The sequence below is a fragment of the Spinacia oleracea genome, chromosome 5 (assembly GCF_020520425.1).
Source record: "Spinacia oleracea cultivar Varoflay chromosome 5, BTI_SOV_V1, whole genome shotgun sequence".
In the NCBI taxonomy this organism is placed as follows: domain Eukaryota; kingdom Viridiplantae; phylum Streptophyta; class Magnoliopsida; order Caryophyllales; family Amaranthaceae; genus Spinacia; species Spinacia oleracea.
The window spans coordinates 18487805-18543841 of NC_079491.1; the positions used below are offsets into that span (position 1 = coordinate 18487805).

The 56037-nt window shown below is 34.6% G+C and overlaps 3 protein-coding genes across 10 annotated transcripts; 2 read left to right on the top strand and 1 right to left on the bottom strand.

Annotated features, from left to right (window-relative positions):
* The first annotated feature begins 4967 nt into the window (after window positions 1-4967).
* LOC110805019 (4-coumarate--CoA ligase-like 9) lies at window positions 4968-22056 on the top strand. 2 transcript variants are annotated; one of them, XR_008920817.1, is made up of 7 exons: window positions 4968-6135; window positions 8974-9163; window positions 19724-19869; window positions 19966-20033; window positions 20857-20959; window positions 21516-21706; window positions 21790-22056. XR_008920817.1 is itself a non-coding variant. In XM_022010613.2 (6 exons), the coding sequence occupies exons 1-6, from the start codon at window positions 5107-5109 to the stop codon at window positions 21636-21638; spliced, it is 1659 nt and encodes a 552-aa protein (XP_021866305.1). In that variant the 5' UTR covers window positions 4969-5106; the 3' UTR covers window positions 21639-22056. The 2 variants fall into 2 exon arrangements, 1 of the variants encoding a protein (XP_021866305.1); XM_022010613.2 differs by having other exon boundaries at window positions 4969-6135; window positions 21516-22056.
* A 5192-nt stretch (window positions 22057-27248) lies between these two features.
* Window positions 27249-35187, top strand: LOC110805022 (uncharacterized). Of its 3 annotated transcripts, none has more exons than XM_022010617.2 (6): window positions 27249-27816; window positions 29428-29859; window positions 30277-30574; window positions 30672-30892; window positions 34494-34558; window positions 34785-35187. In XM_022010617.2, exons 1-4 carry the CDS (start codon window positions 27364-27366, stop codon window positions 30818-30820), a joined length of 1332 nt encoding a protein of 443 aa, XP_021866309.2. In that variant the 5' UTR covers window positions 27249-27363; the 3' UTR covers window positions 30821-30892; window positions 34494-34558; window positions 34785-35187. The 3 variants fall into 3 exon arrangements, with proteins under 3 accessions (XP_021866309.2, XP_021866310.2, XP_021866308.2); XM_022010618.2 differs by having other exon boundaries at window positions 34795-35187; XM_022010616.2 differs by having other exon boundaries at window positions 34494-35187.
* Window positions 35188-35851: 664 nt separating this feature from the next.
* Window positions 35852-40796, bottom strand: LOC110805027 (cyclin-dependent kinase G-2). 5 transcript variants are annotated; one of them, XR_008921602.1, is made up of 8 exons: window positions 39100-40796; window positions 38830-38965; window positions 38635-38723; window positions 38418-38529; window positions 38215-38310; window positions 37643-38134; window positions 37312-37387; window positions 35852-36799 (listed from the first exon to the last, which is right to left on the bottom strand). XR_008921602.1 is itself a non-coding variant. In XM_056829193.1 (6 exons), exons 1-6 carry the CDS (start codon window positions 40317-40319, stop codon window positions 38132-38134), a joined length of 1656 nt encoding a protein of 551 aa, XP_056685171.1. In that variant the 5' UTR covers window positions 40320-40796; the 3' UTR covers window positions 36147-38131. The 5 variants fall into 5 exon arrangements, 1 of the variants encoding a protein (XP_056685171.1); XR_008921601.1 differs by having other exon boundaries at window positions 35852-37387; XR_008921600.1 differs by having other exon boundaries at window positions 37643-38310.
* Window positions 40797-56037: the final 15241 nt, after the last annotated feature.

Genomic DNA, 56037 nt, shown 5'->3' on the forward strand with positions numbered 1-56037 from the left:
GGTCACAGATTGCAAACAATGAACATCAAACAAAAAACGAATCCAAAACTCTAACTAATGAACCCAATATGAAAGGCATAAACTTAATATATAACATATTTAAAGTTCATTAATAAAGTATAATTAGCTTATTGAGTTTTTCTTGCGATTGGCGATGGTTGTGATTTCGAGTGAGATGAAGGCTGAGAGAGAAAAGGAGAAGGGAGAGACAAAGATGCCTATTGGTTTTTCCAGATTCCAGAGTACAACCGCACATGAGAATTCTCTAGAACTTCGTATTATGTGTAATATTTAATCAACGGGAGGGGCAAATTGGAAAAAGATAATTACGCAAAATCGAGGGTGAGTTTCGACTTTTTTATATAATTGGGAAATAGACTTTTAAAATATACATCTCTTTGTATTCATTTAAGCTCAAATTTTGTTTCATTTAATTTCAAATTTTATTCATTTTATTCATTTTTTTTGTTTCTTTTTTTTATTTCCACATTTTTTTCCTTACCGATTTAACTACGAACATGTCATGTTATTTCCACTATTCACAAATAACATTTATTGTTAAATATATTTTTGTTTCGGGCTTTGTTCCTCTGAGTTATCAGTTTATCAATTTTTTCTCTTGCCAATAACGACATCTTTAGGTGTCTTTTAGAAAGTCGGATAGCGCATGTTGGATTGATACATGGAGTTAATAGATTAGGAAATTAAGCCCAAAATCTATTAACCTAGCCCCCCCCCCCCCCCCCCCCCCCCCCCCCCCCGCCCCCCAAATCCCCAAAGAATGTGTGACACAAAAGTGAAAAGTGTAAGGCTCTGTTTGGTAACACTGCTTGAACATGAGTTGAAGGTAACACTTGAAATTGATAAGATAGTTGTTTGCATTAACTATTTAATTTGGTAAAACTAGTTTCTTAAGTATGTGAGATTTATTAGTACTTTTAAATGATATTCTGCGTATGTTCACATCTAAGTACTTGCATTGAAAAATAATTATAAAATAAAATCCAGGACCTCAATAAACTCCTAGTATATATTATTGTAATTGAAAATTTGTAATTTGACATGAATATCTATCCATCAAGTTTTACATAAAAACAAGGACATATTTTAAGGATAATCTATCGTCAAAAAAGAATTAAGAAAAACCCAACACAAATACAGAGTAAAATCCCATCAAGCTATAAACTATCCACTTCTTTGATAAAAATTGAAAAGTCCCACAACTTTCCCCAACCCCGACTTAGTCACCTACCCTCACATCACCAAGACCCCATAAATTAGTTATAACTAGAAAATTGTGTAATTGTCTCTCTTGTCTGTGCCTTCTAGTTCTTTTATGTTCTTCTTGTTCCTTCTTGATAAAATAAATGGAGACTCTAGATTATTGAACTTTGTTGTAGTATGATTTTTCTTGAGTTTTTAGCATATCACATTTTCAATCTTTGTGTATAACATGAATTTTTATGGGTTTAGATTTTAGCAACACCTTGAGATTTAAAAAGAAAATATTTACAGGGAAAAATTAATTTCACTTACTGGTTTGTAGACGTTGCTTAATTTGATTAACATGTGAATTTCAGTCTACTAATACACCTTTAATTGTATTTAAACTCTTTGCCAAACACTCCTAATCAATCGACCCGTTTGGTAGTCGATAATAAACGGTGGGAATGGGAAAAATTTCAAGTGTTATTTGGCAAGAAAAACAACATGAAAATGTCCATGGTAATTAAACCTTATCTTTAACTCGGAGTTTTTCTTCATAAATTTGCATTCTCACTCAATACTTCTCCACAAATGGTAATGGATGGAAATGAAAATTTATGGGGGAAAAAAAAATTGAGAGAGCTAGCATTACCACAGGAAATTGATAATGGACATTAATTTTCCTTACAAACTTACATACAAATTCATTTCTAATGACATCATTTATGTCCGGTTACCTAGCGGGGCGTTAAGGTATATAACTGAAAGTGGTTTCCTAACAGAGTCCTAGTCTACTTTGTTGTGTACTATGCCAATATGCCACTACCTACCATTTTTTTTAAAAGGCAAAAACTAAGAAATTATATTAATTTCCGTAGCCTAAATCGAGTTTGTTATAAAAGAGACTATTGCACCAAAAACTTGTTGCCTACATACTTACAACGACTATTAACAACTCGAATTGTTTTACCCGAATATACCAAAATATACCAACAACACCTAGCCTCAAACTTGACAACCTGCTTGAAACATCCATGCTAGAGAGTTGGACCCCTGCTGCAACTTACACCTCTTTCCCAATACCACCTCCTTCTTTGTTATCCGCACCACTGATTCCTCCCCTATTTTCATCAGAGACAGAAGTGGACACGGTTGTTAGAATTGTGTCAAACATAATTTGTATAGTCACCACCTCTGCCTCTGCCACAACTGGTAGGGTTACCACCATATCAATTACTGTGTGTTGCTTGCAATGATGGTTAAAGTGAACTCTCGAACTCTCAGTAGCTAAATATAAAATAAAAACTATTTTATGACTCTTTTTATCCTTTCCTTCTTGGGTTCTTGCAATGTGCCATAGTCCATTTAACACTTGCAATACTTATGCTCCGTTAACGAAAAACATTTTCAAAGGAAATTTTTTTCATGGGAAACAATTTTCAAGGAAAAAGTCCGGAAAGCAAAGGAAAAATAATTTTCGCTTGTTTGTTTCCTTACACGAAAAAATACAAAGAAAAGAACATAGAAGTGGAAATGAGGGGAGAGTAAATGAAATGTAAGAGATTAGAGTGGAAAATGTGGCATTCCTTCTTTTCAAAAGGAAAATTGGTTTTCCCTTAGGCTCCGTTTGGTTCGACGTAAAACGTTTGCAGTGAAAAATGATTTTCCATGAAAAAAAAAAATCAAGGAAAAACAAAATTCCAAACTAGTTTTCCTTTATTTGGTTCCTTACAAGAAAATTAATAGAAAAAAAGAAAAATTAGAGAAAATGGGTGAAGATTGACGTGAAGAAAGAAGATGGAGGTGGGGATCGGAGGAAAGATGGATAAGTGGTTTCCTTTCCTTTCAAATGGAAAGTGTTTTTCTAACTTCGATGGAGATATGAAATTTTTTTTTTCATCCCCTGTCAAATCAAACAACAAAAAATGATTGAAAAGAGAAAAATCGTTTTCCATGAAAACGTTTTACACCATGCCAAACGGAGCCTTAGAGAAAGTTGTTTTCCACCCTTAACAGAACAAATAAAGGAAAGTGGGAAAATCATTGATGTTTTCTGTCACGACAAACAAAGCCTAATATTTTAGTTTACTTATTGTTATAACAAAAGCAAGAAAGATTATAAATAACGTAAATAAAGAACATAAAGATTTAACGTGGTTCACTAATGATGTATTAGCTACGTCCACAAGTAGAGGAGAGGAAAGTTTTATTGATCTTGATGAGTATAGATTGCAGAATACAACTAGGTTATGACATGAGAAGTTTATATATACTCTCTAAACAGATGCGGAAAAACCCAGAAAATATGCCCAAAACAGATAACCCTAGTGTACAATACAAATACCGTATCTCCGTGTTGGGGCGTTATAGTAAGGGATTTGACCACAAGATGTTCGATGCGCGATGATCGTAGTTTTGCAGAAAACGAGTTTTATTTGATTCGATTTGTTATGTATTTGATAGATTCAGATTTCTTTTGTAGATGTCGTATGACTTTTTATTAATGAATTAATTTTATTTCAAAAAAAAAAAAGTAAGGGATTTGACCGATTCAAGACATATTCTAACACTTATTATTTTTATCTCTTTGTTGTACTTTGTATTCCAGTTACTCCGTATTCATGAAAATAAACTATCTACAACTCCATGATATTTAAAAATGATTTCGTAATAGTATGTCCACATTATAGTACGCCCTGTATTTAGTTGCATCAATTATTAGAGCTACTAATCTTATATGCACGCGATACGTGCGAATATAAGAAACATATTTGTGTTATTATATTTAAACCTGAAATAACATGTAAGTATAATATAAATGCGATACTTGTGAATATAAGAAACAGATAAGTTAGATAGAGACAAATGATATAAACATCCTCATTTGGGCTTTCCTTTTGGGTAGGTTGTCATTACATTCTTTATTCTATAAGTGTGAATGATATTTTAGTAATACAAGGGGACATCAAAAGTGGATTACTAAAATAACCTCACCTCTTCACTTATACTACAATAGAGATAATTGTGTAAGGAACATATATGAATTCAAAATATCAAATATCCATTATTAAAATCCGATCCGAAAAAATCTGGTTATCCGATCTAAAATATGAAAATATGAAAAAATCCATATATCCAATCCGAAGTATTTGTTTTCCGGTTTGGATCAGATTGGCCATGTCAAAGGTCGGGTCAACTGAAGCATATATTTTTTTCTATCCCTAACATTGACTAAAAGTTGTCGAAGGCCTCTATTATGTTCACTTTATTTTCACTTACAAATAAAATATGGGTTTATAAGTTCTGATAACATACTCCGTAATAAAATAAAATAAGATAAGATAATACAAATTATAAGATAATATAAGATAAAATAATACTTCGAGTAAATAAGATAAGTATTACATAAGAAAAATCCAACACCAATAAAATAGATAAAATAATATAAGTAATTAAAATTCGAGTAAATACTGAATAAAACGATACTCCGTGTCTAAGTATAATTTATAATTTTTTTTTACAGAGTACACAATATAATTGAAACTCAAGTGGTGATAGTTGTACTCGATATATCGATAATAATATCACTAGAAATAAGAAATAAGAAATTAGAAAGACATGAGAGATTGAGAGAAGGTGGTCCTATGAAGACTACTACTCCGTACTAATCTAGGATTACTTTTATAATTAGCATAAAAAGTTACGTGCAATAGGCGGGATGTTCAAATATCTAACCTTAGATTTCTCTCATTCCTCAATTTCCCAAACAAATCGTGTCCACTAAATTGCACCCTTTTCCCGTAATCACTGATTTTCTTTTTTTTCTTTTTTCTTTCCTGGGCACGACAATAATACGGAGGAAATACAAATTCACCTCACTTTCTCTCTCCCAAAACTTCCATGGCGCTAATGGAACACTCAATTGATCCCAGAAATGGCTACTGCTCCGCCACTAAAACCTACTACACCCTCCGTGACAACATCTCCCTTCCCCCACAAACCACCCCTCTTTCCGTCACTGACTTCGTTTTCTCTCTTCTCTACTCCAGCCCCGACTTTTCTCTCTCCTCCCCTGTCCTCATTGACTCCGCCACCCATAATTCTCTCTCCTATTCTGACCTCCTCCACCGCGTCGACTCACTCTCTTACTCCCTCTCCCGCCACAACAGTCCTGCGCTCTCTGTTGGAGACGTCGCCCTCATTCTCTCTCCTCCCTCGTTTCATGTTCCTGTCCTCTACTTCTCTCTTCTGTCCCTAGGTGTCGTCGTCTCCCCCGCCAACCCGTTGTCGACTCAATCCGAATTGACTCACCTCCTCGAACTCGCGAAACCCTCCGTCATCTTCACCGTCTCTTCTATCTCCTCCAAGCTCCGGTCTTGCAATGTCCCAATTATCCTCCTCGACTCGCCCGAGTTCGACTCAATGCTGACTCACCGAGCCACTCGACCACGAGTCACGATCCCCCAGTCGAACTCTGCTGTGATCATGTATTCGTCGGGGACCACGGGACGGGTCAAGGGTGTCGAGTTGACTCACCGGAACTTCATCGCGTTGCTCGCCGGATTGCACCACCGGAAAATGAAAGCATTGGAGGAGGAGGAGGGGAAGAAAGGTCCGGCGATCTCTCTCTTCTTTTTGCCGCTGTTCCATGTCTTCGGTTTCTTCATGCTGCTGAGGGCAGTGGCAATGGCGGAGACTCTGGTTTTAATGGGGAGGTTTGATTTCGAGAAGATGTTGGAGGCGGTTGAGAGGTATAAGGTTACTTACATGCCGGTGTCGCCGCCGTTGGTGGTGGCGTTAGAAAAATCTGAATTGACGCAGAAATATGACCTGAGTTCGCTTGAATATCTTGGCTGCGGTGGTGCGCCGCTTGGTAAAGAGGTTGCTCAGCGATGTAAAGCTCGCTTTCCTAATGTAGAAATTGGGCAGGTACTTTTTCGCAATTTTGATCATCCTGTTCCCAAAATGGTTCAGAAATTCTTTTTGATTCATATTGTAAAGTTGAGAGTCTTTTATGTTGACGAGATTCGATCCTGAGTATATTCAAACTCCAAAACTTTAATCAATTGAGTGAGATGAGATGACATCCACACAGGGTGCCCAAATTTAGATTCTTTTAGAATTATCTAAAACTAGGGTGATTCTGAAAAGAGATGACAATATGTCCTGTTGAGTTTGCTTTACTTTTAAGGTCATTGCTTTATTTGATTTGGTTAATTGCTGCCATGCATTTTCTTTTGTGACAGTGAAAAACTAGTAATTGCTTATTGAATTGGTTAATCTGTTCAAGTCGAGTGTCGTTACGAGTATTATTTTAATAATACGAGCCATCATCGTCGTTGTTATTATTTGTTGTTGTTTTGGTGTTATTAATTGTTTATATTATACTCCGTATTAGTAAGTAACAAAGTATGATTATCGAAATAAAATAGTGCGGGATAACGACTAATACATCACTCATGTTGAAATGTAGATTAGGATAATGAGAAGAACTGAGAGATATCTAACAAATTCAATGAGATAGTGTTTAGATGGAACCATCTAGTTTTGAATATTAAAGTTGTAGGGCTAGAAGCTTGGCAGTGTGTCAATTTCATGAACATGCAGTACAATTTTTGTGAAGTATTGTGTGATGATGGAGTAACTACTTTTGGGTTGAAAGGTATTGAAACAATGGGAAGAGTTGATAGTTATCTAAATTCTAAAACAACAAATTAAGTATCAAGTATGGAACTATCAAGTTTTGAACATTAGAGATCTAAGACTATCAAGTACGAGATCTGAAGGCAAGGGTTTAGGTGAATAGTCAGAATTAACCACAAATGGACTGGGAAAGTGCATTAACTGTGAAAATAATAATACAGGGCAGCCATTGTTGACTTTGGTTGTTAGCTTTTAAGCTTTTGAAGGTTAAATTATTGAGCATGAATATCATTGTGATTGGGTAAAGGGTTATATATATGATTTCTTTTGGGGGGATAGCTACCAGTAAGAGGAATGCTTCTTTGGCCTGATGTGCAAAGATAGGGAAAGTGTGCCGACCAGTTTATGTCCTATATGGAAGATTAGGTAATATTCAACCTCCTAGCAAGAACTGTAATTGGCTGCTCAAGTGAACAAGGGCCATTCTTTACAGCATAAACACCACTTGGGAGTAGGTTAATTCAGTAGATTGACCAATTGGATTTTATTGTACACACTTGGTTTCTGGAAATTTAACTGTTTTCCAGTTTCTGGTTGGAAACAAGCACAGTACTGTGTAGATTCTTTTTCGAATGTTTACTAGAATTATCTCATCATGTTTGCCAAGTGCATAGAAAAATAAAAAAACGTAGAACATCAATCGAAACTATTAAGTCAAATCATTTCGAGTTCCTTGCAAATACCAAAGCATATCAAGTGCTGTTTTGACCTAAGCATTATTTGGAGAATAAGAAAACAATCTAGTAGAAAGTTTCTTCCTGTTCTAGACTCCAAGTGGGTAAAAGAACAGAACAAAAAAGATCAAACAACCCAAGTGCTGGGAACTCAGGTGATCAATTCCAAGCCTAGTGACAAATAAAGCAGATTATTAGGAGAAAGCAGAATAAAAGAAGAAAGAGATTAGGGAAGAAGATTAAATTCTTATTTCATAATCAATGTACTATATAAATAATAATACATTAATACCCACAGTTTGAGCAGTGGATGGCCTCCCATAAGTAATTCCACCACAACAATTCCCAAGATGATTTCTGCTCAACAATTCTTCCATAATTATTCTACTCCTCAACCAAACTACTTCTGGTAATTCCTATGTTGCCTTTTGGTAACGGTTTCTGCCAACTCCTCATGGTATACCGTACCCTTATGTTTTCTCCTTGGGTAGGTGAAGAGTACAGGTGGCCCATGCTGGTTCCTTGCACCAGGATGCAATATTAAGACACCATACACTCTGAAATTGTATGAAAATATTAAGACACCATACATTCTGAAATTACATGACAATATAAGAGACCATAATGATTTTTAATAATGTGATCTTAGAAATTTCTAACTTTTTAAACAGATGACATAAATCTTTTAGGGGTACTTCCATTTGTTGGTTAATATCATACTAAGATATTATCTAGAGGTTAATGAGGAGGTCAATAAAGCTGATAATGGAAATTTATGGCAATGATTTTTTTTTTATAAATCAGCAACTAACAGAAAGTACAAAAACGGAGGACAGGTTATACTGATGACGAGAGACAAAAATTGATGAGATAACATGGCAAAGCATTATGAAGCTACTTTGATGAGTAGTGCACTAGTGCATATAACAGCATGCTTCCACAATCGTTGTTTTGATATGTGGCATTGGAGATGATTTTTGAGGCTACGTTGTTGTAGATACTACTGTAGATTTTATGCTTCTTGTGCATTAGTAGTGACTAGTGAGGCAAATTATAGAAATGGTGGAATAGTTCTCTGTACAGTATGCTAATGGAACCATATGGATATATGTAAAAGCTGAAGTTTTCTTGAGATCAAGTGAAATTAAATCTGCTAGGCTGTGGTCCACTGGTGAAAATTGGACGAGTCTGTAATTTCTTCGTAGCTATTCCTCAGTTGTCACTGAAAAATATCACTTTTCATTGGGAGACTTGAACTTGCTGGTTCTTTTGTTCTATTTGACGGTTACTGATATAGATTCAAACAAAGGCACTATTTTCATGTGAGGATCTATTGCTTTAATATATGTTTTCTCTTTGTCATCTTTTGCTCTGTTCTCTTTTGTAATAGGGGTATGGAATGACTGAGACAGGAGGTGGGGCAGCGTCGACAGCTGGACCTGAGGAAAGTGAACGATATGGTTCTGTTGGCCGCCTACAAGAGAACACACAAGCGAAGATTGTTGATCCCTCAACTGGGGAGGCCTTGCCTCCTGGCCAAGAAGGGGAGCTATGGCTGCGTTCTCCAACCATCATGAAAGGTGAATTTCTTTTGGTGCCCTACACGTGTCCCAGACATATACTCACCTTTTAAAATGAACATACTTCTATATTTAGGTCAGTGTAATTCCAAAAACATAATAGAAATTAGCAAAAAAAATATGTCGTTAACAGAAATTCTAACAAGGAGAATTGATTTTATATTTCCCCCCTAAATGACCAAGGAAGGACGGTTGAGCTCTTGTAGAAGGCCAACCATGTTCATTATTGGTGGCAAGGTGATGGTCAATACAGTCAAAGTAGCTAGAAAGATGAGGACATTTATGCTCAAAATTAGCTTAGCTTTGAAGTTTGCGGTCCATTGGATTCTTGAAAGCAACGACAAAAAATGACATTTGAGTTGGATAAAGCCTAAAGAGAGTTGGATAAGTTTAAAAGAGTACCACTGGTTACATTTCGGATCTCACAAGGGCTAACCCACTCAACCTTTAGGGCTTTAATGACGCACATACTTATCTGCTCGATAACCAAATTGGAGTGCCCCATGATTTTTGTTGATTTAACACCATTCATACAAGGGCAGAGCTTCTGCTTATATGATATTATTTCTACATATGGGTTTGACTGTCAACCTGAAAAAGACTTTAAGGACTCTAATATCTTATTTAGTTACCATTGTAGTTCCTGTAGGAACATATAGATGCATAAAGCGGAATTTCAGGAAACAATTTCCTAACATCTATCACAGGATCACATGCATAACAATAATATAGATCAGATTAAGTCGAAAGAATAATCACCTTTGTAGCGTGTTCTCCCGTTCGTATGCAAGCTTCGAAGATCTTAGAGCCCCACTTGTTGCTCCTCTACTCAGTCCACAAGCACGAATTGAATCCCACGTATGCTAGTACGGAAGAGAACGATCACAATCTGTCTCTTGCTTTGTTTGGGATGTACGGCGTTTAGAGAATTATAATTAGGGTTTTTGTGTTTTCCTTTTGTCAGATATTGTATGAACGTGATTTCTAAATCCCTGACATTACAACTATTATAATGTGAGAGTTTTAGGTTAACACAAAACCAAAGCCCAACATTCTTCCCTTAACAGATCGGTTGCCATCGGGCCTTTTGGGCCCATTCCAATTAATGCTTATATGTGTGACCTTATAGGATTAATATATTTTAGTTGTAGGTCCAATCAATATTGTCCTGCTAATCACATTTATTCTCTAGCAAGCAAATATGATTACTAAAATAATTAACTTATTATCTTCATAATTAATTCCTATTTATATTTAGTAATTGCCGGAAATGTCTAAGGACATAATTCCTTCAATCTCCCACTTGTCCGAAGACAAGAAAGCAATGCTAAATTCCTTAAGTTTCTTAATGCCAAAATTTGATAACACACTGTTATTCTCAAATTCTAGTTTCTTGATCGCCGAGTTCGAACTGTTCAAATAAAGATTAACATTTTAATCCCATTCCGCATGGCCATGCAATTTTTCAGTTCTCGCTCATCAAGAGGCCCAGACACCATTCCTATCAAATAGGAGGACTTATTCACTCTTGTATGACCATAACTCCCACTCAATTCTTAGCCCACCTGATCACTGCTTTTATAACCTCCTTTTACGGTGCGGCGTTTAACAGAGTCAAGGTTAAACTAATTGTCTCATGGTTATTAAGACATACTCATGTCTAAGGAATCCACTAAATATAGAATTTTGATTCTACTTTTAGAATCTAGTTAGGTCAAGTCTCAATGCATCAAGTATACATCCATATAATCAATTAGACATCCCTATGTCTCCATAGCCCATGGAACTGCACTATCAATTAATTACATGCTAGTCTTCTCATAAATCACTTATGTCCAATTTAGTGATTCAGACTAGGGACTTAATAAGTTGTGATTTCAGTTCACTTTATAGGGTTCCATTATCAAAACGTTTTCGATAATCCTATTTGAAAACACAAGTTATTTGGACATTTTATTTAATACTAAACCAAACAATTAAATAAGAATGAACTTTTATTGATAAACATTCAAAACATAATAAATGTCTTTACAATTGTAAACATAAAGTAAACAAACTAAAGCCATTCTCCCATATGCCTAAGCCCCATAGACCTAGTATGACTCTCATGCTTAGGTTGAGCAAGCGGTTTAGTCAGAGGATCAGCCACGTTATCCTCAGTATGAACCTTGCTTACTTTCACATCCCCTCTTTCAACGATCTCTCGAATAAGATGGAATCTCCTGAGCACATGTTTGGATTTTTGGTGCGATCTGGGTTCCTTGGACTGGGAAATGGCACCATTGTTGTCACAATACAACTCAATGCCATTTTCAATGCTAGGAACTACACCAAGTTCACTAATGAACTTTTTGATCCAAACAACTTCTTTTGCTGCATCACTTGCTGCAATATACTCAGCCTCTGTTGTAGAATCTGCGATGGTACTCTGCTTAGAACTCTTCCAGCTCACAGCCCCTCCATTGAGACAAAATATGAAACCAGATTGTGATCGAAAATCATCTTTGTCACTTTGGAAGCTTGCATCGGTGTATCCAGTGGCAACCAACTCATTATCTCCACCATAGACCAAGAAATCATCCTTAGTCCTTCTTAAGTACTTAAGGATATTCTTTGCTGCCATCCAGTGCGCCTCTCCTGGGTTTGACTGGTATCTGCTGCACATACTCAAAGCATATGCAACATCCGGTCGAGTGCATACCATGGCATACATAATGGACCCTACTGCAGAGGCATAAGGAACATTACTCATGCGCTTGACCTCATCAGGTGACGAAGGACACTGAGTCTTGCCAAGTGAAATGCCATGTTGCATGGGAATGAAACCTCTTTTGGAGTTTTCCAGCTTGAACCTTGCAAGAACCTTATCAATATAAGTCTCTTGGCTAAGTCCAATCATCCTTTTGGATCTATCTCTATGGATCCTTATTCCCAAGATGTATTCAGCTTCTCCTAGGTCTTTCATGGAAAAACAACTTTTAAGCCATTCCTTGACTGACTCAAGCATGGTCTTGTCGTTTCCTATGAGAAGTATGTCATCCACATACAAGACTAGGAAAGCAATACTACTCCCACTCAACTTCTTGTATATACAAGATTCCTCTTCATTTCTGAGGAAGCCAAAAGATTTGACTGCCTCATCAAATCTGAGGTTCCAACTCCGGGATGCTTGCTTAAGCCCATAAATGGACTTCTTAAGCTTGCAAACTTTTCTTGGACTGTTTGGATCTTCAAAACCTTGTGGTTGTGTCATGTACACATCCTCTTTCAAGAACCCATTCAAGAAAGCGGTTTTGACGTCCATCTGCCAGATCTCATAGTCATGAAAGGCAGCAATCGCAAGAATTATCCTAATGGATTTCAGCATGGCTACTGGTGAGAAGGTTTCATCATAGTCAATACCATGAATTTGTCTAAAACCTTTTGCCACTAGTCTTACCTTAAAGACATCAATGTTTCCATCTTTGTCCTTTTTCAGTTTGAAAATCCATTTGCAACCTATGGGTTTAACCCCATCAGGCAAAGCAACCAAGTCCCATACTTGATTTTCAAACATCGAATCCATTTCGGATCTCATGGCTTCAAGCCATTTCTCGGAGTCTTGACTCGTCAAAGCATTTGTGTAGCTAGTAGGTTCCTCATGTTCTAAAATCTCTATTTCAGAACTTTCAGTCAAAAGGAAATCAATATATCTCTTTGACGGAATAACAGTCCTACTAGACCTACGTTGGGGAACAACAGGAGAAGTTTCCACCTCATTAGGTTGAGGGACTTCGCATGGATTATCTCCAAGTGGGACGATAGAAGGCGCATGAATGGAATGCACTGCCTCCTGAGCATTTTCATGCTGGGTCGTCTCTGACGAGGTGTGAACCTCATCCATTTGTTGCTCATCTCGAATTTCTTCGAGATATACATTACTCCCACTTGTTTTTCTGGAAATAAACTCCTTTTCCAGAAAGACACCATCGCGAGCAACAAACACTTTGTTTTCGCTTTGGTTGTAGAAGTAGTATCCCTTAGTCTGTTTTGGGTAACCCACAAAAAGACACTTATCGGACTTGGGTGAAAGCTTATCAGAAAGTAAACGTTTTACATAAACTTCACAACCCCATGTCCTTAGAAAAGACAATTTCAGAACTTTTCCAGTCCACATCTCATATGGCGTCTTTTCTACTGCTTTGGACGGAGCTCTGTTGAGTGTGAATGCCGCTGTTTCAAGCGCAAATCCCCAAAATGAGGCAGGAAGGTTAGCAAGACTCATCATGGACCGAACCATATCTAATAGAGTTCGGTTCCTTCTTTCGGAAACCCCATTCAATTGTGGTGTCCCTGGTGGAGTCAATTGCGAAAGTATTCCACAATCTTTCAAATGATCACCAAACTCTTGAGATAAATATTCACCACCACGATTGGATCGCAATGCTTTAATTTTCTTTCCAAGTTGGTTTTGTACTTCATTTTGGAATTCCTTGAACTTTTCAAAGGATTCCGACTTATGTCGCATGAGGTAAACATATCCAAATCTGCTCACATCATCAGTAAAAGTAATGAAATACCCGTACCCTCCCCTAGCCAAAGTACTCATAGGTCCGCACACATCAGTATGTATGAGGGCTAAAAGATCATTGGCCCTTTCACTTGAGCCTGTGAAAGGAGATTTTGTCATTTTCCCCATTAAGCAAAACTCACATACTTCAAATGATTCAAAATCAAATGATTTGAGAATTCCATCCTTATGAAGTTTCTCTATGCGCTTTGAGCTTATGTGGCCTAATCGACAATGCCATAGGTAAGTAGGGTTCAAATCATTTGGTTTGTGTTTCTTGTTTTCTATGTGATAGATATGGTTTTGTAAGTCTAGTACATACAAACCATTTGATAATTTAGCAGAGACATAGAACATACCATTCAAATATGCTGAACAACAATTATTCATAATTTGAAATGAAAAACCTTCCGAATTCAAAATCGGAATAGAAATTATGTTCTTGGTAATAACTGGAACGTAATAACAATTATAAAGTTCTAATATTAAACCAGAAGGCAAGCGTAAACTATAATCTCCTACAGCTAAAGCAGCAACTCTTGCTCCATTGCCTACTCGGAGATCCACTTCGCCTTTGCTCAAGCTCCTACTTCTTTTTAGTCCCTGCACATTACCAATAATGTGAGATCCACAAGCGGTATCAAATACCCAAGAAGCAGTTGTAGCTAAATTAACTTCTATGACATAGATACCTGAAGTTAAAGCACCAGTCTTCTTATCCTCCAGATATTTGGGGCAGTTCCTCTTCCAATGACCAATCTTGTGGCAGTGGTAGCACTCATGTTGAGCAGCTACCTTAGCCTTGGGAGTGGCCTTTGGCTTGGTTGAAGAGTTCTCATTGGCAACTACCTTGCCCTTGTTCTTCTTCATGGGAGCCCCTTTCTTCTTGAACTGCTTACCTTTACTAACCATTAGAACATCCTTATGTTTAGGTTTACTTGGTAAGTTTCTCTCAGCCTGAATTAGTGAACCATGCAACTCTTGCAGGGTAGCCTCCCCTCCTTGCATGTAGAAGTTCAACTTAAAGTTATGAAAATCTTCAGGCAAGGATCTGATGACTATGTCAGTTGCCAGGTCCTTAGGATAAGGGAAACCCAATTTCTCCATGGTCTGAAAATGTCCAATCAAATCGAACACATGCGGACCAACGGGCTTCCCCTCTTCCAACTTGGAATCCAGAAGTTTGCAGTTTGCTTCAAATCTCTCCAATCTAGCATTTTTCTGAAACAAAGTTTTCAGTTGCTGGATTATGCTGTAGGCATCCAGACCATCAAAACGTTTTTGATACTCTGGTTCCATGCAAGCAAGCATCAAGCATGTTACTTGCAAGGAGTTATCCTCTAGAGTTTGTCTAGCTCGCTTTTGAGCTGCAGTAGCATTTTCTGGCAAGGGTTCAGGTAGAGGATTGTCAAGAACACTTTCTTTTCCTTCCGCTTTGAGAACAATTCTCACAGCCATTTGCCATTGTAGGAAGTTGGTAGCATTCAGTTTGTCTTTTTCAATTAGAGGGCGCAAGTTAAAAGTAGAGTTGTTTGCACCAGACATGATAACTACAATAAAAAGTAAAGCAAGATTCAATATAATGTTTATCAAAAGTAGCAATTAAACAAATTCAATTCACTACTACCCTTTATTCAAAATTAGAAGTCCCCATTGAATAAAGAATTAACCAAGATCCCCTCCCACTACAATCAAACGGACTTTGGCCCTGCTACTTTAATTTATAGTATTCGAGGTAAGTAAACATTTTACTTTATAACTGATTATAACTCTTGGTAGACAGGTTAACAACTCTTTGTATTTTCCTATCTCTTAGCTTCAAAACCCAAAACTTTGTCTTTTGATAGTTTTGTTGAGTTAAACCAAACATTAACATGTAAGTTTCAAAAACCTACCCTACTATCCCCGGAATTATAAGCAACACCCTGCTTTGGCAGAACCTATTACTCATGATCTAAGGCTTTATAGGTGTTGTATGGAAAAGCACTTAAACTCAATATTATTTTGGGACCTAAGTTTACTATGTTGGTTAATTAAAAGTGAACACATTGCTTTAAATAACCACATACATAAACTCAATAAGCATTTTAAGGCAATATAAAATGCATAAAAATAAATGTGATCCTAGTATGGCCCCTAAAAAATAAGCTCAAATCTTCTTGGGTTTCTGTTCATCTTTCTTGGATCTCCATCCTTGAACTTTTGATTGAACCTTCTTACTTCATCGAACTCATAATACGAACTTTATAATCTAATTTGAACTTTTAAATTAAATTACAACAATACAGAACGATGCGCAGATCGTATTTCAAAATTTACAAGAATACAAAACGATACGCAGATCGTATTTTCTATCCTATTTTGGGCCATACTAGTCACTTGCCTGTAACAAAATATCATAATATTCCATACACGCATATAATATTAAAATATATTAGACAAAAATTATTTACTTATTAACTATTAATAAGCAAATAACATTTCCAAAATAATACTAAAAACTTAAACAATTTAAGTTTAACATTATTTTAATTCAATTACTATTTAAATATGGCTAGAATAATCTCATTAATCTAGAATTTGCATTCATTGAAAATTACGAATTATGCTCAAAACGAAGATCTGATTTTCCAATTTAAAAAAAAATAAAAAAAAATAAAATCAAATTACTCAAACTTTTTGGAAATTAATTGTATTTCCAACTTCCAAAACTGATTTAAAAGAGCTGATACATTCAATTGGACTTTTAATTCAAGTACTCAAACTGATTTTGAAAAATCCCCTTTCTTCTTTTCTCTTATTTTTTTTTATATTTTTTTTATTTTATTGTTTTAAAGCAAGAGAACAGCAGGCAGGCATGAGACCCGCCCCTGCCTCGCCGGAACGCCGCCCTAATTATCCCTCCACCGTGGCTCCACCGTCGCGGGTGGTGGCCACCCAGCCATGGAGGTTGTTATTTTAATTTGGGTAACAATTACCTAAATTAAATTAATCTTTATTCAACTTTTGTTAAAGATTAACAATTTAATTAGGGTTTAATTATCCGAAAATAATGGCAAAAAAATTTGAATAAATTAACAATCCTTAAACTGAATTTTAGGGTTGTTAGAAGTTAGATTTCAATTTAAACTCTTTATTAAAATTAAATCTAACAAGAATTCAAAATTTAAGGCATAATTATCTCATTTTATTCAAATAATTCAAGAAAATAACAATTATAATCCGAAAAATTCGAATTAAATTACCAGGAAGATCTATTGAATTTTCTTAACAATAAAATCAAAAATTTTAATTGTTATCCTTAAATTTTATGATTAATCGAATTAAACATAAAAATTAACCAAATTCAATAATTAATATACAAAAATTCCGAAAATTAGTTAAAAAATTACCAAAAAATTTCGGCTATTGTATAAAAATTAGGGGATAATCTGTAGATTTATTTAACAAATTAAAAATCAAACCTTTAATTGTTAACAAATTATTTCCAGGATTAATCTTATTAACCATTAAATAATTTAAAATCTGACGAATTTAATTTTAAAAAATCCGAAATTTTTTATGTGATATTAACTGTTAATTTCGACCCTGTGATAAAAATTTCGGAATTTTATAAATTTATTTTGAGCAAAAATTAATTAAATCACGATTTAATGATTCCAATCAATTAATATCATATATTAATTTTGCAAATTCAAGCTATAAATAAATATTCCCTTAATTGAATCAAAATAATAATGTTGCATACAATCATGATCATAAAATATTATGCAAGAGGCTAAAACTGATACCACTGTAGGAACATATAGATGCATAAAGCGGAATTTCAGGAAACAATTTCCTAACATCTATCACAGGATCACATGCATAACAATAATATAGATCAGATTAAGTCGAAAGAATAATCACATTTGTAGCGTGTTCTCCCGTTCGTATGCAAGCTTCGAAGATCTTAGAGCCCCACTTGTTGCTCCTCTACTCAGTCCACAAGCACGAATTGAATCCCACGTATGCTAGTACGGAAGAGAACGATCACAATCTGTCTCTTGCTTTGTTTGGGATGTACGGCGTTTAGAGAATTAGAATTAGGGTTTTTGTGTTTTCCTTTTGTCAGATATTGAATGAACGTGATTTCTAAATCCCTGACATTACAACTATTATAATGTGAGAGTTTTAGGTTAACACAAAACCAAAGCCCAACATTCTTCCCTTAACAGACCGGTTGCCATCTGGCCTTTTGGGCCCATTCCAATTAATGCTTATATGTGTGACCTTATAGGATTAATATATTTTAGTTGTAGGTCCAATCAATATTGTCCTGCTAATCACATTTATTCTCTAGCAAGCAAATATGATTACTAAAATAATTAACTTATTATCTTCATAATTAATTCCTATTTATATTTAGTAATTGCCGGAAATGTCTAAGGACATAATTCCTTCAGTTCCAAGACCCATGATTCAATTCAATATGGTTGTGACTTGGCCCAATATACTTTTTTGAGAATTTGACGAGAATATGAAGCTCGATTATTAGGGACACATTATTCTGGCGTTTCTGGGGTCGTCAAGGTCCAGAGTTTACAAATCTTTACTGGTTCTCTCCTAAGTACCTTCATTAGTGGACATTGCTTTATTGTGAAGAGTCAAGAATGACTTTGTTGCTAGTTCAATGAAGTTCGAACCTTTCATTTGTTGGATAGAGCTACCAACCAATATCTCTATTTTTCTAAAGATGAAACTAAAAGGGTGTCTGATAATTGAATGAGTGCTGTTTTTTTGACTTGATTCTGAGGGAATGCGTTAGAGGCACTCGCATATTGCTATTGTTATATGTTGCTTAGTGGAACACTCATACTTACAAGATCCTGAAGTTTTTTGAACTTCTATCATTTGAAATTGCACATATGATTCCTATGAGTTCCATTTTATCTTGGTTTTTGACTGACTGTTGGTCCCTCTTCTTTGTTTCCTTTCCTTTGCTAGTGAATGAAATTAATAGAAGTAGGTGGCTGACTCAGTTATCAAGCAGCCACTACACTAGAGATAGGGATCCACATCAGGGTTACTGTTTGTTTTTTTAATTTAAGGAATTGGGATGTTAACAGTTTAATGCAACTTCTATAATGGATTTTAGGACAAAGCCGGTTTATAAGCTCTAGATACTTACTCAGGGGCCTTAGATTAATCAAAATTGCTCACCGCCACAGAACTTCATATTATAAAAATTATAGCCATTGAGAATATCCATATCAGAAGTTTGACCTATAGTTTTAATAGGATTTTCATTTGAAGGGCTTTTTTGGATTTTTTTTACTTGATTCATAGTCCCTTTAAGCTTTTAGGAAAGCAGAAATTTCCCCTCCTTGGGACTTCTGCTATTTGGTCTTGTGTTCCAAAAGAAATTTCTATTTGGTTCGTCTGGATTCTTGTGAAATCTTGAGTGAATTGTAGACGTTTGCATTTAGACGATGCACTGGATGCTAGAATTTCTTGGTTATTTTCAATACGGCCAGATCGATGTAACGAGATTGTTTTCTTTCTGATTCTGATCAATTATTGTGCAACCCCTAAGTAATTCACTCATGTAGTTTCCAGCAAGCCTTGGATACCCCTAAAAGCTTCCCTCGTGCCTACTTCCATTATTTTGGTGAGTCGGGAGCCAGGATTTTAAAATTTTACCACCTGGCTTGACATCAGATAATACTTTTTCCAATATATTCTTTATCTTATGGAAGCACTCTGGAGTAACTTTAGCAAATATCATCGGGTCATCTGCCAATGGCAGCAAATATCGTCATTTTAGTTCTTCCTATTATTGTATCAGTGCGCCAACATTGACGGGTATCTTTTTGTCTACGTTTTGTATAATGAAAATGTCAGTTTTTTTCAGTAATTTATACAGTACAATGGAAAGGAAAGTGCTCTCTGGTGTTTGTACATCATTTTATTTATTAAAAATGATCATTTTAACTGTGATATTTGTCTAATAGCAATGGTGATGAGTGTAGGTTATGTTGGTGATAAAGAGGCTACTGCTGCAACCTTCCATCCAGATGGATGGTTGAAGACTGGTGATCTTTGTTATTTTGATTCTGATGGATTTCTGTACATTGTGGACCGATTAAAGGAATTGATCAAGTACAAGGGATATCAGGTTACAAGAGTTGCCACTTATTAATGACGAAGACCATCATTTTCAACTTGACTTTTGTTTATATTCACTTGATCCCGTCCTTTTTTTAATTGCCAGGTTGCTCCAGCTGAGTTAGAACGTTTACTACTTTCGCACCCAGAAGTTGCTGATGCTGCTGTAATTCCGTAAGTTAATTGTCTTCCATGAGCTTATTGAAGATTACATCATTTTGTTCTTTACTTCAACTTCTTTGCCTCAGTTATTAGTAGGGGTGTAAACGAGCCGAGCCGAGCTTTACCCTGTTCATGTTCATGTTCATTTAACTTATGCGAGCTCGAGCCCGAGCCCGAGCCCGAGCTTTTAACCGAGCTCAAAAATTTGTTCAAGCTCGGTTCGTTTAAAAGATTTTGTGTTCGTGAACTGTTCGTGAACGGCTCATTTATTAATCGAGCCGAGTTTATAAACGAGCTTTCTTAAACGAGCTTTAGAGTATAACCACTTGAAAATCTAACAAATTATCATTATATCTAATAATAAAGATTAAAGTATACATTTCTTTATTTGATAAACAAACTAATAATTTAGAAAGAGTCAAAGAGCACTAATTTAGCAATTAAAATTTTATTTCAAATATTTTTATCCTATTATAGATTCCAAAAGTCAAAAACATGATTTTTATTTATATTTGAAAAACGTATATATGGTAAAATATGATACATAACATAACTAGACGAACTTGTTCACGAACATAAATGAACGAGTTGTTCATGAACATAAATGAACGAGTTGTTCATGAACTTAAATGAACGAGCATACCTATGTTCATGTTCAAGCTCGTTTATTAAGCGAGCTTCAAAAGTTGTTCAAGCTCGGCTCATTTAATAAATGAACGAACATGAACGAGCTTTAAACGAGCCCGAGCCCGAGTAGTTTATTGACCGGCTCGGCTCATTTACACCCCTAGTTATTAGCCTTGTGTGTAATGAATCTAGTTTCCGTTGACTGCAGTTATCCTGATGAAGAAGCCGGACAAATACCCATGGCATTTGTAGTCCGAAAACCTGAAAGCAGCATTACTGCTTCTCACTTGATGGATTTTGTTGCGAAAGAGGCATGTTTCCTCCTAGTTAATTTACAGAATTAATAGCTATTTTTCCGTTGAATGTTTTTTGCCAGGGGTCACAGTTCAGAACTGAGGGTCTTAGTTTACAACTCTGGTTTAGCCAGCCTAAAACAATTAAATCTGAAATTCTAATTGAATCATACTTATCATAGCATCAAATTCTAAACTTTAATCATTCACTTAATTTACCAATTCTCTGTTTGGCCGACTATAGTAGGCCTCCTCTGGGCATGGAAATCTGGTGGTTTGAACTGTGAAGTTGTGTCATCATATTCTACAACATTGGCGTCCAATCCATGTTAATACTGATTTCCTTAAAAAAAACTCATTGTTTTGATGATTACATTGAGTAGGATCACTTACAGTTTGAAAGTAACGAAAACCACCTCTTTGCAACTGTAGCACATCGGGGAAGTTTTATTACTGTAGGTGTAGACAGTTTTCTTACAAGACTGAAATTGTTGGTCATATTGTTTCTCGAATGTAGAATGAATGGAGAGAACTGACTGTTGTTGAAAATGTTATTTATTATACTACTGTGCAGGTTAGTCCATATAAGAGGATACGCCGTGTTTCTTTTGTCAATGTAATTCCAAAGAATCCATCAGGGAAGATCCTTAGAAGAGAGCTCGTCAATCAAGCTACAAGCAATCCATCCAAGCTATGATCAAACTTTACTTTCCATGCAAATTACCTGTATCAATTACAGTTGCTCGAGCTGATTAATGTTTCTCGGTTGGTTAAAGGTTTTCCATCCTCCTGCAGTCATCGCCATTAGTCTTACTAATACCTTATGTACTTACCAGAATCGCTTTCAGTCTCAGGCAAGCTTGGTGCCAAAGTATGGAGTTCAAGTCGGACTCGAGTGCGGCTCTTATGTGCAAAAGTGACATTGTAAAGATCGCTTTTTAGTAATAAGTTTCTTCTATTTAAAGTCTTTAGGCCATAAGTTGATGGTCAAATGCATGACTTATTGTTCATCATGTTTGTGCATTGCCATTGATATTGTCCCTAGTATTTAACTAAGGGATAGTAAAAGTCAAGTTGCTTTAACTTATTTTGAGAAAGATAAGTTCTCTTCTAAATCCTCCGTTTCTCCTAATGTTTGGAGCTTATGGCTCCACGGCCTCCACCTCACCGCCTCCTTGACCACCACCCTTATCCTAACTTCCGGTCCGCTCTCTTTCACAATTTTTTTTCCCTTCATTCTTTTTTATTTCCCCTCTCCCGTTATTCAGTTGTTCACCATAGTTGAAGAATTTGTTAAATTTTTAGAAAATATGAAGGAAAATTTGATTCTAAAAATACAACATTTAAATTTTTTTAGCCATCTTTCATAACGAGCTCCTCTCAACAATGACTTGCTATAATAGGTTAATATGAAAACCCACCTAACAAATTAAACACCTTTTCTTTATACAATTAACAAGAAGATTATAAAGTATTGTAGCACACTACTTATTGTAGCAAGTCATTGTAGAGGGGGACCCTTTAAAAGAAGATACATGTGTTATTTTTAGTTAAGCGAAAAATCAGTCCTTTTTAAGCCGGCCGTTTAAAGGTTCTATTTTTAGAATCAATGTTTCCAATTATAAACAGCACACAGAGTATTAAGAAATTATTTAGTCATTCATAAACAACAATTTCCATGTAATAACAAATATTAGATATGCAAAGTTGGAGTCACATATGAGATTTGAGCAATAATTTATTTGATTAAATTACCATTTTTTTGAGCAAAAGAAAAACTAGGTTTAGTTTACTTTGAATCCTTGTAATTCAAGGAGAATATCAATTGAAGGAGAATATCAGGAGGGGAGGGGGGGAGTGAGGAGAGTGGAAGAGTGGAAAGAGAAACAAATGAAATCACTAAAATATACCCACAAGAAAAGTTATTAAAGGAAGAAGTCAACCTCGAATAATTCCGCAAATTGGATGGTCCAGGCATGTACACGATGAGCATCGTGCACCGGAAACAAAACGACTTAAAATATACACAAAACGCACGTGTTTCATTAAATCCTATGAAAAAAGAACTTCCCTTGAACAAAAGAACAATTTTCTTGAACAAAAAAACATTGAAGGCTCTGTTCTTTTCAGTTCTGTTTTTCGTGTTCTTATTTGATTCGCTGTCCTTCCTGCGAGTATATATATGTTTTTCTGGGTTTTATGTTTTTGAATTCAAACTGTAAAGAGGAGAGAGAAAGTCGAACTAGGTTTTCTAATTTGGTTTTTAAAGAGAGAAATTAATGAAATATTTGCAAATATTCGTTGTTGTTTTACTTCAACATCAAATTCAATTGATTCCTTCTTCTTCAAATTAGAATTCTGCAGCTGATAATCAAATTTTGGAAGGTAAGTTTTCAATTTGTAATAATGAATTGCATTTTGTTGGATGATTTTGACGATTTTGATTTTGTAATAATCGTGTTTTTGATGATTTTGATTATATTGATGAATTTGATTTTGTAATAATCATGTTTTGATTATTTTGGCGATTTTAATGAATTTGATTATGTAATAACAAATTGATTTCGTTGATTTCATTGATTTTGATTATGTGATTATGCTTTTTTTTTTACAGAAAAGAACATATGCTCGTATTAAAAGAACAATTTCATAATAGTAGAAAATAGACCATTTGCGTTTCATAATTTGTTCTTTTATTTTATTGTATTCTTTTCTTATTATTTTCTCATTTTTGTTTCATAATTTGTTCTTTTATTTTATTATGTTTTTTTGGTATTATATTTATCTTTTGTTCTTTTGATTGTGTTCTTTTTCTTATTATTATATAAAGTATATATATGTTAACTTATAATTTTTCAAATATTATGAATAATGTGCTTGATAATTCAGAACAAAATGATGCTAATGATGATCCAGAATCATATGTTGATGTGGACCATTGTACTCAACTTGTTATTTTAGTCTTTCCATTTGTTCTTTTTATAATATCCTATTAAAAGAACAAAATAAAAACACGTGCACAGTTCTCATTACGCACTCTTTAAGAATTTTTCATTTCTTCTTCTCTGTTCTTCTTTCATTCTAATTCCTATTTTTTCTTTTTTCATTTTTAACAACTATATACGGAGTATATAATATTTGTACTTATGAATCTAACCATTTGTCATTTTAGAGAGAGAAAGTAGAGAGGGTTTATATTTTCTCAACAGAAGAGAGATTGTTAAAGAGAGAAAGAGTGAGATAGTGAATAAAAGAGTAAAAAAAAATACATTTCTCCTTCTTCTCTCTCTAAAGTTCCTTCCACATTGTTTCTCCTTGGTTGAAAATGAGGGAATTAAGCAAAATTCTAGTTCACTTTATGTACTTTTGAAATTAAAAAAATAAAGTATACTAAAAGAACCAACACAACGTTTAAAAAAAAATAGATCTAATTTTAACTCTTAACACAATTATTATACTCTCTCCGTCTCACATTACTTGTTACACTTTCCTTTTATGTTTGTCCCAGACTACTTGTTACACTTCCAAATTAGGAATGACCCCAATATTATTATATTGTCTATCTCTTCCCACTAATTTTTTTTATCCACACACCCTCTCTCATTCAATTAAAAAAATACTCCACTAACTCCTATCACATCTATTTTTTCAATAAAATAACAATTGATAACCAAACAACCACTTATCACCTAAAACTTTATGCAAAGATAAGTGTAACGGGTAATTTGAGACGGATGGAGTATATTTGTTTAAAGAACAAATTACAGTTTAAAGAAGAATAGAGATCTAGTTTTAAGTCCAAAACCATTAATGAATTTATTTAAAAAGTAAATAATTAGAAAACATTTTAAATTAAAAGAACAAATTGCACTTTTTAAAGAACATATATCTGGTTTTAAGTCTAACATTATTAACGCATTTAAATTCTTTCTTTAAATTAGAACACAGTTTTAGAAACAACATAGATATGATTTTAAGTCAACAAAATTAACGTTGTTTCATCTACTTTTCTTAATTAGAACAGATGATGCGTGAAAAAAGAACATTTATAAAAGAACATAGATCTGGTTTTAAGTCCATCAAAATCGTGTTTTGTTCTTTTTTAAGTTTAGTTATTCTTTTTTCAAGTGTTTTGTTCTTTTTTCTTTTAAGTCTGTTGTTGTTCTTTTTTTAATTATTATTATTTATTTTTAATATTTTTTTTCATTTTTTCCATTTTGTTTTATAAGGAGAGAGAAAAACGTTGAATTTGCATTTTAAGAATAACTTCCCCTTTTGCGGATTTTTTATGTTTATTCCGTTTTTTTGTTATTTTTGTCTCTATTTTTTTTCCCGTTTTGTTCTTTTGTTTTATAAGGAGAGAAAATTGTGCTATGTTATTTCTTGTTGTTGTTCTTTTTATTTTGATCTTTTTATTCTTTTCTTCTTTCTTTCATTTTTTTCTTTTTGTTTTATAAGCAGAAAGAAAAACGTGCTTTTATTCTTTTTTTAGTTAGTTTTTTTGGTTCTTTATAAATTATTAACTTTTTTTTATAATATTATCGATATTTGATCATTTTGTTGTTGTTCTTTTACATTTTTCACATGATGTTCTTTTTAAAAAAGAGTTGTTCTTTTATCTGCTTATCAGCCTATCAGGAGAGAGAATATGTTATCTTCAATATTCTTTTTATTTTGTACCTTTTGTTATTTGCTTATAGTGTTTAATATTATTGTAATATATGGCAATGTTCTTTTCAGCTTTTTGTTTATGTTCTTTTCATTTTTTTATTATGTTCTTTCTGTTCGGTTTATTACGTCCTTTTGCGGGTTTTTTTTCCGCATTGTCTTTTGATCCAAATGCACCTTGCTCTTGGTGCAGACCCCTGCACCACCCACACGTTGAAATTAAGGTACTATTTGATTAAAACGTTTAAATAAGGTACTAGTTCACAATTGAGTTCTAAATAAGGTACTTTTTTGACAACTTTGCCTTGGTTTTTCTTCAAGGAAAAATAAGTTCAAATAAGTTCATAGAATTTCAATCAAAATTTGGTGAACCAAACTGAGCCTAAGACTACTCTCTTTTTTGACACGATGTGTGACGTGCTAGTAACGAGTAGGGGCAGTAACATCAATATTTTCAACCTCTCACACTAACATAAAACCATTGGAAGTGATCGAATCCCAACCTTAATGGAGTAATGGTAATGTGTAATTGACTAAGTTTTACTTTTAGCAATGAGTAAATTGATAATTAGAATGCAAATATTTTCTACAAATATAGTAAACAGGTGTATACACAATGAAAATCATAAAAATTGGAAGGATTTTACAAATTTGAAATAAATAGGCACATAAAATCAGATCTTAAGAGAGGAAGAAACGTCGAAAAAACATTTGAGCTCCCCAATTGAAGAAATTGAAATAGCTTATGGTTCGAAATACTCAAGCAAAGAGCATCAAGCAAAGAGCATCATTTTCCAAACTTGATGTAGATATCAAGTATGGAGGGGAGAGAGAAAGAGAGAGGGGGGAGAGATGTAGAAGATTGTTGAGACTGGCCGGGAAGGGCGAAAAGGTAGGGTCAAGAGTCCTATTTTGTCAAAGAAACAAGGCAATAAAAATATTTTGAAATCGAATTCGAAACTAGTTTGAAATTTCAAAGATAGTGGGATATGAGTCCCACGTTTTTATCCAATTAAATTATTGAATACAAAAAATCATTTATAAGCTTTATTATTTTAAAAAAGAATAACATTGTTTTTTTTTTCAATGTAAAATTGGTAGAAATTGTTACCCATCTATAAGTTATCCGTAGCAATTGTCAAAGATCATGTTGAAGTGGCACACCTTTTGGTTATTGGTTGACTAAATTAAAACAAGTAAATTTTTTTGCTCCACCCTAATTGTAATATACACGTGATGCTCAAGAGTCAAGACCAATTACACATTTTACCCTAAGTTGAGTTCCACATTTCAAAGTTATTAACATATTTTCATCCTCCATTGAAAAATACATATTTTTGTTTCTCACTCTAATATGGAATAATAATGTCATTACTCAATTTCGAATCTTGTTCTTCTTCTAATTTAATTAGTGTCGATTATCGAGTCATATTCCCGAGTCATATTCCCAAGTCATATTCTATGCATTGTGCTATATGTGTCATAGGTGTAGTTGGAAGTAGTTTGGGTTTTGTATTGATTTTGATCAATATTGCAAAAAAAAAAAAAAAAAAAAAAAAAAAAAGGAGGCAAGCCAAACAAGTTTATGGTTAATTGGTTATGCATGTCATAATCCAAGTAAGGAAAGGTAGCGTGAATATGATGAAGCCTCAACTACCCAAACACACTGATCACAAAATGCAACTACCCTTCCTTCCTTACTCCCTCCCTCAAATCTCTCTTCACTTTCTCTCTCTAAACTTCAAACTTCAACAATGGCGGTTTCACTTCCACCATCACACTACTCCCCACTTGAAGAACAGTGGTACAACCCTGATTCAGCACAAACTGAAACCCTAATTCTTCCATTAAAGCATTCTCTCCGACGCTTGAAAACCTTCCTCAGATTCCTGGGTTTCATCCATGATTCCCGTTTTTCACTTTCTCTATCCTCCTTCTCTTTTCTGTTATTCGGCATCGCCGCCCCTTCGCTCATCATCGTCTTCTTCTACTGCGGCTCCGGCTCTGCTTCTGCCTCCGCCTGCCGGAAGTATCACATTAAGGGTTTTGAGCTCGAGACGCTCTTTTTTCAGGCCACCGCCGCCGCAGTATCTCTCCTCTGTTTTTCCTTGAATTTCAGAAAATATGGGCTCAGGGTCTTTCTTTTTGTTGATAATTATCAACAAAATGTTGATCGTTTTCAGTTTGAGTATATCCCCAAAATTGATGTAAGTTTTTTTTAGTAAAGTAAATCCTATTTATTTTAATCTAATGTTGATAGATTTGTTTTTTTGAAGGAGATTTGGTGGCCCTGATCTTACTTGTACTGTTGGACATGGGTATGTGTCCAAGTATTGGACTTGGCTATTTTGTGAGAAATTTCCTTGATTTTGGCCCGAATTAAAGGGTTAAAGTGTTCATATCCATGTTAGATTACTGACATAGGGCCTGAAATGGATTGATTTTGATGAACTTGTGTGCCAAATTTTTAAAATTCTAGCAGCAGGTTAGCGGAATTTGTTTTTTTCTTACCAAAACTTAGTTGGGACTGTAATGGGGATATATTAAGCACGAAATTGCACTTGGCTAATGGGGTACTTTTCCATGGTAATTATTTTGATCTCCAATGATGATCAATATCCTGTCCTAGGTAAGGGGCATCCAATGAAATTTGAGGTGGTTAATATTGCATTGTTACTAATTTGTGTGGTTCTTCAGTTCAGTGATGATTGTGACACTAAAAAACGAGTAACTATAATTATCTCTTGACCTTATATTTGTTATTTGTTACTATTGGAAAGGTAGGTCCGTAGGATCATATAAATAGTAAAACAGACTACTTGGTTAGTTTTGTAGGCGGATTGACATGATCTAATGGAGTACTTGTGTATGTATAATGCTTCTTAGGATCTAGGTGTAAGGATCGGTATATGATTTCCACATTGATCATATTGGGAACTGATGTGTTGCTCAAGTAGTTTAGTGTAATCATAGGCCCTCCAGACCTTCTAGTTAGTCTCCAGGACTTGCTAGTATTTAGGAAATAGGTATTTTAGTTCCAACTTGGTCCTCTGATATCTTAAATACTACCAGTACTGAACTATACGATTTCCAGTCCCTTTTTTTATTTTATTTATTTAACATTCATTCCGCACTTCATTAATTTCTATCCACTAGATCCATTTTGGTGTATCCCTTCTAATTCTTTAATTACTGCATGATAGATGGAAAGGAGTTGAGGTGAACTTTGTCTTTCTAACGCTAGTCTAGCCACTGGATTTAATGAATGTGCTGTAACACAAAGTTATATGCAACATTTTAGTGTTTCTTTAGTAAGTTGAATGTGAAGTTGTAGCGTAAAATGTTCATTCGATGTCGACAGTGATCTAAGAGAAAGTTTTTCCAAACATTTGGTTGATTTACCTACAAAAGTTAATTTGTCCTGAAATGACCTTTATATGGCTTTGCTGGAGTCATTATGAGACACCATTCACGCGAAACTGATTAAATTCTGCTCGTATACTGAGAGATAGATGACTAAGCATAGTATCCCTCCTGTGAATTGATATCAAATGCCGTACTCCATAGTTCCATGATATTGAATCGTGAGAGAAAGTGTCACAATGCAGAGGGAAAATGAATTATAGCAAGAACTTTTTCTGATTGTTTTTCCTTTCTCTTTTGGTCTAACATCAGCAGATTATGTTCAGAGATTTACAAGTTGTTTCTTGAATGCATTATATTTATATTTTCATCACCATGTTACTTCTCAGCTTGTGACTTGCATTGCTAGAGATATTGTGGAATATAAGTTTTGAGCTGTTATCGTTTTTTTTCAGAACTTCTTTCGCTCGTTGGCCGTGTGGGTATTGCCATGCGTTATTTTGAAGACGGCACGGGAGATTGTTAGAGTTATCTATGTCCACAATGATTCACTGGTGCAATCTATGATGGTTGTGTTTGTTTTGCTGGTATCCTGGACTTACACTGCAACGGTCTATCTGACTGGAAGCGCCTTGTTCAGTCTGGTCTGCAATTTACAAGTTATACACTTTGAGAAGTACAAAAATCTTCTGGACAGGAATTTGGATGTATTAGTATATATCGAAGAGCACAGTCGCCTTACATTTAACCTGTCCAAAATAAGTCACAGATTCCGAATTTTTCTTATTTTGGAGTTCTTGATTGTAACTGCTAGTCAAATTGTGACTCTTCTGGAAACGACAGGAAATAACGGGACCATCAATTTCATAAATGCTGCGGATTTTGCAGTAAGTCTCAACTCTATATTTTTCCCTTGAACATATGCTAACCAAGAAACTCCTTGACAGCATCTTTACTACTACTTGAGGCAATTTTTCCGTTTCCTTTTGGTAATTTGTGATGCCACTTTTGACTTGGTAGCTACCTAGTTACTGACTGTTATGTTTGTTGCTAATCCTGCTTTCTCCCAAAGTATGTGCTAATACCATCATTCTGCAAAAGGTGTCTAGAACTTCTGAAGTTAAGCTGTGTAACAAAGAATGATTGTAGTCACTATATCTAGGGGTTTTAGTCTTAAGACTGATGCAGTACATTTAACCATTAATGCTGGTTGCATCATTCAAATGTCTAACAGTATTTGCAGACTGTGACTTCGGTCAAATTTGTTAGACTTCTGCTTACTTTATGTTATGGCTACTTGGCAGATCTCATCCATTGTTCAGGTGGTTGGAATAATTATTTGTCTGCATGCTGCTGCAAAAATATCTCACAGAGCTCAAAGTCTGGCATCATTTGCCAGTAGATGGCATGCACTACTAACATGTCGCTCAAATGAGACTCTAGGGGCATCTGAAAATGGCGGAAACTTGAATGTTACCGGTTCAGCAGTTGCAGCAATGAACTACCCAGAAAGTGATATGGACTCTGTTGATTATATATTACCACCTATTAATGAAGAAATGAATTCAAATGTGTCTTCGTACCTCAAACGACAAGCATTTGGTGTGTGTTTCTGCTTTCTTGTGCTAACCAATGCTTATGCTGAATTATAATTCATACAGAACCACTGGTTTATCAGTTTTCTTTTTTATGTTTGCAGTCATGTATATGCAGTCGAACCCCGGTGGAGTGACCATTTTCGGATGGACAGTGAATAGGGCATTTATGGATACAATATTCTGTGTTGAACTCACTGTGGTTACCTTTGTTCTTGGCAAGACACTAACATTTACAACAAACAACACTTGAAGAAGCCTGATATTTGCTTGTACAATACATATTCTTTCCCCTCTTAATCGAGGCACTGACGGCCGTTTGATGGTAATGTATTTGGTTTTTTTTTTTTATGATCCTATTAAATGCAGTATGTGTGCAATCAATTTTTTCCTGAAGCTTCTTATGCTAAATTAGATGAAAGTTCCTAAGATCTTGACTGAAATATATCTTTTGGGTTTAATGCCATTCTTCCACCTCCTCACTCCGGCCCCGAGATTCAGGGGCAAAATAGAAAAACATAGCAAGCATGACTAAAGAACCATGCGGGAGCTTCAAGTGGAAGAAGTGAAGAACTGAGACGTATCAGTAGGATTAACCCTGTATCCATGACCTCTCGTGGGTTCGATGCTGTTCATCCCCGCCCCTTAGATTCAGGCAACTATCTATTTATAAAGACAATGACAACACGTGGAGAAGTTCAATTGTAAGCCACATGCCCGCCACTCTCAGCCATAAGGTCGACAGTTTGTTCTGATAATCACAATTGACAAGGCTAGGTCCCCTGTTAATTACTGAAAATCAGAATTTGAAAAGAAAAATCTGGCTTGAACGCCTACTTTACCGCTTGCGTCATACGAAGTAATTAGGAAAATATTCCAAAACCACCTTATTATATCACTTTTTTCCAAAAGAAACTACTTAATGATTTTTTTTTGTTGCCAGTGATTACCTAATAGACATTTTATTTTATAACACTACATTGCCGCTACAAAGTGACCTTATTTTATATTTGTTTTTTCACCTTTTTGGCTATCAAAGGCAATGTGATAATGAATGTTACCCTTTGTGGACTATTTAGAACCTTACAGAAATCAATTGAGGGTCCAAGTAGATTGTTTTTTAGACAAGGTAGTTGTTGGCCCAACATGAATAAATTTGGGGTGCTTTATTTTATTTTTCTTTTTTGCAAAAATGTTATTCATAAAATAGTTTTTGGAAATATTTCCTCATTTTTGAAGCATATTGGTATATATATATAACTTTATATTACGATAAAGGTGACCATATACTTTGCCGTCCTGTATTAATCATTGCAATGTGCAACAGAGTTATTTGTGAGAACTGTAGAAACAGCTGAATGCTAACTTTTAGCTTGCCAACAGAAATGCATTGTGTAACTATGAACTATTCAGCTTTTTTTTCTGGGCCGTTGCTCATACTAGGTAAATAAAGTACCCCCCTAAGGAATTAAATGAAGGTGCTTCTCATGACTGAGTATTTTGACAGTTAAGGGAAGGTGTTAACTGGCATTAGGATCGCTACTAAGATGCAAAACATCGTCCCTTGAAATTCTTGGTTATTGGAACTAAGAACAATTTCGTTTGTTACTTTGTTTGGAGCTTATTGGTTAGCTAGAAAAGAAGTGGCTACACCTTTCAAGCTAACATATACATTGGCATATAGCTGAAAGCTGAGGACTCTGATTGACCATCACAAATCTCCTAGTCCTCCACTGTCTTGAAGAACATAAGAGCAGATTATATTTAGATATACAATCTCCGATTTGGATTTTTGAATATTTTAGCGAGTCTTGGTATGCCCTATTAATAGAGTGGAAATGTTTTGTAGAATGTTCTGTGTAATTTTCACTGTTCCATAGTGAACTTATTCCTGTTGCGAGACTAGTTGATTGTTCTGTTTAATACTCCGTATTTAACTTGAAAAATCTGGCTATTTGGTCCTTTAGGAACAGCCCTTCAAATTGCTAATTTTTTTTCATTTTACTATTTAATAACTCATAATCAGATCTTTGTAAGTTGGTAACTAATTATTTGCAACTTGCCAATTTAAAACAAACCTTTCAACCATTTAAATTTCTGAATAATTCAATTCGAAAAAGTAAACAATTGAATTGTAGTCCTTTTTTTTGCTGGTACCAATAAAATTTATTGCTAACCCCTATTTCTTATGAGCCGTGAAAAAGATTCAACAAAAGACAGAAACAATGGGGAGTGTTGGAGTGAACCAGAAAAGGTTGGGTAGAGCCGGATCTAAGCGTTGGCTAGGTAAGCGTCCTGTAGTAAGAGGAGTAGTTATGAACCCTGTAGACCATCCCCACAGGAGTGGTGAATGGAGGGCCCCAATTGGTAGAAAAAGCCCTACAACCCCAAGGGGTTATCCTGCACTTGAAGAAGTGGAAAAAGGAATAAATATAGTGATAATTTATCTTCAGGAACAAGCATAAAGAAATCGATCCCTCTTGAAAAGGACTTAATTCTTAGTCTAATTCATTTGATGATTTTATAAACTTAATTGATTAGGCATTAGAGTTTATATATAGACCTAACTTTATTGACCTTCTAATTAGTACGTATTACTAAGCTGTTGTCTTCTTTAAACCATGTATTATGGATATTGGGTCTTTCATGTTTCATCCGAGCAGAGAGCCCTTTTTCTGATCGTCCTTATCATCTTTGGTGTTAGGTTTCAAGTCTTGAAACCCCCTCTCACCCTTTCCCCTAAGTGTTTTGTGCAGATGTTGCATTTCAATTGTAATGAAGCCAATTACATTGTAAACAACCAAAACATTTGAGGTTATTTTCTGTATCAATGAATTTGTCAAAACTTCTCCATATTTTGAGTGTTTCAGAGAGTTATTTCACTGATGTGGAAATCAAGGAATAATTTCTACTCCCCCACCCCTACTTCTTTCCCCGTTCTCACTAGAGATGGTAATGGATTGGGTATAGACTATAGAGGCTATAAACTGGATGAAACTAGATTAATATCCATATTCATTAATCTTTCGCGTCATCTGTCTCTACCTACTTTTACTTCATCAATCCATGTCCATTTCGACATCCCATATATATTATGTGACAACTGTTCAATTATGTGTCTTAGCTTTTTGTAATGTTTTGCAAGTACGAGGGTGTTTAAGGTAACTACTGAATGGGATACTCCATAGTCCATATTTGTTTGTGTGTATGGAAGTGTGAAAATTTCAACACTTTGGTTCATCACATATGAAATGCACACTTTGCAACTGAGGGAGTGGATAGTAAATGTCATAACTATCATCTTTCCTATAGAACAAGTAATGAGAATCCATGGCTAATATTCATTCATCTTCAATCCTTGGTAGTTCTTTTTTTGTGTACTATTGTTTGCTTAGTTCTTTCCTTTACAATATTTTAGTTGACTATGTGTCAATTTGATCTAAAGAATGTCCTTTTTTTACTTATATTCTTATTTCCTATACAAAGAAGTCTAGATGAAACTACCACTTTGTCATATTGACTTCCTACTCGTATATACTCCACCTGTTTCTAAAGATTGCCCTATATACTACTTGGGGTGTCCCTTTGAGTTTGTCCCATGCCACTTTTGGTATGTCCCCCCCCCCCCCCCCCCCAAACCTTAATGAAGTGAAAGTTCGAGTATTGGGCAATCTGTAAGGGATGGAGGGAGTATCGTCCTAGAAAGGTCGTCTACTGCCTCAAACAAGCACCAATTGAGTGCCATAGTCGCTTTAAAACCTTTCTTGTGACTAAAATTTTTGCAAGTGCTCAACCTATTCAATCTCCAACTCAGACTCCACCATGTTCATTTATAAGCATGAATCAAACATTCTTGTTCTTTAATTGTATGAGTAGGCTTCCCTTTTCCTGTAAATAATCCTAATTTGTTTCATTATCTTATCCAGCTAGTGTCTTGTCACTTGACGATAGAAGAAGACCTTGGCAATTTGCATTAATTCTTTGGATTCAGGTATGTCCTTGTTTCCCGAATTAAACATGTCGGTCTCCCACATGTATTTTTAAGAACTGATACCATTGCTTCACATATCTCAATGTCTTTGGTTTATAGCTAGTTTGTTGCTCATGGCACTGAACATGGGACTATAAGTGCTATGATTAAACTAGTATTGCATATGCCATCTATGTGCTTACAATCTCTGCATGTTCTCTGTACTTTTTATATTGTTGCTGTCAAGCATTTTTCAGGAAAGGCAGCCGCATCCTGCTTCGCTGTGCCAACTAGGGTTGCTGTATTGATAGCTGCTGCTTCACTTAAAGTTTTGCCATTCATCTTGGTTCAAATTTACTTCCCTGGTGATAAAAGAAACAACCTGCAGTCCCAGAGTTTAGGCACTGTAACACAAGATTACTTGTAGAAATTGGAGTATATATCATCATCGTCCAATTTGTCTCTTTGTTGAAAGCTGAGCCATTATATATGTAGTTAATGTTGATGTTGGAGATTACTTGTTAATGTTAATGTTAATGTTAATGTTGGAGCCATTCAAGATTACTTGTAGAAATTTGTTGGAGTATAATGTTAATGAATTGGTTGCAACATATGATCTGTTATTCAATGTGTTCCATCATTCATGAGTAGTGGATATGTCTTGATCAAATTCATGCTTCGGAAGTCAAGTTATGCATGCATTGCTCCAGTCTAAAGCTCATTCTCTTTAACGTATCTTTTCTTTTGGTTGTTATTCTTTTCTAAATGTATCTTTTCTTTTGGTTGTTATTCTTCTAATCAATTCTCCTTTGGATTTGGATTGATTCGACTCCAACCATATGAAAACCTCTATTTTATTTTTTAAAACTAAATCATTTCTCCAGAAAGCCTTTTATAATGTACTACGTCGCAACAAATTTTCCATGAAAATTTTAGTAGTTATAAAATCCTCCTTGTTACACTTGGACTTTTGTCTTTAACGCATAAAAATATGACGTAAATGTTACTAATTCAAAAGCCAAGAAAGATGAGAAAAGCACCAACATTTGACATTGATGCCTCTTCCCTCTCTTGGCATATATCAAAAAGAAAATTAAAATTAAAATATATCCCAAGACTCGGCAGTCAAGCCCCCCAGGCCCCACCTAGGTAGGTTAAGTGGCAGAGCTTCCATAGTTGACACACCCATCTATTCCATCTTTTAGTCTTTGTTTTCTGATAGGAGATAGAGCCGAAGATTCCCGATGATAGAAACATATTCTTGGACCTTTTGAAAACACATTCATTTGCTATGTACAAATTTCCAGCTACAAGTTTGGAAGAAAGAAAACACTGATCATTAAGAATAAAATCATATCAGGATGGACAAATCGTTAAATCCGTTCTTACATTTGAACAAATATACCCGTCTAACAAGAGTCTGGATATCATCCTTTGGATCTCTTGTGGTATCAACTAGCCAGATTAAGAGAAGAACCAACTATTTAGACGAGGATTACACATTGTTATTTGAATATTTTGTACTTCATAGCTTCAATATGCGCCGTTACATGATAAACTTCACTCATCAAATTGTCGATGAAAATTTTGGAAGGATAAAAAACGCAACTGCAAGTTAATTGGTTTGTACTCCCTATAAACTATAATTTCTTCTGCGGTACTGCAAACTACAACAAAATCATCTCCACATTTTCAATTTGTTGTAAAAAACCTACTACATCAAGACAAGGGAAAATTTGACATCAATATTAAGAAAACACCCGACTTCAATTGAAAGGCAGTCCCAACTAAAAATTTGGGACTGCCTATCAATATTAATAATACAACACCTGACTTCAATTGAAAAACGATAACTTTGTCTTACTAGTTTCTGCACTTTGTAATGTGCGCATCAAATCATGTCTTGCACGATCAAACTGCAGAATGTAAGCCAGCTGCAATTGCAGAAAAACGATCCTCCACCAAACAACAGATCAAAGAGTAAAAAATAGGAAGTACCATTGAATAAGAAAAAAGTACCACTAAATGTAGAAACAGTACTCCCTCTCAATTTACCATACACGAAGTAGAAAGCTCCAGCTGATCAATTTCTCCGTGTCTCATGAAGCTCCCACATCCAAGACATGATCCATCACATAAATGCAACAGCCAGCTCAGAATACAAGACATGCTGTACTACTAACTAATAAACAAAATAAACATACCAGCCTAACTCCACAAAATGTTCTGAACAGCGGACAAGATCCAGAATCGACTACAAACCTAGAGTGAAGAGTGAAGAATCACCAATTCAATATCAACTTTTTTCAAGCCAAAACATGGAGGAGAAATACCACAGGGAGAAACAGAATCCCATGGCAAACATCTCATCCTGTCGTTACATAATTTACAGAATCTTATAACAAACCAAATAACACGATTATCAACTGATGGGCAAATAGTATGAGAAGAACTACTCAAAACAACACCATTGGCCGCATATTGTTTAAATTATTACATTGCAGCATAACAGGTCAAAAAGTAATAAGAATAGAATCATATGCAATGTTAATAATCTAGGATGCTATGGTCAACAACAAATTGTTGATAGCCAACTATTATAGATGGTAACAGATCTTGTGGGAAAGATTTTATGCTGCTCAAGTGTAGACATACAACATAACATTTACACTGGAAAGAGGATGCAGGCGAACATGAAAACCAAACACAAAAACAAAACACCAGCACAATACAGCAACTTCAAACATTGCACTGCCACATCTGCAAGTAAATACCTGAAAAGCTCGTAAAGTTTCTCCATTACTCGAGGTATGAGGTAAATGGTTTCCAGTGCCCCATTATGCAGCAATTCTTGCAAAATTAAGCGCATGTAGAACATTAAGAATGAGCCAATATGATGAGAGAAGAATTTTCATATCTTAATGGTACCTCATTATCAGTCTAAAAATTAAGTAAGAATGTACATATTTACATGAGTTTCTTCAAATCCCCCCCACCCATTAAGAATAAGAGACAAAAGAAAATACAAATCAATCATAACCAAAGAACAAAGGAAAACAAAAATATGATCACGGATTAAGGAACTGGTACTTCACACCACCTTACATGTTTAATGCAGGTGACCGAGAATTATTTTTTTCCCTTTGGAATTTAAACATGCAACTCCTGTTCTCAGTTACAGAGTCTGCTCCAGATTAGCTTCGCGATACCTAACCAGTGTTTTCATTGGGATTATGTCCAAACTCCAGATCTGGCTCAAATCTGTAAGAGCACAGGATAGTGGTAGTAAATCCAATTTAGGAAGAAGTATAATCAGTCAAAAATTCTGCTACTTCCTGTATTCAACACAAAACCACCAATTCGGCACCAATGAAAATAGCGCATCAGATTTGACCACAGCCGCAGCACCCATGACAAAGAGCTCGAAGGGTATCTGTAAAAGCACAAGAGGGACACAGGAAGTAACAGATCCCGCAAACAATAAAGCATATATCACTTCCCCTTCAGTGCGTGTTCCAAATCTGTCTAACCACAGCTGCAACCCTTCCGATAGAGTTATCCAATCGGTTACAAATATCCATCTACACATGCCTGTTACTGCCAGGCGGAGTCCACAGAGATAATATGATCAGTGTTAAGACAATGTCAAGCATCAGGCATTATCTTGCCAAGACTACCTTGTCTGCTGGGAAAGAAGGCATGAATTCCCTTGAGTTGGGAAGAGGAACTTCCTGGAACCAGGGATGATTAAGGGCCTGTTTCGCTGTTATCCTCTGCAAAAACATGGAAGAACTAAATTAGAATTAAGTATAAATTCCACAACAAATATACAGTAATAATGTAACTAGAGCATCCTGTGGGTATTCAGAATCAGACTTACCAACTCAGGGTCATATGTCAATAGCCGGCTCAGCAAGTCAAGCCCTGAGTCAGAAAGTACAGGAGAGCCTGTAAAAGATGCACGAGGGAACTTCTTATGCAATTGATTAAACCTGAAACCAGAATTGTCAATAAAATAGTTAGGAACAACATCTTAAACCGGGATAATAAGCCATAACAGTAAAGCATAATGAAACACCATGAAAATGAATACTCACGGTTGGTGTACAAAGTTGGCCTTAACCCCAGGCAATTGAGAATATTCCGGCCAAATCTTGTCAGTAGGTGTGCCCAGTGTTCTGAATATCTGCAAAGGGCCATTGAACACGTTAACAAAACGAGCACCAAACGATAAGGTAAAAGACAAGTCTTATATGTCAGAAAGATGGCAAACAGAAGAAACAAAAGCCTACCTTGTCAAGCTGCTCGACCTCGCTTTTTCCATCAAATAATGGTTTATTGGTTAGCAGTTCAGCCATTATACAACCCACTGACCACATATCTACCGCTGTTGAGTACTCTTTAGCTCCAAGAAGAAGTTCAGGAGCCCTGCAATCATAACAAAACACCATCAGTTAAACTTACCAGGGTATTGTAAACAACCACCAAACATAATATGAACGTGATATTAAAGAACCAGATATTTAAACTGAAACAGACGGATAAAATTTTAGCAGTTCTACCTGTACCAAAGAGTAACCACCAACGAAGTATACGGCTTCAATGGGCTGCCATACTGGCGTGCCATTCCAAAATCACATATTTTCAGATCGCCCGTATTATTCAACAAAAGATTTGACGTCTTCAAATCTCTATGAAGAATCCAGTTATCATGAAGATATTCAACACCCTCCAAAAGCTGAAGCATCAAGCACTTTGCTTCACTCTGCCTAAAATGTTGCTTCCTTGCCTGCATCAACGCCTTAAGATCATGCTCCACGTAGTCCATCACCATATAAATGTTATCAAAACCTTCGGCGCTATCATCCACCACTACTTCTCGAACATTTATGATTGAAGGGTGGTTCAAGGACATAAGGGTATTGATTTCTCTCAAGTAATACACAGGAAAACCCTCTCTTTGGTTCCCCAACTTCATCTTCTTAAGGGCAACCATCTCCCCACTCACCCTGTCTCTGGCTTTGTATACAATACCATAGCTACCTTCATTTATTTTACCAAGCTTTTCGTAATCAAACACAGTTCTACAACCCTGAAGCATATTTCTCCTTCCTCCTCCGGAAACTCCAACTTCAATGTCCTCATCATCACTCAAATCAAGTGCCATACAGTCATCACACTCTAATTCACTTTCTGAACATTCACCTTCACTATAGTATCTCGGCACACATCCTCCATCAGACCCAGATGACCTACCTCCAGAGAAATCAGAACCCTCCTTTTGAGTAACACCACTCTCAGGACTCGACCTTCTCCCCTTTGATTCCTCCCCTTTCAAAACAACTCCACCTTTCTCCCCACGACTACTCTCCTCCAGATCATCATCATTCGCCCAACGGGACTTCAAAATATTGGGCGCACGAGTAAAATCCTCTTCGTCAAGCTGCCCTGGCTCCTGATCATCATATACAGTAATCCCTTGAGACGATGTAGAGCGAAAGGTGTCTTGCTCACCCCATATAACAGGAGAAAACTTCCTCTTCTTCTGAGGAGGCGAAATCACAATCCCGTCATCAACTTCCATGGCTTCCTTAACTCTACTTCTGCTATCCTTCTCAAACACACCCCTCTTTCCCCCCACACACTTGGAATCCACATAAGTTTCAGAATTTGACCTAATTTTTGTAGCCCCAAATCCAGAATCACCATGAGCTCCAGAGGGTTTTCGCGAGACATTAGAGAGATCTACACGCCTAACCACACTGATTTTGCCTGTCGCCATTATATCAACACCAACAACGACACACAAAAATCCTCTCAAATTAACGAAAATAAATAATTAAAGGATTGGGAAATCCCTAACCCTAATTCTCAAATTGTTTGATCACTTTTTTCAACCCTAAAGAACGTGATCCTTCAATTACAGGCGGTAAATATTCAAATTCAATGCGTTCACAATAAATCGATGAAGAATAATCCAGAAAAATACAGTCTCGAAAGAATTCAAAGTAAAAAAAACAATCAATGGAAAACCCTAGAAATTCACAACCTTTCTTCAATAATCGAACAAGGATTTGTAATTAGAAATCACGGGTGACCGAAGATCTTACCGAAAAGAGATGAAGGAGAAGATCGGATGTGAAAGCAGAGCAGCCAAATTGGAATTCGTCGACGATAAGATGAGGAGAGAGAAAGTGAGAAGGGAAGAGAAGTCGTCGACGCAACTTTCACCAAACGAAAAATCCCAATGAATATTAGTGAGAACTTTCGTGATGGGCGGCTCCTTTAAATATTACTTTTCGTTAGGTCGGTGGGAGGAAATTAATTATTCTTTTTTTTTTTAGGGGAAGGAATTAATTCCTTAATTATCGTGTGTAATTTGTCATACGAATATAATTTGTTTATTTTAAATATAAAATGCATATTTTATCACTACAAAAAAAAAAAAAAAAAAAGTTGCACTTTTATTTAAAATCGGACTTTATTATCTCTTTGGACGAACGATTTTCCTACAAAATTGTTAAAATCAAAAAATTTCCTAATTTACATTGGTTTATAAAATTATCCTTGTGGTATTGTACATGTACTAAATTGTAGGATTTTTTTTCTTTTAGCACAAAACGTTTAATTATAGTGCTGCTATCCCCGATAAAGATTTTACAAGTTAAACCGCTTAACTACCTTCAAAAAAAAAAAAGTTAGACCACTTAACATTAGTTGTAGTTTTCTTTTCTTTTTTTTCTTTTTTTTTCTTTGACATAGGCTAAAACTAGTGTAATACCCGTGCGATGCACGGTTCACAATATAAATATCAAACTTTCATGAATTCTAAACTATATTTGTAGACAATCAACCAAAATAGAGCCTTTAGATAGTCTTCTAATCTATACCGAGTATTTAAAAAAGCAAAACCGTAGATGAATATATGACACGTGACATCTTCTCTTTTCCTCCATCAATTTGTTTTTTTTTTCAATTGTTCCTTCAACTTTTTGCTATATTTTACAACACATGATAACGTCTGTTCCACTTCATCTTCCACATTCAAAATCAATTTACCATTTAATTCATATATTCATTCAACATTTTTCACTCCACCCCCTCTTGGGCTCATTAACACTCAATATTAAATCACTATTTAATATAATTTATATGTATTTTTCAACCTTCAATTTTTACCTCTGATTAAATTATGTATTCCCACTAAAATCACAAGCCCTATACAAAGTTAGGACTTTATAAGACATTTAAACAACTACAAATTGTCCGTTCTTTAAAATTAATGATGGATTTATTTCGTTATTGCCCCATTCCATATCTTATTTTATTGAAAGAATAAAAAAACAAAAAAAGGGTACGTAGATAAAATTATTTCCATTCCCTTTCATCATCCGTGTCAAACGTAAAGTTATTCTCGTATACCCTTTATTTCGATAGTCATACCCACCTAGTTGAAATTCTTATATTATACTCTACCCGTTCCATAATGATATTCCAATTTCTAGTTTTCATGGTTTTTAATGCACAATTTGAATTATTTAAATCCCTAATTATTCATTAGCATAAAAAAATTACTACGCCCCTGTATGTATCCCGTAGTACGCATGCATATCCATTTGGAACAAACATACACTCACTCTAGTATATTTATTTTGGTTATAACTTTACGTTAAGAAAAATTTAAAAAAATATACTTTTTGAGCAACTAAATAAACATACATTCTAGTATGGAGCATATGTATTTCATAAATTAATTTATTAATAAATTTTTGTTAAGTATCTTGTTCGTTACTGTATAAAGAAGTCAAATGAGTATATTATTCTGGCACTCTACATGTATTCTATCAATAAATATATTCCATAATATCTTTGTGATAAACAATAGAAGTCAGTAGTATATTTAAAATAAATAGTTTCTTTAATTTAGTAAATAGAGATTATTTTATACGGTACATTTAATAATATAGATTGTGTATTTAGTAAGTAGTACAAATGATATACATTTAGAAATTAAAAATATAAAGTAAAAAAAATGTCACGTGTTAGCACCACATTGAGGTACTCTCTCTTTTAATATAGTATATAGATAGATAATTGGATAGATAGATAGATAGATAGATAGATAGATAGAAAGAAATTGAATTTATATATACGAATATATTAAATGGAGGTATTGAGTATGTCAAGGCTCCATATCTTATTTTATTGAAAGAATAAAAAAAACAAAAAAAGGGTACGTAGATAAAATTATTTCCATTCCCTTTCATCATCCGTGTCAAACGTAAAGTTATTCTCGTATACCCCTTATTTCGATAGTCATACCCACCTAGTTGAAATTCTTATATTATACTCTACCCGTTCCATAATGATATTCCAATTTCTAGTTTTAATGGTTTTTAATGCACAATTTGAATTATTTAAATCCCTAATTATTCATTAGCATAAAAAAATTACTACGCCCATGTATGTATCCCGTAGTACGCATGCATATCCATTTAGAACAAACATACACTCTAGTATATTTATTTTGGTTATAACTTTACGTTAAGAAAAATTAAAAAAAATATACTTTTTGAGCAACTAAATAAACATACATTCTAGTATGGAGCATATGTATTTCATAAATTAATTTATTAATAAACTTTTGTTAAGTATCTTGTTCGTTACTGTATAAAGAAGTCAAATGAGTATATTATTCTGGTACTCTACATGTATTCTATCAATAAATATATTCCATAATATCTTTGTGATAAACAATAGAAGTCAATAGTATATTGAAAATAAATAGTTTCTTTAATTTAGTAAATAGAGATTATTTTATACGGTACATTCAATAATATAGATTGTGTATTTAGTAAGTAGTACAAATGATATACATTTAGAAATTAAAAATATAAAGTAAAAAAAATGTCACGTGTTAGCACCACATTGAGGTACTCTCTCTTTTAATATAGTATATAGATAGATAATTGGATAGATAGATAGATAGATAGATAGATAGATAGATAGATAGATAGAAATTGAATTTATATATACGAATATATTAAATGGAGGTATTGAGTATGTCAAGGCTACATAAGATTTCTTACGGACATGCTTTGCCTAACAGTTAGCGTCCTGCCAAAAAGTATAGTACAAAATATACATGGATAGATAGAATAGACATAGATATATAGATTTATAGGATATTCATTTTACATATATAGGGATTCTCCATATAAGTTAGGGCTTGTTTGGTATCACTATCACTTTTCAGTTTTTGATTTTCTGGTTATAAAAGTCACGTGGTTTAGATTCAATCATGAATTAAAAAACAGTCATAGTTATAGTAATCATATTTATTTTGAAAACTGACAACAAAAAACTGGAAACTACTTTTACTGGTTTTCATATTTTGGTTTTTAGTTTTGTAAAAACAGAAACTAAAAACTAAAAACAATATCGAACGGGGCCTTAGAAAAAATATTGATGAATCTATTATTCTTATAGATTTTTCCATGTCAGTTTTTGTTACCATAGAATAAGCATACGTAGGACTATTTTTGGGAGAATTTTATCACATCTAGTAATTAAAATATGTGATGTTTAATTATTTTTATATTAAATTTAATTATTTATATTAAAAGAGAGGCAAATCATAGAGTGACATTTGTCACCACCATATTAACGTCATTTATTTTATTATAGTATAGACATATATAAACAGTTAGTTAGATAGATAAGTGTAGAAAAATTAATCGACGACAATAAATATTTTTCCGTTCACATACATAGCTAAAGTTATCAATTTTTTATGTTTATCATCAAGGAAAATCATATGAATGGAAATCATTAACATTAGCTATGTGACTTAATAATTTCCGTTTGTATAATCATTTCCAATCACATAGCTAATGTTATCATTTTTTTAGTTTATCAACATGAGTTCACCGAGCTGGTGTAGATGAAATTTTTGGTAATTTATATTTTTTCGTAATATTATAAGGATGTTTATTATCCACGGAATCAAAAAAATTTGGTAATTTATATTTTTTCGTAATATTTTTAGGATGTTTATTATTCACATAATCTTTAAGATTTATAATGACAATCAATAATATTTTATTTGTGCATGTTTTCCTTAAATAAAGCAAAGTAATTTTGACCAATAATTTTAATTAATTTTTTAATTAAAAGAGAGACGAATCAATGAGTGACATTTGTCATCACCACATTGATTTCCTCTCTTTTAGTATATTATATAGATTTGCATAAATGAAAAAGTTTACAAACTAAACAAAGTATTAGGGTCTTTATAGACCATTACACAAACTACAGAACAAACAAAATACATAAACTTAAAAGCCAAGAGGGTAGTCGGCTCTTCTAGTTGCAGTTTTTTATAATTAACAAAAACAATTAAAAGTTTAAAACATGTGGGTGTTTGGTTATGAGAGGTTTTGAGAAAAAGAGTTTTTGAAGGTGCATACGAGGTTTGAGCATTTGAAAAAGCTAATGAGAGTGTTTGATTAGGAGTTGTTTGGAAGAGAATTTTGGGATGAACAAACTAATTTTGAAAAAGCTCAATATCAAACAACTAATATATGAACTTTTAACATTAGAAGTTTGAAGAAGTGGGTGTAAAATGACAATTTTGTCCTAATATTAACTAAATTGTAATATTTACCAACTGACTTCACTTTATGGCATAGTCCTTAATGGTCATTTTACACATTAAACAACTAAAAGTTAATTTACCACACTTTACTCAAATAGCTAATTCAACTAGTAAGTCAAATCAGCTACATACAAACAGCGAACATGTAGTCAAACCATCTAACAACCACCATCTAGCATCTGATTATCAAACAAGGCCATAATAAAAAAAATTGCTTTGTAGGGGTACGTGTGCAAAACTGAGTTTGGTTAACCGCGCTAGCACGATTAATCTCGGTTCACAATTAGTTTCGGGTCACCATTTTCCAACCCTAAATTGTATCCATAAAATTGGTTAATCACTTAACAGATTAATCGTTCGGTTCATTCGATTCGAGTAACAGGTTTTCAAGAGTAAACAAGTTTGTCTTGCAAAAAATCTAAAGCCAAAATTTACACTTAATCAGTAAATATGTTTTAGTCTTAATTTGATACTTACCGGAACTCGCAAACATTTTTTTTGATAATTTCGAAGAAACCTATACAATACGAGTAGCTTCTTCTTGATTTGTTTACTTTGTTGTCCTTTGCACTTTTCACCAACTTTAACCATTTTTTAACTGATTTTCACTTATTTTTCCTAAACTTATCTTATATAAACTTAACAAATTTATTTGAACTTATTAAAATTTTAAAAAACTTATTTTAATTATAAACTATACTTGGATAACCCTTATTTTTCCTGAATGTATATTTGTCTGACTTATATAAACTTATTCAAACTTCCGAACTTAACTGAACTTATCCCAACTTATTTATCCTGGAGTAAGCCAGTGAAAATAATAGAACAAGCCTTAGTAAGCCTAGTTGTTGAAAAAAATGATTGCATTTTTATGTATTTTTCATTTTTTACCAACTAATAATGTGACATTAGTATTTCTAAATGCAATTTATGTTGAGATTTTACATTTCGACCATATAAAAGTATATAAAAGTGATATTCGGTTCGATAACCTGCAATTCAGTGCGTTTTGTTCAACTTATCTGACCTGGACTTATCTGATCAGAACTCATCTAAACTTATTGGAAATTATTGAAACTGATCAAACCCTATTTACCTTATTGGACCTTAATAATAATAAAATAAAATAAAAATAATAAAAAATAATAATATATAATAATAATATAATAATAATAATAACAATAATAATAATAATAATAATGATAAATAAATAAATAAATAAATAAATAACACTAATAATAATTAGGAAACATTAACAGAAATAATATGAATTATTAGCAATATTCTCATTTTAATCCCAACTATGGTTTAATCTTGAACAATCCCAAATACTTCGTATGTAGGTAGTCTTCTTTAAACAAGTCTTCTTCATTCAAGTACTTGTTATAATCAGTTATTTCATTAAATATGCCCCCCTTTCCTTTCTTCTTCCTAACTTCTTCCATGGATATTGGTTTTCCCTGATGGGATTTACAGTTAAACAAATAACATAGTGGAATAATCCCAAAGTCAGAATCCATGTATAAAGTATAGTTTAAGCATAACATACATTTGTAGCGTATACTCCTGTATAGCTTACGAACACGAACGCGAACTCTAATTGTAGTTCCTCTACTTGGTTTACCGACACGTTCAGATCCGCCTTGATTGATAGCTTAGATCTCCTTCAAGGTATTTTGACTTTTAGGGAAGAACACACTTAGGAGGCAATTAAAGAGAGAATTAGGGTTCTAACTTTTGATCCTAGGGTTGTGTATAATGTGTGTATTAGTTCATTATTAGAAAACATGTGTTGTATAGGTTATTATAATAACCTAACAACAAGCCAAGACAACCGACCAAAAGAGGTCAAACTGCAGGTCAGATAACCCCAACAGTCAATTCGCACTACTACAAAAATAGGTTTATAGAGCTGTTAAAATAGACTTTATAAAGCGCCTTAGAGGCGCTCTCCTGCTCAGCGCTTTATAAAGCTGTTAAAATCACGACTGGCTAGAGATTTTGAGTTTTGATGAATTTGGTATGACACCGCAAATTTGGAGTAGAAAAGAATACCTAGGTTTTGGATTGGTTTTGCGGGAGATGAAAATTTTGAGTTTGGATGACTTTCGGGACGACGAGATTTTGAGTTTTATTTTGTCGTTTATTTAATAGGAATATAGTACACGGTATGTATAACCGCTTTGTATGTTATTAGTTTTTATTTTTTATTTTTTAGGTAAAAAATATATGAAGCAGTTAAGTGTCTTAGGCACTCTATATGCTTTCAACATGAAACTGTTACCTCAGATAACCGTTCTATATGATACTGTGAAACGCCTAACACACTTGACCGCTCTATATTCAGCGTTTCTTATTCTGATTTTTGTAGTAGTATCGGATGGGAAAGACTTGAACAAAATCCAGCATTTCAAACCAAAACCATCAACACCCACATCCTCCTCCCCCCCCCCCCCCACACACAAAATAGCCACACAGCCACACAAAACATTGTTGGCACTCTGAAAACAGCCACACAAAACAGTTTGCTTCCCAACAGTCAACGCAGGACAACACTAGCAACAAGTCTGCATCACCAGCCCTTCAGAACCACCTAGTTTTCTTATTTAGTTGGGAATTTTTTAATTTACTTTCAGAAGAAAAGAACACAGAGAAGTTCAAACTAAAACTACAACTCAAAACATCAAGGACAAAAACTAGGCTGACCTTATCATACACTGATGGGAACAATCAGACTGGCATCAACTTAAACGGTTCTTCCAAGGCCATAAATCCACGTCAAAGAGTCTTTCCATTTCGGTTAATCAGAGATTGTCAATTTGCCAAAAAAAATACTAATAGTTCCTCAAGGTACAGATTTGATAAAGAGTAATATTTATGCAAATTAACAACAATGTGATTTTTTTTGTCCATTGTTTGTGACGGTAATTGAATGCAAGCAAATATCTAGGCTTTGAAGCTAAAAATCTAATTGACTATCCTCTAATCAAATTCAAACCCCTAGTTTGTCACCCAACTACTCAATTTGATCAAAATCTCCCAACACAAGGCAAGTTGGGGAGTTAAAACAATCCAGAAAATATTTAAGTAACTTACTTGATTACGGCGGCGAAAGAAACCGGAGCTCCGGCACGCAACATTCGCCTCATCTAATTAATGTAAACATCATATTAGCAATGAGCATTGAAGTAATTAAAAACCTAAAAATCTATTGAGCGAAATCAGCTAAAAGAACAGAAAAATTCCCTCGTAGAAAAATGTTGAATAGCTTCAAAGGTCAAGAAATTGCGTTAATACCTGATTCCGAGCTTGATTGTGCAGATCACTGTGATAATTCAACGTCGCAAATGAAATTTGACGGACCCCAAAATTATAGCTGAAAATTACAACAGAACATTATAAAATTTGATTTCCTGAGAAATAGAGTGTAATTATCGCTTAATTTTGACGAACTAGATCTAATATTGGGACAAATTTCTGAAAGTATGAAGAAAATTGAAGATCAGAAGGATGTTGCAAAGAGAGATAAACAATAGTTTGTTTGTTTGGGAGGAAGGGAGAGAAATCGTGTTATTTTTGAAACAAAAATTGACGGGGGATCGGGGATTCGGGAATAGGTTTTGGGATTGCATTAAAATTAGATCTCATCCGTTCACTTTATCTAAATGCAACGGTGGTAAAAGGTTCTCATTATAATGGAGGTTCTCATCTTCGGGGAGATTCTCACTATAACCTGGTCCATAGTCAATATATATCATAAGTAGTTAAAATCGCATAAAAACTCCAAAAATCACATAGTAACTCTTTAAATCATAAAATTACTATAAAACTCATATAATTACTATTTAAAATCGTGAATTCACTGATGGAATTTGCAAAGTTACCGGTATTTAGACAAAACAAAAACGTTAATTTCTCCAAAACAACAAAAAAAATCAATTTTAAAAATAAACTTAAAATTACTTAAAAATCAACGAACTGAGATGTGATCTCTCAAAATTCTTGCGATGATTTGAACAAAAGCGCAAATTGTTCGATTCGGTTTCGGTAATGGTGAACTTACATTTTTTTCTACTTTATTGGATCTAATTATTAGAATTATAAGATAGTTACGAAGAATATCTTACAAAAATGAACAAACCCTAGAAAATTGGGAGAAAATCTGAAAAACATAGAGAGAAATGAACCGTAGATTTGACACTTTGAGAAATAATACTCCAATGAAAAATAAAAAATTTAAAAGGTATATAAAGTGCGTTAGACACAAGTTGCATATAAACTCTATAAATCACATTGTAACTCTTTAAATCATACAGTTACTGTAAACCTCATATAATTACCATTTAAAATTGTGAAGTAACTGTCACGTGACAGTTACCCACATTGCCAAGCCAAATTACTCTGTTTCCCTTTATAATAGAGTTTATACAAATACTCTGCCTCTCTTTCCTTTTTTCCCTTTCCCTTCCAATTTGCCCCTTCAACTATTGAACTCTTTTCTCCTCTAGCTTCCCTTCTCCCCTCCATAATCAACAAACACCCCAAAACCACCCGATTGTTGCTCTGAAGATGGATATAAAATCAGGCCAATATCCATCAACAAGGCCATGTCACCCTTCGTTTACGTAACTCCCAACATCCCAAGAAAGGGGAGGGTGGTACAAAGTTTCTAAAAGATAATTTGTAGCTTGAGCGATGTGGCGGGACTAAGTTAGTTACCTCCATTTCATTTTTTCATATATAAATTCCCCTCGCTTTATTTTTTGAAAATTTTGAGAGAGACTTCATCCCTTCCCTTTCTCTGGCTGTCGCAAGCTCCGCTCAACCTTCATCACCTCAGCTCAGCTAAAGTATTTTCCATTTCTCTTTCTCTCTCTTCTTCTTTCTTTTGATTTTATTTGAAGTTCTTCACATAGATTTTACGAGAAATCGTAATTGCATGTTAGAATTTGGTTGTTTTCCCCATTTTTTGTTTTTGATTCATACTGAACTTGAACCGAGCCGAATTGCAGGTTTTATTTGTGTGTTTTTTTTAGTAATATTTTAAATTAATTCTTCATCATTTTCGCGGCTTGTAACACCCCGACAATTCCCATTTTCTAAAATAACCCTTTTTAAATATAACTGTAGGGAATTATCAAAGTATTATCGCCCGTGTGAAAACGTACGGCTTATTCAGAATTTTGCAGCGGAAAACATAAAACTAACTTTTAGGTTCATAAATAATCTTATTACATATTAGGTCCGAACCAATTAACTGAATTAAGGAAATACGAATAATACGACAAATTTCAAATCCAAGTTAACAAATTAAATCACTTAATTAAACAAATAGAACTATAAGCTCTCTAATCCCGATCCCAATGATGCATCATCTTCAAACCTGTAGATGGGCAACGCTTATTGATCCTTAGAGACTGCTCACCAAAGATGGGTCATCACAGGATCAATAGGCATAGCCATGATCAACACACACAAACAAAGCACGTAATCAGCAAAGCTGAGTACTACATACTAAAGCAATAATAATCCTAACATGATACTATTAAACATAATTAAGGGCAGACAAAGCATGATAACCTGACGACCATACTTAACTAGACTAAGCTAGACTGGACTAGACTTTTATAACAATAATATTAATTTAATTGAAATAGGCAATGGACCGAGTTTTCTAGCTAGGCGAGGTACGGGCGCGACTCCGTAACCTCAGTGACCTGCGATATCGAGGAACGTTTGACTGAAAATAGGACGCGGTGATCAATCCGGTCCGAATGAAAGGCCATGGGCTACCACCATGAACCCCAACTCCTGTTTGTCCGTCACTTTAGACGTGCACAGTCTAAAGCTATTGCTACTCAGTTTCACTTTACATGATTTACAAATTGACACCCTGTTATGACTCAACAATCACATAAGGCATGCAACTCACATTTATTTGTAACTGTTTTTATCTTGGAATTGAGTAAGTGATCACAAAGGCATCAAACAAGACTCATTCCAATTAACTCTAATCTTTTCTTTAATACTGATCAACCCCTGAATATGGGTATAAGGTTTCAACTTACTAAATGAGGTCCTCCGCCCTCATAAAGTAGTGAAAAGCTAAAAAGGGAACAACAATTAACTGATCTGAATTGTATACTAAATAATCTAGTGTTCCCAATCAAACATGTTTGCATCAATCTTCCATACTAACATGTTATAATCCTCAAAATGCAATAAAGGTTTAATATGTTCATCCAACAGTATCAAACATGCAATTTCAACCTGACTAAGTTCATCAACAACATTAACATAACCAAGTTTATCAACAATTCAACATGGTTTCAACAATTTGCACGCATTCCAAGCACACAGGTATGTACGTACCTTGTGTAAACAAACTGATAGGCCACTTTAACGAATTCAAAAGTCGCCCACAAAGAATTCTTCGCCTAAAATAATCAAGAAACGTACCCAAATCAATTCCTAATAATTTACAACAACACTAACGTACTCTAAACGCATCCTAAACATATTTAGAACATTCCCCAATATCGAAACTTAATTAATTAACTTCCTAGAATAGTGATTAATTCCCTAACGATCCCTAATTATCATAAACTCCAACAAACGTTCCTTTTTAAATTTCCAGCAACATTAGGGTGCTTCAAACCCTTCCTAAACATAATTAGATCCTTTCCCAATATCAAAACTTGAGTATTTGATTTCCTAGCATAATAATTATTGAATCAATGATTGAAATTCGTTGAAAACTCTTCGCAAACATCATACTTTAAATTTTCAGCAATACGAAATCGTTTAAAGCTTTCCCAAAACCAAATTATCATGCTTAGAACATAAAATAATAATTTTAATAATTCACAACCATTCTATCATGATTTTAAATCTATTAAAACCTTAAAAATTCATGTTTTAATAATTAAAATCCTTATTTTAATTCAATTATATAAATCTGAAAATTAATGATTCAATTTTGCGAAACATGAAATCTGGAATTCATAATTGGATAATAAAAACTAAACATTTAATTTAATAGAACATAAATTACATAATTAAAACATAATTTAAAACATTTAATTAACTTAGGGTTTAAGAAATTAACCAAATAAAGGTTTAAGGAGATGCTGGCCGGCGGCATGGGAGGCGCGGCAGCGAGCGGTGGTTCTGGTGGTTGATGCGACGTGGCTGGGCGTGCGGTTGCTGTGCGACAGCATGAAAGCAAATGAGGAGAAGAGCGCAAGAAATAACAACCAAGAAAGGAGACCGAAAAAATAAAAAGGAGGGAGGAGAAGTTACCGAGCAGACCGCCGGTCAGGCGATGGAGAAGAACTCGCGGCGGCTGTGCTGGTGGCGAGCATGGTGGTCTCGCTGCGCGAAAGCAGAACAACCAAGAGGAGAAGGGTAAGAAACTGAAAGAAGAAGAAAGAGATACGAGGGGAGAGAGAGAGAGTACCGGACGGAGAAGAGAAGGAAGGTGAGGCTCGCGGTGGTAGGGCGGCGCGACTGAGGATGGCGGCGCTGCGGTGGTGCGGCGGTTGCTTGAGGAGCAGCAGTTCCACGTGAAATTGAAGAGAAGGGTTTGGAATGGTTCACGTGAAGGAATAAGAGGGAAGGGAGTTTTGTTTTGTTTTCACGTGAATGTTGAAACAAGGGTAGGAAAATTATGGGCTTATTTACTTTGGGCTTTACCAAGTTGGGCTAGTATTAGGATTGAGCTTTAGTGTTTGAATCAAAAACTGATTAGGATTGTTTTCCAAATTCAAATGTATTTTCGCAATTCAAATTCTTTACAACATGAAATTCTAAAATCATTTTGATTGCATAAATCGTTAAAATATTTAGTATGTAATTAAATAAAATAAATATATGTTAATTATATATTTATTACTAAAATTCGTAAATTCTATTTAAATATAAATAACTATACGTTAAAATATATTAATAAAATTTATAAATTTGCGGGGGATTACAATCTACCCCTCTTAAAAGAAGTTTCGTCCCGAAACTTGGCACGAAAATTCACATATCTTTCCAACTTTTCAACTTATTCTTACTGGAGAAGTACTTTGTGCCACTCTTGTGCACTCTTTTGCCAACTAAAAGTTACTTGTAATATTCACGAACATATTTCCTTACGCGGAGAATCTATTTACTTTGCACCAACATGTATAAGTTGCTAAAAATGAGCATAAAATGCATAAAAATACCATAAAAATAGGTAAAAAGCGCGAATTTCTATCGCATTCTACCCCCTTAAAGAAAACGAGTTACGCCCTCGTAACTCATCTCAGGGAATGATTCTGGATATTCCTAATTCAACGAATCCTGTTCCCAATACAACATTTTCACGGAAGTTATTCCAGTAAGTGGGATTTCTACACTTATTTCCATACAACGCCTCAAAAGGTGCCATTTTAATGCTCGCATGGGTACTATTTGTAAGAAGATTCAATCAAACCTATGTGGTACTCGACTACCCTTAAAGTCAGTAGCATAGGATCTCAACATATATTCCATAGTTTGGTTAGTCCTCTCAGGATGACCATCAATTGCAGGGTGGAAAGCAGTACTCATTTTCAATGTCGTCCCCAAGATTCAACTGGACCTTACTGCCAAAATTTCAAACTTTTGTGCTCGGTAAGGATCTTACATGTTTCCCTATAAAGGCAATGTCTCCAAATATTCGCAAATAACACGATAGCAGTTAGCTTTAGGTCATGGGTAGGGTAATTGGCCTTATAAGGTTTCAATTGATGCGACAACAGGTGCGGAGGTTACACGCTCTTTTAAAATCTAGAAAGCTTTCTCCCATTTCTCACTCCACTCGAATTTTGATTCCTCTTTCAACAAGTTGGTCAATGGTTTTGCTCTCTTCGGAAAGTGTTTCCCAACTCCTATAATGGTCATCTAGGCTTAGAAAACTTCAAGTATCGGACACGTTCTTTGGAGTAAGTCGCTCACTCACAGCTTGAATCTTAGCAGGATCTACAGAAATTCCTTCTGTTCAACTTTTCCTTGTTACCGAACCTCATTACGCTTTTCATGGGTGTATAACTTTTGGGCTTTTCTCTTAGCTCTTGCGCCAATTCATGTATTTCTTTACATCTTTTCCAGACAACAATGATTTCTAACGATCCTGGACCACTCAAATCGTCTCTTAGATTTATTCCCTTACGTAACATAGTTCTCAATCAAGTTAGCCCTTCACTTTTCCACTGGTGTCACTTATACACACATGACTTCAAGATTTGTATACTTCATTTAAGAAAAAAAAAACTAGATTCTTTCTAAGCGTTTCCAAAGTAATCCTCAAGATTTCATTATGCTCTTTTTGCATTCTTTGAATAAATCAGGATACCATCAGTAATATAATAACAAACTTAATTCGGAATTCGTGGGAAATCTCATTCATCAATTCCATATTTATGGCAGGTGCATTGGTTAACCCAAAAGACATTACTCTAAACCCATAATGACAATAACGAGTCCTAATGAGGTCTAGGCCCTTATCATCTATCCTCAATTGGTGGTACTTCAAACGCAAATCAGTCTTCGAGAACACACTCGCCCAATTCAATTGATCCAATATGTCATCTATCCTAGGCAAGGGATACTTGTTATTCATGGTGTTTAGCTCCCTAAAATCGATGCATAATTCCATACTCTTATCTTTCTCCTTAACAAACAACACAGGAGCTCCCCACGGTGATGCACTAGGCCTAATATATTCCTTGACCAAAAAGACTCTTACAACTGTGTCCTAATTAGCTCATTTCAGGAGGTGTCATGCTATAAGGTTCCTTGGATATAGGTGTCGTTTCAGGATTTAACTCTATAATGAACTCAAAGACTCTAGCAGGTGACATACTCGCAATTTCACTCGGAAACACATCAATGAATCCATTCGCAAAGGTAACATCCTCGATTTTCACTCCAACTTCTTTACTAACCTCTAACACACTATCGAAAAATAGTTCACACTTCTTGTTCATCAAGTCCTCACTTGCATTACAGAAATAACTAAAGGTTCTTGGACTTCTCAAAATATCTATACGAGGTCAATCTTCCAATATGGTTCCTTAAATTTACTTTCTGAATTTCACAGTACGTCTATCTTAGCGTTGTACAAATTTAGCCAATCCCATCCTAAGGTTTATGAATTCTTGTGCCTTTTGTTTTCTCATAAAAAGAGGATAAAACTTTTTCCTTAAGACGGTAACAAATGAATCCCAATTGAATCTCTCAACAACGCTAAGTCTAACCCCATTTTCTCTCCACCACAAATCAGCTTCATCTTCCAAGTACAGTGCAACTTGACCCACTCTCATGTTCTCAAGACAGTTCACATCCCCAAACAGTTTCTCAAACTCTCTAACCCAGTTCTCTAGAAAGGTAGGATCAGCTTGCTTCTTAAAGTATGGTGGCTTAACTTTGGTTAGTCTCTCAAACATGTCCCCAGTAGAATCAGGACGCTCAGTTCTCTCTTCAGCCAGTCTTCCCGCCAAAAGGCGAATAGTAGCAACTAACTCACTATTACTTGACATTCTAGTGTGCGACCTAAAATTAATTACTCTACGATACATAACTCATATGTCCCCTCTACGAAAGAAATTTAGATTTGATCATAGAGATCGCATCAACAAACACTTATTCAAGAATGTACACCAATAATAAAGCAATCATCGTCACTCATTCAAGAAAATATCCCTATCAAGGACATACAATTTGAAAACCAATGAATGGAAGTTCAATCACAACAAATAAGTAATAATATTCCCATTCGCGTGCCCAAAATAAACTTTTGATCATTTGGATTATCAATAATCTAACTCTATTC

What these genes read in the sequence shown, in the direction of transcription:
- LOC110805027 (XM_056829193.1), bottom strand. Translation starts at nt 40,319, where the DNA reads ATGGCGACAGGCAAAATCAGTGTGGTTAGGCGTGTAGATCTCTCTAAT. An exon ending in AGGTCGAGCAGCTTGACAAG is followed by an intron (nt 38,724 to 38,829) that starts GTAGGCTTTTGT and finishes GGCCCTTTGCAG; the next exon opens with ATATTCAGAACACTGGGCAC. An exon ending in TGACATATGACCCTGAGTTG is followed by an intron (nt 38,311 to 38,417) that starts GTAAGTCTGATT and finishes ATGTTTTTGCAG; the next exon opens with AGGATAACAGCGAAACAGGC.
- LOC110805022 (XM_022010616.2), top strand. Translation starts at nt 27,364, where the DNA reads ATGGCGGTTTCACTTCCACCATCACACTACTCCCCACTTGAAGAACAG. An exon ending in AGTATATCCCCAAAATTGAT is followed by an intron (nt 27,817 to 29,427) that starts GTAAGTTTTTTT and finishes GTTTTTTTTCAG; the next exon opens with AACTTCTTTCGCTCGTTGGC. An exon ending in CCTCAAACGACAAGCATTTG is followed by an intron (nt 30,575 to 30,671) that starts GTGTGTGTTTCT and finishes TTATGTTTGCAG; the next exon opens with TCATGTATATGCAGTCGAAC.
- LOC110805019 (XM_022010613.2), top strand. Translation starts at nt 5,107, where the DNA reads ATGGCGCTAATGGAACACTCAATTGATCCCAGAAATGGCTACTGCTCC. An exon ending in TTCTCCAACCATCATGAAAG is followed by an intron (nt 9,164 to 19,723) that starts GTGAATTTCTTT and finishes TGATGAGTGTAG; the next exon opens with GTTATGTTGGTGATAAAGAG. An exon ending in TGGATTTTGTTGCGAAAGAG is followed by an intron (nt 20,960 to 21,515) that starts GCATGTTTCCTC and finishes ACTACTGTGCAG; the next exon opens with GTTAGTCCATATAAGAGGAT.